The sequence below is a fragment of the Jaculus jaculus genome, chromosome 2 (genome assembly GCF_020740685.1).
Source record: "Jaculus jaculus isolate mJacJac1 chromosome 2, mJacJac1.mat.Y.cur, whole genome shotgun sequence".
Taxonomy (NCBI): Eukaryota; Metazoa; Chordata; class Mammalia; order Rodentia; family Dipodidae; genus Jaculus; species Jaculus jaculus.
In genome coordinates, this window is record NC_059103.1 from 173,686,672 (window position 1) to 173,758,347 (window position 71,676).

General features: G+C 46.8%; 1 protein-coding gene, 1 non-coding gene and 1 pseudogene across 2 annotated transcripts; 2 read left to right on the plus strand and 1 right to left on the minus strand.

The window, feature by feature from the left end:
* Nucleotides 1–24,852: 24,852 nt before the first annotated feature.
* Klf10 (Kruppel like factor 10) lies at nucleotides 24,853–33,519 on the minus strand. Its single transcript, XM_004663030.2, has 4 exons — nucleotides 33,205–33,519; nucleotides 30,122–30,355; nucleotides 29,110–30,022; nucleotides 24,853–27,586 (listed from the first exon to the last, which is right to left on the minus strand). The coding sequence occupies exons 1-4, from the start codon at nucleotides 33,238–33,240 to the stop codon at nucleotides 27,327–27,329; spliced, it is 1,443 nt and encodes a 480-aa protein (XP_004663087.1). The 5' UTR covers nucleotides 33,241–33,519; the 3' UTR covers nucleotides 24,853–27,326.
* A 4,723-nt stretch (nucleotides 33,520–38,242) lies between these two features.
* Nucleotides 38,243–38,373, plus strand: LOC123459130. Its single transcript, XR_006636041.1, has one exon. It is a non-coding gene; the product is annotated as a small nucleolar RNA SNORA8 (small nucleolar RNA).
* Nucleotides 38,374–56,123: 17,750 nt separating this feature from the next.
* LOC101602918 lies at nucleotides 56,124–56,538 on the plus strand (annotated as a pseudogene).
* Nucleotides 56,539–71,676: the final 15,138 nt, after the last annotated feature.

The following is a 71,676-nucleotide window of genomic DNA, read 5'->3' on the forward strand; positions in this document are numbered from 1 at the left end:
AATTGAACCCGAGTCCTAAGGCTTTGCAGACAAGTGCCTTAACGACTAAGCCATCTCTCCAGCCCCAACTCTGAGACTCTTAACTGGCACCTCCCTGGCATCTCTGTATCTGCCTCTTTACCTCTCGTTAAACTGTGTGTGCCCCAGCCACATCAGAGCCGCCGAGCGCTGGCATACAGCCCAGCCAGGCCAACCTGTAGCTGACGTTCCTCTCTCCCAGACAGACAAACAGCCGCAGCTTGGCACTGGGGCCTGGATTCCACCTGTGGCAGACACCCACCTTAGACTTGCAGACAGCCACTTCCTCTCTTGGCAAGAGCGTGTTGGCGGGGCATAGCCCAGGGAACCAGCTGTGGGGAGTAACCTTGTCCTTCCTGGGTTGGCTCTAGTGTCACAGAGTGTGCCCTCAGGCTGTCTCCTTCACTTTGGACATCCTGACTTAACCCTCCTACGTTTCCCTTAGACTCTTGCTCCAGCTCCCAGAATGCTGAGATTGGAACTTCCCAAGCCTGTCTCAGGGAGCTCACCACCGCTGGCTCTGGGGGACAGGTCGGCTTTCAACGCACCTTCATTTCTGTTATCTCCATTATCTCCTGCAGCCTTGCACAGAAGTACAGGCTATTGTTACCATTATTACCCTGACGACAGGACAAAGAGACATCATGAGGGCTCAAGGTCACGTCGTGAGTGGCAAAACCACTGCTGGGCCTGAGGTCCGGGCCAGGGCCTTTGCCCAGACCTGGGAGAAGACTCCAGGTACTTCGATAGGACAGGACCTCACACACGCTTGTGAACGCATTCACAAAGCTCATCTCCAAACCTCCCCAGAGCCTTCCATGGGTTCAGTGTGCCCAGCTTTCTACATTCAGCAAGAAGCTCTACTGACGGCACAGAGCACTTTAGCAGGCTCGGGGGCTCTCACCAGCCTTTCTGAACTGCAAAAATGAGTGATTTCATTGGTGAGAATGTAGAAGCCATTAGGAAAATGGTGCCTCCTTCTCTTAGGACCACAGCCTAAGCTGTATGGAGGATCACGTAGGAGTGATTAACCCACTGTGGTGGTTTGATTCAGGTGTCCCCCATAAACTTAGGTGTTCCGAATGCTACGTTCCCAGCTGATGGATATTTGGGAATTAACACCTCCTGGAGGGAGTGTATCATTGGGGGCGGGCTTATGGGTGTTATAGCCAGTTTCCCCATGCCAGTGGTTGGCACACTCTCCTGTTGCTATTGTCCACCATATGTTGGCCAGGGGTCATGTCCACCCTCTGCTCATGCCATCATTTTCACCTGCCATGGTGGAGCTTCCCCTGAGCTTGTAAGCCAAAAGAAATTCTCTTTTCCCCAGAAGCTGCTCTTGGTCGGGTGATTTCTACCAGCAATGCGAACTGGTCTGTAACACCCACCAAAAGTAAACATATGCAGAATGAGGCATCAAGGAAGGAGAAGATGGTACCAACACATGCTCAATAAAAATAAATAATAAGGGCTGGAGAGATGGCCTAGCGGTTGAGCGCTTGCCTGTGAAGCCTAAGGACCCCAGTTCAAGGCTCGATTCCCCAGGACCCACGTTAGCCAGATGCACAAGAGGGCGCATGCGTCTGGAGTTCGTTTGCAGTGGCTGGAAGCCCTGGCGCGCCCACTCTCCTCTCTCTCTCTTTCTCTCTGCCTCTTTCTCTCTCTGTCTGTCACTCTCAAATAAATAAATTTTTAAAAATTTAAAAAAATTTAAAAATAAATAATAAAATAATTAAATTTTATCTCTGAATAAAAAGGAACAGAAAATGAAAAAATAAAAATAAAACTTTAGGTTGGGGGCTGGAGGGATGTCTTAGCCATTAAGGCGTTTGCCTGCAAAGCCAAAGGACACAAGTTCGATTCCCCAGAACCCACGTTAGCCAGATGCACAAGGAGACGCATGCACGTGGAGTTGGTTTGCAGTGGCTGAAGGCACTGGTGTGCCCATTCTCTCCCTGCCTCCCTCTCTCTTTCTTGCAAATAAAATTTTAAAAATTAAACAAGAAAAACTTTAGGTTGGGATTTCTTGTAATGAATGACCCTGCTGAGAGTTTTCTACTTGGTCTTCCTTCAGTTCCCTGAAGTTACGCCGTGGGTATAGAATGCACACTGGGAAACAGGTGTTAAAACTACATATGAGATGTTGCTAATGCTGTAAATAGCATTTGAAGCACGAGACACTTAAAGAAGGAAAAAGCTAAAAGAAAAGGAAACGGCATCATGCCCTGTAATATTAGTTCGTGAAACAAAGGAATGGAATGCTGACTTGAACAGTGATATCATGTTCAGGTAAGGCAGTTCTCTTATGATTACACATTTAAAAGTCAGTGTAAGGGTATTTACATCACCGTGCAATGCTTGCATGCAAGGGGAAAGACTTTATTTTACCTTTGTGCTATGAATGAAATCATAATCATATAATCAAAACAGTAAACATATGTGCCTCCAAGCCCCAAGCTCTCACCTTGGCAGAGCTGACTGCAATTCCTCTCACAGAGACTTCTTTCTCCTTTCTCTGCCGTACATTCCCATGCTAACCCATGCCCTCCAGGGCTCCGGAAGAAGCCCCTACATGCTAGGAAAGTACTTTGCCTCTAAGACACATCCCTAGTCCTCATACTAATTTTGAATTTTGCCCGTTTTTGCTTTTAGGGTTTGTTTTGGTTTCAGGTCTGGGCATCAAACCCAGGGCCTTGGGTATGCTAGGCATGTCCTCTACTGGCTTCTTTTAATATTTTGATTTTAGTTATTTGACAGAGAAAGACGGAGAGAGAGAGAGAATGGGCGTGCCAGGGCCTCTAGCCACTGCAAACGAACTCTAGACATGTGCGCCCCTTTGTGCATCTGGCTAACGTGGGTCCTGGGGAATCGAACCTGGGTCCTTTGGCCTTGCAGACTAACGCCTTAACTGCTAAGTCATCCCTCCAGCCCTCTACCGGCTTCTTTTAGACAACACTTTGAGTGGTAATAGTTTTCCTCATTGCCTTTAAACTTTTTTCTTTTTTTCAAGGTAGGGTCTCACTCTAGCCCAGGCTGGCCTGGAATTCACTATGTAGTCTCAGGGTGGCCTTGAACTCACGGCAATCCTTCTACTTGTGCCTCCCAAGTGCTGGGATTGAAGGCGTGCGCCACCATGCCTGGCCTTGCCTCTAAACTCTTAAAAAGCTTGATCTTAATGTTCTCACACCCAAGGCTTTTCAGTGACTACCCTGGGGCTCACGTTGGAACAATCTGTCTATTCTACCTCTGTCCTACATGAGTGGTCTTAGCATTTCCACTGCCAAGCCTCAGGACCCAAACCAAGCCAGCCCTGCCTCACCTCAGCTCACCAAGGTCAGGCTGAGTGTTCATATTCACTATTTCCCTTGCTTTGAATGCTCCCAAGGGTGAGAAGGGTCGGAATGGTATTGTTAGGAGACAGACACTGGCTAGGCAACTGTAGGGGTGATGGGTCCCAAAGTGGATAAACTCTCTTGGCTAAGTGCAGGAATTGTCCTTGGGCCTGCTGGAGACAATCTAGGTCATTACACTTTACTACAGGTCAGAAATTTCAGAGGGATCTGGCCTTTCCTTATCTGTGCCCATTCCTAGAGAATTCCAAAATTCCTAACCCCAGACTTGGCATCAGAAGTAAAACTGGTTAAACCAGCTATCTATCCATGGGGCTCATAAAAAACCTATCAACCTGGTTCTCCTCAAGTAGCCTCTTCTTGTAAAAAAAAAAAAAAAAAAAAAAAAAGATCTGAGTCTAGGGTGGGCTTCTCAGACCCTTTCTTCTCTCCCAGGGCAAGAGCTCCACCTTGCTTCCTTCTCTTATGTTCTAGGCTTAAGCAACAACCTCCCCCGACCCCATTCTCTTCTTCCTAAAGCCTTAAACTATAATGACAACATTCTGAACCTCATCCTCTGGTCTGTGGATTTCATTCTTCAAACCCATAGGACAGGGATCCAGGAACACCTCAAATTATTGGTGCGTTGGCGTACAAGAAACCCAAAATTTGGGCTGGAGAGATGGCTTAGCGGTTAAGCGCTTGCCTGTGAAGCCTAAGGACCCTGGTTCGAGGCTCGGTTCCCCAGGTCCCACGTTAGCCAGATGCACAAGGGGGTGCACGCATCTGGAGTTCGTTTGCAGAGGCTGGAGGCCCTGGCGCGCCCATTCTCTCTGTCTCCCTCTATCTGTCTTTCTCTCTGTGTCTGTCACTCTCAAATAAATAAATTTAAAAAAATTAAAAAAAAAAAAAGAAACCCAAAATTCCCGCATCAGTGTCTCCAAGCCTGAGCTGGCCTTCAGGCTGTTTCTCAGTGAGGTGTTCCCTGCATGAAGTTCACAGGAATATCTTTATGGAAAATGAAAGAAAACTCCTATGGGCTCTGGCCTAAGTCTCACTGATTGAGAGAGGTGGGTGTATCTGAATTTGTTGTTTTGTTTTAAGGCAGTTTCACTCTAGCCTAGACTGGCTTCTTCATACCTCAGTGCTAGGATTAAAGTTATGGCTCTACCGGGCATGGTGATACATACCTTTAATCCCAGCACTTGGGAGGCAGAGGTAGGAGGATCTCCATGAGTTTGAGGCCACCCTGAGACTACAAAGTGAATTCCAGGATAGCCTGGGCTAGAGTGAGACCCTAAAAAAAAAAAAAAAAAGTTATGGCTTTAATGACTATCCATTTCTTGTTACACAGTGTTAAGGGGCTCTTGAAGAGCTTGTTTTTAAGACTTTTTTTTGCGTGTCTGCTTTGCTCAGTACTAGTCTTTTATTTTTGTAAGCAATCTAGCCCTTATTTTATTTTTGAATTAATTTTCTTTTCAATTTTTTATTAACAACTTCCATGATTATAAAAAATATCCCATGGTAATACCCTCCCCCCCCCCCCACTTTCCCCTTTGAAACTCCATTCTCCATCATATCCCCTCCCCATCTCAATCAGTCTCTCTTTTATTTTGATGTCATGATTTTTTTCCTCTTCTTATGATGGTCTTGTGTAGGTAGTGTCAGGCACTGTGAGGTCATGGATATCCAGGCCATTTTGTGTCTGGGGGGAGCATAGTTTTTATTTTGTTTGTTTGTTTTGTTTTTATTTTTATTTATTTATTTGAAAGTGACAGACAGAGAAAGAGGGAGAGAGAGAATGGACGCTCCAGGGCCTCCAGCAACCACAAATGAACTCCAGACGTATGCGCCCCCTTGTGCATCTGGCTAACGGATGTCCTGGGAAATCGAGCCTTGAACCGGGGTCCTTAGGCTTCACAGGCAAGCGCTTAACCGCTAAGCCATCTCTCCAGCCCTCAATGCTATTCTTTTTCACAATCACTGCATAGCTTGCTTTCAAATTATAAAAACTCATGTTCAGGGCTGGGAGATTGCTCAAGTGACAAAGTGTTTGCCACAAAAGCATAAAGACCTCAGTTAAGATCCCTAGCACCCATGTAAAAGTCAGGAATGGTAGTGGGCCCCTTTAATCCCAGTGCTGGGAAGGCAGAGACAAGGATCCCCAAGGCTTGCTGGCCCGCTGGTCTAGCTGAGCCGTGAGCTCTAGGTTCCTCTTCATCAGAGTAGCTGAAACTTGAAGCAGAAAGTTACTCATGCAGGATTTGGGGATTTAGGGGCAATCCCCAAACTTGTGAACCTCAACCTTTAGGTTCTTATCCATTTTAGCAAGGAATTGAGAGCATGGACTCTGAGAAGGATAAATTATGAGGTTTATTTAGGGAGAATTGGTATCCAGGGAAGGCTATCAAGATTCAAACCAAAAGAGAATTTCTCTTCTTGCCTGGCTGGAAAGGGAGATGGGAAATTGGAGAGATACAGAAGTCTCCGTGGGGAGAAGCCCATGGAAAGGGCGCGCGCGCATGCGCACACACACACACACACACACACACACACACACACACACACACACACACATGGAAGACAAGACACAAGAGCCCAAGCCAAAAGATTTAGAGAAACACACACACACACACACACACACACAAATGGGAAGCAAAGCAGAAGAGCCTAGGCCAGAAGATTTTAAAAAGGGGCCAGAGAGAAGACTCAGCAGTTAAAGGCACTTGCTTGTAAAGCCTGATGACCAGGTTCAATTCTCCAGTACCCAAGTAAAGCTAGATGTACAACATGGCACATGTGTATGGAGTTCATTTGTAGTGGTAGAAGGCCTTGGCACACCCATTCTCTTCTCTCTCTCTCTCTGCCTCTTTCTCTCAAATAAATACTTACACAATTTTTTTCTTTTTCTTTTTTTTTTTTGGTTTTTCAAGGTAGGGTTTCACTCTAGCTTGGGCTGGCCTGGAATTTACTATTTCATCTCAGGGTGGCCTCGAACTCACAGCAATCCTCCTACCCCTGCCTCCCAAGTGTTGGGATTAAAGGCGTGTGCCACCACACCCTACTAATAAAATATTTTTAAAAGATTTGAAAGAAACATCTGCACACACATGTGGGATACACTGTGACACGTGCATTTGGAGTTTGTTTGCATTGGCTAGAGGTTCTGGCGTGCCCATTCTCTATCTCCCTGTCTCTCTTTTCTCTATTTCTCTGTGCTTGCAAGTAAATAAATAAATAAAATATTTGTTAAAATTTTTTTAAAAAGGATTGTTTTGGTTCATGTTGGAGGTTTCAGTCCATAACAGGGCAGACTCATTGTTTTTAGGTCTCTGATGAGGGGTGCAGATGGCAATGATGGGGAGTATGTTGCAGAGAAAAACGTTCAACTCACAGTCAAGAAGCAAAACAGGACTGGGGGCGGTGGTGCTGGAGAGATGGCTTTGCAGTTAAGCGCTTGCCTGCGAAGCCAAAGGACCCAGGTTTGATTCTCCAGTACCCACATAAGCCAGATGCACAAGGGATGTATGCACCTGGAGTTTGCCGTGGCTAGAGGCCCTGGTGCGCCCATTCTCCGTCTGTCTGTCTCCTATCCCTTGCCCCTCTCTCTGCTTAGAAATAAATAGGTAAATTAACAGAAAAAACACACAAGACAAGGAAGGGGCTGAGGTGCCAGTCTCCTTAAAGGGCACATCCTCAATGGCCTAAAGACCTCCCACTAGGTTCCCCCTTCTAAGGTTCCACCATGTTCTAATTGTACCACCTTAGGAGCCAAGTCTTTTGCTGTTGTCTTTCTTTGTTTTTGTTTTTTTTGTTTTTCGAGGCAAGGTCTCACTCTAGCCCAGGCTGAAATTCACTATGTCCTCTCAGGGTGGCCTGGAATTCATGGTGATCCTCCTATCTCTGCTTCCTGAGTGCTGGGATTAAAGGCATGCGCCACCACGCCCGGCAGGAACCAAGTCTTTACACGTGGGCTTTTTAGGGACAGTCAACATTCCATACTATAGTAGATCCAGCACCCTACCAAGGACGCCAAAGGAGAACAGAGACAGGGACACACGGGAGAACTCAGAGGCAGGGGCCTGGGACTACCCATGACAGCCAACAGGCAAGGGACAGAGTTCACCTCAGAGACTGTGGAAGGAGTCACTTTTGCGGGCACCTTGGTTTGGGATGTCTGGCCTCCAGAATTGTTTTAAGCCATCAAGAAGTGATCATCACCAGCCGTGGTGGCCCATGCCTTTAATCCCAGCGCTCAGGAAGCAGAGGTAGGAGGATCACCGTGAATTCAAGGCCACCGTGAGACCACATAGTGAATTCCAGGTCAGCCTGGACTAGAGCAAGACCCTACCTGAAGGAGGAGGAGGAGAAGAGATCATCTGTCATGGCAACCCTAGGAACTGCTACGGGCCCTAGGATAGTCCTATGCCCATACATAAATTTGCTAGATCTTTCCATCCTTGCTGGTTGGGATGGTGTTGGAAGCCTGGTGCTGAGACCAGATAGCACGCCTGGATTTCCCTTTTATTTTCCTTGGATTTTTGAGGTAGGATCTCACTCTAGCGCAGGCTGACCTGGAATTCACTATGGAGTCTCAGCCTCAGGGAGGCCTCGAACTCACAGCCATCCTCTACCTCTGTCACCCAAGTACTGGGACTAAAGGTGTGTGCCACTATGCACAGCTTTCATACCTGGATTTCTGATCTGAGTCTCCACGAAACAGAAGCAATGCTAAGTGTAGAAAACAACAACAACAACAATAATAAAAATTGGTTTTCTAGGGCTGGAGAGATGGCTTAGCGGTTAAGCGCTTGCCTGTGAAGCCTAAGGACCCCGGTTCGAGGCTCGGTTCCCCAGGTCCCACGTTAGCCAGATGCACAAGGGGGCGCACGCGTCTGGAGTTCGTTTGCAGAGGCTGGAAGCCCTGGCGCGCCCATTCTCTCTCTCTCCCTCTATCTGTCTTTCTGTCTGTCTCTGTCGCTCTCAAATAAATAAATAAAAATATTAAAAAACAATCGGCTTTCTAGATTGATCTGTTATAGTGGCCAAAGTTATTGTAAAGTCTTGTGGAATTTATTGTTCTAGTCTATCACCACAGATGGGCTCTTCATGAATATGTACCAAAAATAAAAGTAAAAATAAATTTAAAGCATCTTGTGGGAAAAAATATATATATAATCAATTATCAGAACTGGGAACTCGAGACTCTGATACCCACCACTCTCCCCCCTCCCCCCACAGACACAGCACCAAACAAAACTGGGCCATGCCTGCACTCAGCCATCTCTTAATTAAACCCCCAGTGGCCTGTCCTTCCTGCCCATCCAAAACCTGCCATTTGTGCCAGCTGAGGACAGCACAGGATGGCATGGAGGGAAGCTGGGAAGACATGAGACCCCCCAGCATAAGTCCGAGGGACTACTGGGCCTGGTTGAGAAGCACAGTGTGTTACGAGATGTGACCTGGTGCAGGCTATGTTGCAAGCTCAGGGAGGGGAGAAGCAGGCTGGAAAGCAGGGGTCGAGGCAGGCTTTTCTGAGAAAAGAAGTAGAGAAAAAATATAGCCAAAAAGAAGGTATGGAGCTTGGGTACCTAAGCTGCAAGATGGGTTCTCTCCACCTCCACACCTGCCAAGGAGCACAGCAAAAGGAGCATTTAAAAAAAATGTATTTTTAAAATTTATTTATTTATTTATATGGTTTTTCGAAGTATGGTCTCACTGTGGTCCAGGCTGACCTGGAATTAACTATGTAGTCTCAGGGTGGCCTTGAACTCATGACGATCCTCCTACCTCTGCCTCTTGAGTGCTGGGATTAAAGGCAAGTGCCACCACACTCGGCTTAAAATTTATTTTTATGTATTTATGAGCGAGTGAGAGAGAGAGAGAGAGAGAGAGAGAGAAGGTGCACCAGAGCCTCTAGCCTCTGCAAACAAACTCCAGACTCATGTATCCCCTGGTGTATATGGCTTGTGTGGGTCCTGGGGAAATCAAACCTTGGTCCTTTGGCTTTGCAGGCAAGTTCCTTAATTGCTAAGCCTTCTCTCCAGCCCAAAAGGTGCTCTTTTTAAATATATATATTTGAGAGAGAGAGAAAGAGGCAGAGAGAGAGAGAGAAAGAGAATGGGCACCCCAGGGCTCCAGCCACTGAACTCCAGACGCGTGTGCCCCCTTGTGCACCTGGCTAACGTGGGTCCTGAAGCACCGAATGCAGATCCTTGGGCTTTGCAGGCCAATGCCTTCACTGCTAGGCCATCTCTCCAACCCAAAAGGTGCTCTTTTGAAGGTGGTTTGGTCATCTCTGAGAAGACACTGAAGTCTTTCCAGGTCATTGCTGAGCTGCTGGAAGGCAGGAGTGTGCTGTGTTCGACAGCTGCTCCTGGTACTTATGGTGCATGAAAAGCAATGGCTTAGGAAGAAGCTGGAATAGGAAAGTTTAGATTTCAGAGCAGCAGCTGCAAGCAGCGCTTCCTCCGCAGAGCAAGACGAAACAGATATTCACGTAACTGAGTGACTGCAAAATTTAATGATAACAGTCTTCATGTGACATAGTTCAGTTTCTGTCTCTTCCATTCCTTTCCCAAACCTCCAGATCCCCAAAGCAGAAATGTTCTGTGGATGGCTGGTTTCTAGATCTCTTCAGACAGGAGTCTGGACACAGGGTTCCGTTGCATGAGAACCGACCAATGAACAGAAGGGTCACCTACCATAAATATATTCCACGTCTGCTATCTGGGGGGAGGGGGGAGAGCAGGGGAAGGCTACTTTAACCACACCAAAGTGTCACAGCATTCTCAGTGCCTGTGATGTGCAAAGACACAGGGTTTTGGACAAGACCTCCAGCTATCCCAGGCAGCTAACTCTGCCTGTCAGCTAATATGGAGATTACAGCCAGCAAGATTCCCCTGGGATCCCTTCAGCGCTTTTATTTTCTTATTTTTTATTTTTTTAAGTTTGCCAAATTTTATTTAATGAATTGAAAATCCAAGAAACCCCTTGATCTCACCCAAAGTATTCATAAATATGGACAGCATGGCCAAAATTTTAATTTAAAATAATACTATTGAAAATAATGCTATTAAATACTATTAAATAATACTATTAAATGATAATAATAATATTAAAATTATAAAATAATAATAATTAATTAATAATACTATTAAATACTATTAATAATAATACTATTAAAAATTATAAAAGGGCCAGCAAACTCCTTGAGCAGCCAGTGCATAGGATTGCCAGAGTCCTGTGTCGTCCGGAATATACAGGTTAATTCCTACACTACTCAGGAAGGGAGCCAACTTTCATGGCCCAAAGGGAGTAAACTGTTCCGAGGTAACACTCCTGGCTGGATTCCCATGTGTTCACGTTCTGATGACATTGAGCATTTCTGTCCCACTAGCCTTTTATAGTCACACCTAGTTTCCCCTGTTTCATTACAAAGGTAACTGGAAAGTCTCTGAAAGTGGCATGACACTGGGCTGTGACCAGTACCATTTAACTGTGCCGAATCATATGTGAGTGTGCTTTCAATGAGAAGGGCTAGTGAGTATACATGCACCCTGATGCCACAGTAGGTGAAGATATAAAGGAACTCAGAAATCCTGCTCGATGAAGGAGACAGGGTGGGGGTACCCCAGAAAGAGCTCATTAGGCTGAGGTTACAGGTTATCCACTAGAGGTGACCTGAAGCCGGACTGCAGTACAGGATGTGGAGATTCAGCTTGACCATGATGTGTTGCAAAACAGTAAGAGGAGAGTACCTAACAAGCCAGAGATCCTCACCATGGGGCCCACAGAAAGCACATATTGAGCTCTTTTCTTTTTTCTTTTTTTTTTTAATTTTTGTTTCATTTTTATTTATTTATTTGAGTGTGACAGAGAGAGAGAGAGAGAATGGGCGCGCCAGGGCTTCCAGCCACCACTAACGAACTCCAGACGCGTGCGCCCCCTTGTGCATCTGGCCAACATGGGTACTAGGGAATCAAGCCTCAAACCAGGGTCCTTAGGCTTCATAGGCAAGCGCTTAACCACTAAGCCATCTCTCCAGCCCTCTCTTTCTTTTTTTGACAACCTCCATATTTATAAAAAAAGATCCCATGGTAATTCCCTCCCTCTCCCCCAACTTTCCCCTTTGAAACGCCACTCTCCATCATATCCCCTCCCCCTAACAATCAGTTTCTCTTTTATTTTGATCTCATCATCTTTTCCTCTTATTATGATGTCTTGTGTAGGTAGTGTCAGGCACTGTGAGGTCATGGATATCCAGGCCATTTTGTGTCTGGAGGAGCATGTTGTAAGGAGTCCTACCCTTCCTTTGGCTCTTACATTCTTTCCTCCACCTTTTCCACAATGGAGCCTGAGCTTTGGAAGGTGTGATAGAGATATTGCAGTGCTGAGCACTCCTCTGTCACTTCTTCTTAGCACCATGGTGCCTCCTGAGTCATCCCAAGGTCACTGCCATCTGACAAGAGAAGGTTTTTGTTGCAGTCACGTTCGCACTGCTGGTAGAAATCACCCAACTAAGAGCAGCTTGTGGGGAAAAGAGGTTTATTTTGGCTTACATGATTGAGGGGAAGCTCCACAATGGCAGGGGGAAATGATGGCATGAGCAGAAGGTAGACATCACCCTCTGCCCAACATAAGGTTGACAATAGCAACAGGAGAGTGTGCCAAACACTGGCATGGAGAAACTGGCTATAACACCCATAAGCCGGCCCCCAACAATACACTATCTCCAAGGTATATTAATTCCCAAAACTCCATCAGCTGGGAACCTAGCATTCAGAACACCTAAGTTTATGGGGGACACATGAATCAAACTACCACATTCTGCCCCTGGCCCCCCATAAACTGATAACCATACATGATGTAAAATGCAAAGCATTCATCTAACTTTAAAAGTCCCCATCGTTTTTATCAATTCCAATGATGTTCCTACATTCCCATAGTCCAAGATCTTTTAACTAAGCCATAATACCAAAAAATAGCCTCAAAAAACCATAATGGCACAGAATAAACATTCACACTACAGAAGATGGCATTGGGCATAGCAAAGAAACATTCATCTGAGCCGGGCATAGTGGCTTATGCCTTTAATCCCAGCACTCGGGAGGCAGAGGTAGGAGGATCGTGTTGAGTTTCAGGCCACCCTGATACTACATAGTGAATTTCAGGTCAGCCTGGACCAGAGTGAGACCCTACCTCAAAAAACAAAAAACAAAACAAAGAGAAAAAAAAAGAAAGAAACATTCATCCAATACATGATTTAAAACAACCAGGGCAAACATCAAACTCTGTAGCTTCAAGTCTAACAACTCTAGCCAGTGACAAACAAGTCTCTGGCATTCCAATTCCGCTCCTCCAGCTAGGCTACTAAAAGTCCTGGAAAACTTCATTGGGGCTGGCAGCTTTCCTTAGCAGCCATCTCATGGTCTCGGCATCTCCACTGGGTCTCCACTGCAATCCATGGTTCCTCCTCATGGCCCCATGGGGTCTCCATGCAGGCATCCAGCAAACCTGCTTCACACTGCCCATGGCCATTTCCAAAACACAAGACGGTGTTGCAAACTCAATGACCCTCTTGCCAGCATTTCTTATACTCCAGGTAGGGTGCCAATTTGTTAATCCAGGGGGGAATAAAGCAGTCTTTCAAGAACAGGACACTCCTTGAGCACTCAGGCCCCTTCAAAAGAGTCGACATTATTTTGTTGCCTCAGTGCAGGTCAGCTGGCCCAATCTCAAAGGTTGTAATATCTCAATTGTAGCTAAACTGGCAGCAGTTCACCCAAAGATTTGTGTGTGTGTGTGTGTGTGTGTGTGTGTGTGTGTGTGTGCGCGCGCACGCGCGCGTGCGCACCATATCCCTCTGCTCACACCAGTCTATTTCTACACAAAGCAACCCTGCACATCTTTTCAGGACCCAGGCATAATAGCAGGCTTCCCACACAAACTGCTAGCCCAGTCCAGGCAAAGCTCTTTCTCACCCTCATAAGCCAAACCTCACAGTCCACAGTTCTTACTGCATTCAGGTCTTTCAGCTCTGACCAGGATAGACCATCAAGCTGTACTTACAGCACTGCAAGGCATCTCTTAGGCCAAGGTTTCAAATCCTTCCACATTCCCCTTGAAAATCAGCTCCAAAAGGCCAAAGCCACACAGTCAGGTGTCTAGCAGCAGAATACATAAAGAGCAACGTGCTCATCTCTTCTTGCTGTTTTCAGCACCTGCCAAGGGCTCATCCTCCCTACACGTGGGATGCTTCAGGTGAGAGGAATGAAGTTCCTAGGAGTCAAATATGCCGGTTGTGGTGGCACACGCCAAGTAGGAAATTGCTAAAGAAGTGGAAGCAGGAGGATCGGGGTTTTGAGGCCAGCCTATGAGTTAAATAGACAGTGTCATTGCAATGATCGACAGAGCGGTTCATAACCTTTGTTCAGTGTCCAGCAGCTCAGCAGAGCTCTGGTTGTGTGTGAGCTGGAGGGAGAAGGCAACTTGCCTCTTAGTGTGGGGTCTACTTGATAACATACAGTATACTAGGCACCTGGGCTTCTTTATTCAAGAACCAGTGAGATCTCAGTTCCTTTTTTTTCTCCCTTGAGCTAGAGTCTCACTCTAGCCTAGGCTAGACCTGGAATTCACTGTATAGTCTCAGGCTGGCATCAAAGTCACAGCGATCCTCCCATCTCTGCCTCCCGAGTGCTAGGATGCATGCACCTAGCATGCACCACCACAGCCAGCTGAGAGAGAGAGAATGAGCATGCCAAGGCCTCTAGCCCCTGCAAAGGAACTCCAGGTGTGTATGCCACCTTGTGTATCTGGATTTATATGGGTACTGGAGAAACAAACTCAGGTACTTAGGCTTTGAGGGTAAGCACCTTATTCGCTGAGCCATCTCTCCAGCTCAGTTCTTCTTCTTCTTTTTTTTTTTTTTTTAAGTAAGGAGAGCAATTTATTTAGCTCACAGTTCTAGAGGTTCAATAACTTGGTGCCAGTATCTTGTCTCTAACATGTGTCTTACAGTAAATGGCATCTCACTGACAGGAGTGTGTGAAAGTGAGGGAAGTGGTGTGTGCAAAAGAAGAATTGAGGGCTGGAGAGATGGCTTAGCGGTTAAGCGCTTGCCTGTGAAGCCTAAGGACCCCGGTTCGAGGCTCGGTTCCCCAGGTCCCACGTTAGCCAGATGCACAAGGGGGCGCACGCGTCTGGAGTTCGTTTGCAGAGGCTGGAAGCCCTGGCGCGCCCATTCTCTCTCTCTCCCTCTATCTGTCTTTCTCTCTGTGTCTGTCACTCTCAAATAAATAAATAAAATATTTTAAAAAAAAGAGGAATTGAGTAGAGATGTCAGGTTTTTTTTATTACCATTCATGCTTTCAGGACCCACTTCAGCCCCATGAGACCTGAAACATCCCCCAAGAAAGCATCAATCCATTCCTGAGGGTGGAGCCCCATGTCCTGATTATCCTCTGCTGTCCCTTGACACTGTCACACAGGGGACCAAGCTTCTAGGACATGACTCTTTGGGGGACAGAGTGTTACAGTTTGAATGTGAAATGTCCCCTACAGGTTCATGTGTGTGAACACTTGTCCCTCAGCTGGTGGCACTATTTGGGAGGTTGTGGGTTTTAGGAGATACAGTCTATTGGAGGAAGTAGGTTGCTGGGAGATGGGCCTTAAAAGGTTTTTTTGCTCGGCTTGATTATAGATAAGCTGTCTGCTTTGCAGTCCAGGTCTTGTGAGAACCTGGGTTACAAGCTCCTCCTGTCATGAGCATGGCTGCTTCAGCTGCCAGGTGTTTCCTGTTTTGATGGGCTGTAACTGCAAACTGTGAGTCCAAATCAACCCTTCCTCCTTTAAGTTGCTTCTTCAGTTCTTCTTAATTATGCCAATATAAGATACCTACTGTCGGGCTGGAGAGATGGCTTAATGGTTAATGCATTTTCTTGCAAAGCCAAAGGACCTAGGTTCACTTCTTCAAGACCCAAGTAAGCCAGATGCACAAGGTGGCACATGCAGCTGGAGTTCGTTTGCAGTGGCTGGAGGCCCTGCGCACCCATTCTCTCTCTCTCTCTCTCTCTCTCTCTCTGCTTCTTTATCTCTCACTCTCTCAAATAAATAAATAAACAAATAAAATAAATTTTAAAAATTTTTAAATAAAAAATATACCCATTATCATGAGAGAAGAGGGGTTTTTGTATGTGTATATTGGGTATGTATATGCATGTATCATGTTTGTGTGCATGCATGTGCATGTGGAGGCCAGATGGTGACACTGGATGCCTTCTTCAATTGCTCTCCACCTTAATTTTGAGACAAGGTCTCTCACTGAGCCTGGAGTTCACTAATTCTGCTAGCAAGCTAGCCAGCAGTCCCGGGGGATCCTTCCGTCTCCCTGTTGTGCTGATTTTCTCATTGCTGACACAGAACACCCGACCAAAGGCAGCTGATGGGAGGGAAGGGTTAATTTGGGCTTACAGTCTGGAGGGGAAGCTCCATGATGGCAGGGGAAAGCATGGTATGAGAGGAGTCTGCACATCACCTCTGCCACAGCAGGTGAAAAACAGCAGCAGGAGAGTGAGCCAAACTAGCATGGGGGAGCTGCTCTAACATGCATAAGCCCCCCCCAAAAAAACAACACACCTCCGCCAGCAAGGCTCCACCTCCCAAATTTCTATCAGCTTGGGACCAAGACTTTAGAACACATGAGCTTATGGGGGTCATCTGATTCAAACCACCTCACTTCCTTTCTCAACACAGGGATTACAGGCCCATGTTGCCATCTCTAGCATTTTACAGAGTAGGGTGGAAAGATCTAAACTTAGCTCCTCATGCTTACAAATTAACTGCTTTACTGGACCATCTTCTCAGCCCCTACGAGGGACTTTAACAGCTCTTTTTGTCCTTTAAATTAATCCCCTCTTAAACTGGGCATGGTGGCGCACGCCTTTAATCCCAGCCCACCTGAGGCAGAGGTAGGAGTCTTGTTGTGAGTTCGAGACCACCCTGAGACTACATTGTGAATTCCAGGTCTAGAGTGAGACCCTACCTCGAAAAACAAACAAACCAACAAAAATCCTCTTCAATGGCTCTTGATAAATAGACGTGTTCTTCCGGAATGAAGGAATAAATCTACTTGGAGTGAAGAGATCTCATGAGACAAAGGATATCAGTTAGTATCCCTCATATCCAATCAAGGTTATGTAACAATAATAATCCCTCAAGTCATGGTGTCTTGACACCACAGAGGTTTAGTTTTCAGTCAGTCAAGCTTTGTTGTCACACTAGCCTAGAACTAAGACTGACTGGTCCGAATATTGTTGCTCCAGTAGAAGGAGAACTCTGGGAGGCCTAACAGGAAAAGTTCCGAACTGTAGCCCAGAGGAGAACTTCCATTCACAACCAAGTGACCTGGCTGGAATGCATAACCTTGTGCAGCCACAAGGGGGTGTACAATGCTGCCACATGTCTGAAAAGCAGTGTCTGAGATACTTGAATTCAGCCTTAAGACCGTACAGGGATGGAGACCTGGGCCCTTTCTGTTTGAAAATTGTTGTTATTAGAACCGCAGCGACTAAGAACCCAGTGGAAAAATATCCGAAGGCATCGTGACCAGGCTGCCACTCCATCCAGCAAGTCAAAAGCTTTGCTTGGCTTCTCCCCAAAATGCATTGTCCAAGCCAGGCATGGTGACACATTTCCTATAATCCCCAAATTTAGGTTAAGGCAGAAGGATTGGGGATTCAAGGCCAGAGTGGGATATATAAGAAGACTTTGCTTCATAAAACAAAAGCAGGGCTGGAGAGATGGCTCAGCGGTTAAGGCATTTGCCTGAGAAGCCAAAGGACCTACGTTCGATTCCCCAGGACCCATGTAAGCCAGTTGCACAAATGGTACATGAGTCTGGAGTTTGTTTAAAGCAGCTGAAGGCCCTGGCCATTCTCTCTTTCTCTTAAATAAATAAAATTAAAAACAAAACAGCTGGGCTGGGCATGGTGGTGCACGCCTTTAATCCCAGCACTTGGGAGGCAGAGGTAGAAGGATCGCTGTGAGTTTAAGGCCACCCTGAGACTACATAGTGAATTCCAGGTCAGCCTGGGCTAGAGTGAGACTCTACCTCGAAAAACCAAAAAATAAAAATAAAACAAAAACCAACTGTGTATGCGCACAGGTATTAATACATTTATATTATATTATATTATATTATATTATATTATATTATATTATATTATATTATATTATATACAATGCATATATATTTATTTGTAGGTATTAATATAGTTATATTCTGGTTAGCTTAGGTCAGCCCAGAAACTGACAGCGCATGGTTCTTCTTCCAGGACTTGGGGCCTTTCTGCCTGTTCTGTCTAGACAGTTGACTCTTTGTCTTCATTTGCTAGTGGTTAGATTGAATTAGTAAAGTGTCCTAAAGTGTTATCTGAAGGCTGGACCAGGCCAGAGGACGTACTTCCAAGGGTCTCTCACATGCCTTGGGTGAGGGTGCCAGCTGTTGGCAGAGGTCTACTTCCCCTCCATGTAGGACCCCTCCCACTATTGTTCCTGACTACCGTCACCACAGCAGCTGGCTTCTCCAGAGGGAGCTATCCAAGAGGGAACAAGCCAGCAACCGTATGCTTCTGAGGAGCCTCGGAAAAATTACTGAGCATCATTTCTACAACATTCTGTCGGTTACATAGCTCAGCTCCAGACATGTTAGGAGGAGCTTCGTAAGGACATGAATACCAGGGAGCAAATTCAAGACTATTGCATCACTCCACCTCAATACTGGGAGTATTTGAAGCCTCACTTTCCTCGCAACAGGCGCCACATCAAGGCAATTGCTATATTGACACAGATTGATGGCCTTGACTGGAGTAGCCTTTTCCTGTGGTGATAATAAATCTGAGCTGTAACAATGCAGTGCCCACCATTGTAATCGAGTATCCCTCTTTAAGTTTATTTTCCCCAGTTTTTTCCTGCCATTTCTCTCTCTTTCTCTCTCCTTCCCTTCCCTTTCTCCCCTTTCCCTTCTTTCTCCCCTCCCTCCCTCTCCTCCTTCCTTTCTTCCTGCTTTCTGTATAGAGAGCAGAGCCCAGGGACTCATAATTGCTAAGCAGGAACTCTACCACTGAGCCACATGCTCAGCCCTTCGCCAGGTCAGATGAACGCTGTCATCTTCACTTTACAGATGATGAACTAAAGCTACGAAATGGTTAAATTGGTTGCTCGGCTCGCAATTACAGTCTAGGCAGAGCTGATATCAACACAGGGGCCTGTGACCCCAGTTGAAGGCTCCTTTCACAAGGCTGCTCTGTTTTTCTTTATCTGCTGGTAATAAACCCTCAGTGCTCATATTTACCTTTTCAGTGACACGGTGCAGAGCTAAAAGAGTGCCTTTTTGAACTCAATGTTCGAGATTCTGATAATCTAATCAGAGAAATAGGAGCCCGTTTCCACCCAAGCTTACCACAGGTCCATCCCTTCTTCATTTCATGTTGCTTCTTTGGTTTGGCTTTAATCTTGTTCTGGTCTTGAGACAGGATCACAGTATGTAACCCAAGCTGGTCACCGGCCCATGATCTCTCCCTCCACCTTGCCATGGTTACGATGACAGGTGTGTGTCCCCACAACTAGCTTCATGTGATTTCTTCACTTTTCCCTGCTGTCACATAATTTTAAATTGATTTTTCCCAAACCCAGACTTTACCTCCATTGACCAGTGTCTAAACTTAGAACTGAAAATTCTTCAAAAAAAAAAAAATAATCAAATCATGGAAAATGTTAATAAAAATTTTAAAAATAATAATAATAATAATCAGAGTGATAAGGTATCACCTCTTATATATTTTGGAGTACCCCCCCCCCTTTTAGCATCCCACTGCTAGGCTGGTCAACCAAGGTCACTCGGCTGTCATCGTCCACTGAGCAGAGAACTGTGAGTTTCTAACTCTGCAAGAGCCCAATGCCAACTGGCAGGGGAAGCTTAATGACAACAAACAACCCCATTTTGCCTTATTCTTGCAGCTAGAATACACCGAAGATGAGAGAGCCCGTGATTCTTTGGAATTCGGTGTATACCAATATAAAGCCACATATTCGGGCATACCTACAGATGTGGCTCAATCATTTCTCTGGGAAGAAAGATGTTTCTGTCAGTCACGCTGAGCCTCATTCCCCTGGGATTGTGACTCCTGGAGCTCTGGGCATTACTTTCTGCCATTTTTAGCTCAAGTTTGATGAGCATCTGGGTAGTTTATCATGAGTGAGCTGAGCTCACACTTGGAGAATGAATCCACTCAGGTTGGGTTCACGAGAAGAGGAGCAAACGGAACTTGGTCAACTGATGAACTCAGTTGATACACCAGCTGCCCCTGGGATCGCTCTGCCCAAATTGGTGCTTTCTAATCACACAGCAAGTGCCTATGTCTTAGTGACACTCAGAAAATGGCTGTGCCTTTCTGCTTTCCTTCCCATTAGACTGGCCTCATTACAATGAGATTTACTGTAAATAGGTCACCCAAATAATTAGATATGTAGGTAAGAGTGTGGGAGCCCCAGGAATCAAAATTCTCTAAATATCCAATTCTAGGTGGGTTTTCTTTCAGCAGAATAGATGGTCCCCCTAGGTGGGCATTCTGATGCATTTACTGTGTGCCCCCAGAGGTGGGCACTGTAACACTGGCAACAAGTGTATAATGTACTGTGCTTTCCAAGGACTTTGAGCTCACTGCTAGCTCTATAAGCTGAATAGGGCCAGAACATCATGCTTACACCCATTTTAAAAGTGAACACTAGGGCTGGAGAGATGGCTTAGCGGTTAAGCGCTTGCCTGTGAAGCCTAAGGACCCCGGTTCGAGGCTCGGTTCCCCAGGTCCCACGTTAGCCAGATGCACAAGGGGGCGCACACGTCTGGAGTTCGTTTGCAGTGGCTGGAAGCCCTGGCACGCCCATTCTCTCTCTCTCTCCCTCTATCTGTCTTTCTCTCTATGTCTGTTGCTCTCAAATAAATAAAAAATGAACAAAAAGAAATTTTAAAAAAATAATAAATAAATAAATAAAAGTGAACACTGCTACACGTAGTGGCATACACCTTTAATCCCAGCACTTGGGAGGTTGAGGTAGGAAGATTGCTGTATTCAAGGCCAGCCTGAGACTATATGGTGAATTCCAGGTCATCCTGGGCTAGAATAAGACCCTCAAAAACAAAACAAAACAAAACAAAAAACAAGCTGGGCATGGTGGCGCACACCTTTAATCCCAGCACCAGGGAGGCAGAGGTAGGAGGATTGCTGTGAGTTCAAGGCCACCCTGAGACAACATAGTAAATTCCAGGTCAGCCTGGGCTAAAGCAAGACCCTACTTTGAAAAACAAAAGAATAAATAAATAAATAAAAGTGAGCCGGGCATGGTGGCGCACGCCTTTAATCCCAGCACTCGGGAGGCAGAGGTAGCAGGATCGCCATGAGTTCAAGGCCACCCTGAGACTACAGAGTTAATTCCAGGTCAGCCTGGACCAGAGTGAGACCCTACCTCAAAAAACCAAAAATAAATAAATAAATAAAATAAATAAATAAATAAAAGTGGACACTAAGGCCTAGAATAACAAACCAACATTCTTTTCTCTTAAAATTCTATTTTTTATTTTTATTTATTTGAGAGAGAGCGTGAGAGGGAGAAATGGGTGTGCCAGGGCCTCAGCCACTGAAAACTAACTCTAGGCACATGTGCCACCTTGTGCATCTGGCTTACATGGGCCCTGGGGAATCAAACCTGGGTCCTTTGGCTTTGCAGGCAAATGCCTTAACTGTTAAGCCATCTCTCCAGCATACATATCTACTTTCCCAAGCAACAAACTACTTCTCAGTGTAACAGCACTGAGATCAATCCACTTGGGGTAATGATTGACTTTGTGTGTCAAGTTGATTGGGCCACAGGATATCCACATATTTGGTCAAACATTCTGGTCTATCTACAAAGGTATTTCTGTTAGTTTAACACTTACATGCTTAAACGGAGTAAAACAAATTGCCTTCTCTAGTGTGGGTGCGTCTCATCTAATTAGTTGGAGGCCTGCATAGAGTAAAAGACTGAGTAAGAGGAAACTTGGGTTGTTGTGACCCCAGTTTTTCCTACTGCCTCTGGGTTCAAGTAGCACTCAGGAAGATTGGGAGTTTCAGGCTAGCCTGGGCTACCCAGGGAGACCCTGTCACAAAACAAGAGACTAGGAATGTAGTTCAGTTAGTAGAGTACTTGTCTAGCATTCATGAACACCTTGGTTCAATTACATAGACTGGGTATGGTGGCACACACCTGTAATCCCAGCACTCAGGAGGCAGAGGCAGGAGAATCAGAAGTTCAAGATAACTTTCAGCTACATAGTGAGACCAAGGTCAGTCTGCTATACATGTCCCTATCTCAAAAACAAAACAAAAACAACATGAACTCATCATGGGTCTTGAGTCTGCTGTCCTATGGACTAAAACGACACTCTGGGCCTCTAGCTTGCCAACTGTGAGCTTGCCAGTCCCTATAACCACACGAGACAATTCTATAAAATATATTTTTGTGTTGTGCATGCATGTGTGCTCAGACACATACAAAATATTGGTCTATTAGTTCCGTTTCTCTAGAGAACCTTGACTAAGACATCAGGTCTTTCATGTTGACCAGGCTCCCTCCCTGGCACCTCTTCCAGGGCACAGTTCCTTGGGTAGACAGAGGCAGTGGTGTCTGTAATCCGGCTCCAGGTCATTTGCAATCTGGTCTCCTCTTGGTCAGAACACTGCCAGGACTTGCTTCAGGCACCAGGACATTGAAAGACTTCCCATTCATCTTCAGAAAGATAGTAGCTATCTCCAAGGCTTCAGATGACTGCCAAGTGCCCTTTACAAAGTCCCCATGGCTGTCCCTGCCCGTTCTGAATGTCTTCCACAGAGAGAGGTTAGGAAGAAGTCATTCAACATCTTTTAGCCATTTCAGGTGAGGAATTTGACTCCCTGAAGGAGTTATGTGAGCCTCATGTATGTTTACTTTGATTAGATTGCTTCTGAGCCTTGTTTGGTTTTTTGTTTCTGTAATTTTGTTTTGTTTTGTTTTTCGAGGCAAGATCTCACTCTCTGTACCAGGCTAACCTAGAATTCACTACGTAGTCTCCAGGCTGGCCTTGAGTTCATGACAATTCACCTATCTCTGCCTCCCGACTGCTGGGATTAAAGGCGTGTGCCACCACACATGGCTTTAAAATGATCTTTTTTAATGATTAATTTACTGGAGAGAGAGAGAAAATGGGCACACCAGGGGCTCTAGCCACTGCAAACAAACTCCAGATGCATGCACCACTTTGCACATCTGGCTAACATGGGTGCTGGGGAAGTGGGTCATTAGGCGCTGCAGGCAACAGCCTTAACCACTAAGCCATCTTTCCAGTCTGCCTGTTTTTTGTTTTTTTTTAAAAATAATGCAATCAAGAGTTTCTACATGCCATGAGGACCTTTTTTTTGTTTTGTGGTGCTAGAGATTGAATCTAGACTTCACGCATGCCCTAGACGAGTACTCGACCACTGAGCCGGGAGTAAATGGACCTTCTTGCATTAGCAAAGAATGATGGGAAAAAGCAGTCTTTCATGGCTTTTGTCTGTCTCCTGCGTGTCATGTCACAGCTTCCTAATTATACTCCCTCCCTACAGTGGCACAGGCCTCCTCTTGGGTCAATTTTCAGTTTGGCAGAATTGATTGAGTCCCTGCTATGTGCTAGGCACTGTTTGTCCTCGATGCTGGTGATATGGCACACAGCAAGACCCACAGGATCCTTGTCCTCACCGAGTTCTACAGTCAAGAAATAAACATGGGCATTAAGCAATTTCAGTAAAGGGTAATGATGATTATGATAGTCAAGGGAAAAGGGCAGGGGAAACATTCCCAGTACAAGAAAGCACATATAAGCAGGCTCGAAGCTTGGATCAGGGCAGAAGATGGGAAGTGGGGGGGAGGGGAGTCTCAGATACCTGCTCAGGGCCCTACAGCAGCTAGGCACCATCTGTGGCTACCAAGCACTTAACATGTTTCTGGTCCCAAGTGAGACATAGAACATAGTGGATTTTGAAGATCAGTACCAGAAAAGATACAACATATATATCCCAAGTAATTATATTAATTCAATGTAGGCTGTACTAGGTAAAATAATGTTCAAAACGATTTTCTTCTTCTTGGTTTGTTTCTCGAGGTAGGGTCTCACGTTAGCCCAGGCTGACCTAGAATTCACTAGCATAAGGGTGACCTTGAGCTCACAATGATCCTCCTACCTCCACCTCCTGAGTGCTGGGATTAAAGGCATGACACCATACCTGGATCTCCCCTTTTTAAAAATTTACTTATTTGAGAGAGAGACTGAGACAGAGAGAATGAGTGTGCCAGGGCCTCCAGTCACTGCAAATTCGATGCCTGGGTCACCTTGTGCATCTGGCTTATGTGTGACCTGGGAAATGGTACCTGGCTCCTTTGGCTTTGCAGGCAGACGCCTTAACCTCCAAGCCATCCCTCCAGGTCTTGATCTCCCCTTTTTTTGATATGGCTACTGCAAAGTTTGTTTTGAGACAGGGCTTCAATATGTAGCTCTGGTTGGCCTATAGAACTTGCTCGGTAGACCAGACTGGCCTCGAACTTACAGTTATCCTCCTGCCTCTGCCCAAGTGCTGGAATTATAGGCGAGTCCCACAACTGGCCAGAATTTTCAAATTACACATGACTCACATTAAGTGTTACATAGCACATTCCAGGTGTGGTGGCTCAGGCCTACAATCCTAGTAGTTAAGGGGCTGAGACAGAATTGAGTCCAGTCTCATAAAAACCAAAGAGCTGGAATGGTGGTGCACTGTGATTTTAGTACTTGGGAGGTGGAGACAGGAAAATCAGGAGCTCAAGCCTAGCCTCAGTTACATAAGATTCAAATATAAAGCTGTTTTAAAAGACCAAATAGGAGCTAGAGAAATGGCTTAGTGGTTAAGGTGCTTTCCTGCAAAGCCTAAGGACCCTGGTTCAATTCCCCAGTACCCACATAAGCTAGATACACAAGGTGACATATTATGGCTGGAGTTCCCTTGAAGTGGCCAAAGGCCCTGGTGTGCCCATTCTCTCTCTCAAATGAATAAATAAAAAATATTTTTTAAAAAAAGCTGGATGTGGTGTACAAGCCTTTAATCCCTTGGGAGGCAGAGGTAGGAGGATCACTGTGAGTTCGAGCCACGCTGAAACTACATAGTGAATTCCAGGTCAGCCTGGGCTAAAGCAGGACCTTAACTCAGGGGGAGAACAAAAGTGAAATCACTAATAGCCAACAGTTCTCATTTCCAGTGAGAAAGGATAGGTTGAAGCATATAAAATTCCCATCCTTAGTTGAGAAGGTAATGGGAGTATTTATATGCAATGTGTAAAAAATTATAAATTAAAAATAGAATTCTCATTCTTGTCAAAACTGGTTTACTACTGAGCTAATAAGGGCAAAGTAGGAACTGAGTCACAAAATAAGTGGTGTTTATTGTAACAAGGAACAACATACATATCCACAAATCCAGTGACATAAATAAGTAGTGAGAAACTTACAGAATTCCAAGGAGCAATGAAAATTAGCACGTCACAGTAACTACCTCAGGCAAGATCTATAAGGTTAGTTAAAACAAGTGAGGAAATGTCTTAGAAACACAGCTGAGCTGAGCTGAGCAGGATAACCCATTCCTAATTCTAGCAGTCTGAGGAAAGCCTGGGTTACATAGTGAGACCCTGTCTGATAAGTTAGCCGGTCTCTAGACCAGCATTAGTTAAGGTGTAACTTTGTGGAGGATGACCTCACGACTATAATGGGATTTCTGAGCAAAACTATACTCCATTTATAGCTCCTAGCTCTTACTGAATGACCAGCAAGTTTCTCTTCAGAGGTTGAGTTGCCTTTTATGCTAAGACTAATATGTCTATTGTAGTCAAGGTAGTGGCACTTGCTGGTCTGAGTTAATTTAACTTCTAAAGTGAGCAATTCACTCTCCCGATGACAGACCAGCCTTCTTTTCATTTGCCATCCTGGTTTCATGACTTGTAATTAATTGTTCACTGTGCTGTTCTCTTTAACTCAAATGCTACTTAACACAGAACTATGTGGATTTCAACCTCGGATATCACAATGCAGAAGAATATTTGAAAACTAAAATGTGAACTGAGCACGGTGGCTTGTGCCTGTAATCCCAGTATTTGGGAGGCAGCACCCTGATTCTCTATGTGGCGAGAGCCTGTCTCAAAACAAAACACAACCTTAATGTGGTTTCATAGAACTGGCTGGCTCACACATACATCATCTCAATAAAGATATAAGCCATCTGCTGGCCTTAATCCATAGTCTTTGATTCACAGAAACTCAGACTTATCTAAGTGTTTAGATACAAGTAGTCAATGTCAGGGGAAGATGGAGAATTGGCTTTAACAAATCTTAACGACCCCATTCCATATACCAAAAGAAATTCTTTATTGTAAACAAGATATAAAGTACAATAAAAGGAACTGTGCAAACTGTAATTCACAAGGATTTTTTTTTAATTAAGAAAAACTATTTCCCAAGGGTCCAAGTTTTTGTCAGAAACCTAAACCTAAGATACAGAAAAACTTTAAATGGGAAGGTATAGTGACAACTTTTCACAATTTACTTTTACCACCGTGCATATTATCCACTATAAAACAGAAGATAACAGAAATCATCATCCTAGGTGCATGTAGCTTAGTGGTAAAGAGCTTGCCTAGCATGCACTGAGGTGCTTGGTTGGATCCTCAGCTTTCCAGATGCTACCATACTGTGACACTTTTAAGTTTCTTGGGTATTCCCAACACTAGGGTGGTAAGGAGAAGGTTAATGCTACGGACAGTGAATATACTTGATGCTTTGAGTTCAAAATAATAAATGTGAATGTTCTAATAATTTCTCTTCCTAGCTACTTCCACACCCCCAAAACCTCCTATAAATAGGACATCTGTCCACCTGTGAATAATTGCCACTGCCTTCCTAAAGTAATAAAGCCAACATTGTATCTTTATAACATAAGGGTACTTTACTGATGACATAAGCCACCTTTATCAAGGAGTTATCTGAAATTCTTGATATTCCTTCTTTACAATATATCTATTCATATTCAGATTTTTTTCTAAAAAAAGTGCAGTGTATCTTTATTAAAGAGTCTATGGAAAACACATTGATGTACAATTTCAAATCTACACAAGAAACTGCAGGCAAACTAAAAACCAAAGTGTAATAAAATACCTTGGCATTTGTTAAACTTTCAGAACAAAAAATGCAAAAAGAAAAACAAAAACAAAAAATCTTTAGCTGCACTTCAAAAGCAATTAAATTAATGAGGGTTCCAATTCTTGGGGCCCCCTTTTAGCAATGTACAGCTGCTCAATTCCAAGTATCAACAATAGTGTAAAACATGACGGCTTTAGAGATATATTTAATAACTACATCCGCAAAGTTGACTGGAAAGACTAGGAATAGTAAACAAGATAACTCTAAGAAAAGATGACAGTCTGTGTAATACAAACTCATTTTCTATCTCCATCTCTGTACCGTAACTTCCAGCCTCTGCATTCTTGAAACCAGTGCTTTTAACAGAATCACATTGCAAAGTTGGTCTCAAGTATAAATTGCAAAAATAAAGTACCAAATGTGCAAACTCAAATCTGTGCTGTATGGAGCCCATCGCAACCTTCAAAACTCTCCAGAGGAACAAAAGCTCCTCATCTCTTATTTCACAAGAAATGAAACCTGCTCTCTGTGACCTGCCTGCGGCCGAAGCACTTCTTGTCATTAACTCAGGCTGGGCCTTCGCCTCTGGCCGGGGGGCTTCTGCTTTGGCCCCCACGAGGGCCAGACTTGCAGCAGAAACATTAGGACACCATTGCTGGCTCGCGGCTGTGACCAAAGTTAGTTCTGACTCTTCACCTACAGATCTGTCACTGCGCGGGCGCGGGGGTCAGAGGTAGAGCAATGTCATTTAATTTGCTCACTTCCATCTGCCAGTTTGGGAGCTTCTTGGCTGACAGATGGCGCCGGGCGTGTTTGGTCAAATGGTCACTCCTCATGAACCGCCGGTCACACATGGGACAGGCAAATTTCTTCTCACCCGTGTGGGTTCGCCGATGTCTGGACAGTTCATCAGAACGGGCAAACCTCCTTTCACAACCTTTCCAGCTACAGCTGAAGGGCTTTTCTCCTGAAACAAAAAAAAAAGTGAGGTCATGGTTACTAGGCGCTTCTTAAAATATTCATATCTCTAAATCACATATTCTATTATATCTAAAGGTATATGAGGTACATTTTAAAATAACAAAAACTAATAAGTTATCAAATTAGTATTGGATGTGTGTGCACTGCTCCATTTTCATCATTCACTCTATTACATTTAAAAAATATATTTTAGGGCTGGAGAGATGGCTTAGCGGTTAAGCGCTTGCCTGTGAAGCCTAAGGACCCCGGTTCGAGGCTCGGTTCCCCAGGTCCCACGTTAGCCAGATGCACAAGGGGGCGCACGCGTCTGGAGTTCGTTTGCAGAGGCTGGAAGCCCTGGCGCGCCCATTCTCTCTCTCTCCCTCTATCTGTCTTTCTCTCTGTGTCTGTCGCTCTCAAATAAATAAAAAAAAAAAATTAAAAATATAAAAAAAAAAAATATATTTTAAGCCGGGCGTGGTGGCTCACGCCTTTAATCCCAGCACTCGGGAGGCAGAGGTAGGAGGATCACCATGAGTTCGAGGCCACCCTGAGGATACTGAGTGAATCTCAGGTCAGCCTGGGCTACAGTGAGACCCTACCTCGAAAAACCAAAAAAAAAAAAAAATATATATATATATATATATATATATATATATATATATATATATATTTTATTAGCCAGGTGTGGTGGCACACATCTTCAATCCCAGCCATGAGTTCGAGGCCACCAGGAGACTACATAGTGAATTCCAGGTCAGCTTGGGCTAGAGTGAGACCCTACCTCAAAAAAAAAAAAAAAAAAAGTAATTAATTTATGTGAGAAAGGGCACTCTAGCCAGTGTAAACCAACTCTAGATGCATCTGGTTTCATATGGGTACTGGGGAATCAAACCTGGGTCGTTAGGCTTTGCAGGCAAGCACCTTAATTGCTGAGCCATCTCTCCAGCCTTCAACTACATTTATGAAGCCCTTCTCCACATAAAATCTAAAAAACCAGGAAGATTTTCTGATCAATTGGCTTCACAATTTTGCGGGGATTACAGGTGAGGGCTACTAGGCCCATGGACTGATGAGCAATTCTGAAGATAGTGTTAAAAGAGTACTCAGGGGCTGGAGAGATGGCTTAGCGGTTAAGCGCTTGCCTGTGAAGCCTAAAGACCCCGGTTCGAGGCTTGGTTCCCCAGGACCCATGTTAGCCAGATGCACAAGGGGGCGCATGCGTCTGGAGTTCGTTTGCAGTGGCTGGAGGTCCTGGCACGCCCATTCTCTCTCTGCCTCTTTCTCTCTCTTCGCTCTCAAATAAATAAATGAAAATAAACAAAAAAATTAAAAAAAAAAAAGAGTACTCAGATATCTGCAAAATCATCACTTGAGGTAAATAAAAAACCCAAGGCACTGGAAGAAGTCCTTTACCATTCATTGAACTGACTGGCAAAGCAAATTCTTCAATATGCTTTATATTTGTGACCACAGCAAAACACTATTGACACACTCATCTTAAAGACACACATGACACATGTTCTGTACCTGTATGAGTTCTCATGTGGGCCTTTAGATGGGAACTTTTAAAGTAGGTCTTGCCGCACCCAGGGTGGCTACAGATGTGACTCCTTACTCTGGATGAATCAATCTGAGGAGTGACTTTTGCTGCTGAAGGGGAAAAACCAGGCGCAGGGGCAATGGGAGAGAGTCTGGTACCGTTGGGGCTCATCACTGGAGGCTTTGGACTTTGCACAACGGGCTGGGGTACAACGAACATGACGGCACCTTTGGGCACCTGAGCGCCCATGAACACCACAGGTGGGCAGACAGCTGGCGTCTGGCTTGTTGGAGTGCTGGGAACCACTGTGGTCACCACGGGGTTGTTTGCAGGCAGAGGAACCATCTGGCAGATGACTGGCATAGGTGGCACTCCTCCCGCGGATACTGCAGGTGGAGAGACCAACACTGACTTTTGCGGTGGGGATGCAGGAACTGGCTGAGACCTACAGATGACGGTCTCTGAGGAAGGCACAGAAAAGTCATAGGGTACCGCGCCTGCTTTCTCATCAGCACCATCTGCTCCTGCATTCTGCTCACACTTGGAGCTGTTTGGCGACACCGCGGCACAGGGTATGTTTTTTCGTGCAGCCTCAACACTTAGGTGGGTTCTTCTTCGAAAAGAGTTGTCCTGATAGTTGAGGATGCTAGCTGCTTTCACGGGGCAGGATCGGTGGTTGCACAGCTGTGCGTCAGCGGTGTGGCGGATGACACTGGTGGCTTGAGCCTTGGGTTGAGGAGGGACAGATACTGGGCTCTTTTCTTCCTTGAAGGGTGCAGCAATGGGAGGCTTCGCAGTGTCCGAGAATGGTTTGAAGTGGCCAGTAGATGGCGCTGGTGCAGTCAGATTGGATACTTGGGAGGGTTCAAAGTCAGAGGGACTGTAAGGTGGAGTCAAACACTATAAAAAAAGACAGAAGCCAAGGTGAGAAATGTAGACTCCACTATGCAGATCCTAAAAAATTACACAATTCACAACCATTTAAGAACAATTACTTACAAATGCTGGGATCGTATGAAAATCAGGTGTCCCTGGAAGCAGACTCTCTTCCTCTGATATATCAGATACGGGTGTAACAGGTCTGTTTTCAAGGTATTTCTTAAAATCAGCCTTCCAACTACAGCTCATTGTCATAAGTGCTTCTACAGCTTCAAAATCACTTTTCTCTGTGGTTTTGTTCCAGGAATACACACTCTCTTTCGGCCTTTCAGAAATCATTTCCACTCTTTCTTCCTATAAAAACAAAAATCAGCACAATTCTTGTCAACCAAATGACAGAGAGATGTACTTGAAATGTGTGTATATACATTTAAAATATACATACATATATATATACACACACATACCATTACCATTATACATTATATATACTTATTACCATTAAGGGGGCCAACCACTTGGCTTAGAAGTGTTGTACACACATTCTAGAGTAACCACCTACAACTGGAGTCAGATTTTTAAAAAAGGAAGGACCCTGAAAAACTACAGAACAAGTATGCTATAAGGGTTAGTGAGGTAGGAGTCCCAGTAGTTAATTGTGGACATAGCTCTTGCCTGTTAGAGACTGAACTTTGAAGTCACTTTGAGATAAGAATGGCCATCCTCAGGGTCTCTTCTAAGTTAAATGAGGCTGGTCTGGAACTGTCTTGCTGCCTCAGGCCTCTCAAGTGCTGGGATTACAGGTGGGCCCTCCATGCCTGACTGGGTCTAGGTTTGTGTTTTGTTTTCTCTTTCCTAACATATTTCACTTAATCCAGCTATGTAGCAAGGCCCTGTCTCAAAATACCAAACAAACCCATAGTTTCAACCTCTTCAAATCTGTGTTCTTTTAGTGAATTTATTTAACACAATGGTTTGCTATACATTACTAGAAATTTGACAACCTTCAGAAACACTCCACATTCGACCTAATATTTGCAAAACCCAACCTTGAATCCACAAGTCATTTTTAAATTTTCTTCAATGCTTTTTAAATTCTTTAGCCGCACTTTCAAAATCCACCATCTTTTATTTTCAACTTACAAAGAAATTCCAAGTTCTTTTGGTCCAGATGGAGATTGGGGGAAAAAATATCAAAAATATTACACTGGAATATTACATTGGGATATGGAGTCGAGAGGATCAGGATTGTTACAGAGCAGCCTAGGTATACAGCCAACTCAAAGCCATCTTAGGGAGACCCGGGTCTCCAAAAATGCAAACAAATTTTAAAACACATTACTTTGCATAGTACTCTTAAAAAGCTTATTTAAAAAAATGTTGACCGCTTTCATACATGGCTCTTAAAACAGCTCAAACAATGCAACTGCACGCGCCTTTTATGTAAGCTAGAATGGACGGAGAATGCAAGTGTAAGACGCCAATGGAAAGAAAGAGAAAAAAAAATAAGGCAGGCAGGGAGGCGGGGAGGGAAGGAAGGAGGCAGGAAAGGGAAGCCGGGTGGAGGCGCGGGGGAAGGGGGCGGAGGACGGCGGGGGAGATCCTCCCTGGCGGGGCCCGACGGATGGGGCCGCCCTAACCTCAATGAGGCCGGCGGGTGAGTCACCGGGAACACTGCTGGCCGCCGCGCGCACGTCTCCGCGCCGCCATTGGACAGCCGGCCCGCGGCCCGCGCGGGGATTGGCTGAGCGCCCCAGGGCGGGGGCGGGGGAGAGGGGGCGAGGCATGTGAACAAAGCGTGATCAGCGGCTGCTCCTGGCGACGCAGGAAACGTGAACTGGGAATTGCCGCGCCGTCACCTTTCCCCTACTTCCTGAGCCCGGGCCCCCGCCCCCGGCTCGGCCCGGCCCGGCGGGGAGGGGCCGCGGGCACCGCCGCCAACCGCTCGGCAGTGCGCGCTGGGCGGCGGGGAGGGCTGGGCGGCGCCGGCTCCGGAGGCGCCCGCCTCTTCCACCTCCCCACCCCTCCCGCGAACCGCCGTTCCCTTAGGAACCGACAGCGGGGCCGAGCCTGGTAACTGCCCCTGGCGGAGGCCCGGGTTGGGTCACTCGGGGACGAGGAGCTCCCCGGGGCGCACCCGAGGCCGGCCCATCCCAGGCCTCCGCCTCAAGCCGCGGGAGGAGGAGCCGGGTTCCCGCGGAAGCTCGGCCGCCGCCCTCCTCCCTCCCGCCCGCCCGCAGCCCCCGGGGATCCAGCCGAGCCTTGGGCGCTTCCCGCCCACGCGGGACCTCAGAGCACCCCGGGTGTCCTGCAGGACGCAGCGCCCCCTCGCCGCGCGCTGCGGAAGCGCCGGCCCCCGCCCGCCGCGGGTTCCCAGACGTGCAGCCCCCACAGGCGCGGGCTCCAGACGCGCGCAGCCCCCACGTCTCGCAGCCCGCGCTCCTCCGCCCACCTCCCCGCCCCGCCGTGGGGTCCCTGCCCCCCTGCAGGGAGTCGTCAGACTGAAGTCGGCCACCTGCCTCCGCCCGGCATGGGCGATGTCTGCGGGGCCTCCCGAGGCCATCGAGTCCGCGTGCCATCCAAGCCCCCCCCCCCAAGCGCGATGCCGGCAGCCCCCTCCCCCAGCCCGGGCAGTCTACTGAGTCTCCCGCTCTGGTGGTCCAGAGAGGGCAGGACGGGATGGGGGAGACTGCCAGTCTGTTTAGCCACCCCACAATGAGCAGCGCTCTCGCGTCTCCTGCGGACGGGCACCTCGTGTGCAGCCTCCTTCTACTGGGTTGCATGGTCCTGGTCTACAGAGACATCTTGGTGCCAGGCACTACCCACTCCCCCTACCTTCCCTTTCACCTTAACCTCGCTTGCAGGGCGACAGCCCCTCCCCACTCCATGGCCTTACCCCCCTCACCTGCCTCCTCTGGTCTCCGGTGTAGATAGGTGCCCTTTCCCCTCCCTGGAACACCTAGGAGCAAGCTCACTCTCCCGTCTCCAGGTCCCAGTCCTCCTCTTGGACCCCCTCGGGCACACACTTGCCCTCACTCATGCCTACAGCACAGCATGTAGGCAGGAAATCCTTTCCAAGAAGACTTCACTGCAGCCCAGGTTCTCAGGCAGGGTTGATGTCAGGGTCTACGGGTTCGAGCCCCAGCTGGCCCCCAAACACGACGAGGCAGAAAAAGGAGGACCAGCATCCCCAGGTGACTTACCGCAGCTTGCTGGAGAGAAGCACCGAAGTTGAGCATGGTTGGCTGCCTGGCTCGCAGGTTGCAAGTTGGCTGGTTGCTGGCTGCCTCCTAGCCACAGACGGGCGCACGGAGACACTCGACGCCGCTCCCGCCGCCACCGCGCTCCGCGATGTCTGCCCCCCTCCCCATTCAGGTAGCCGCTCTCCCTGCCCCGCGCTGCGGGCGGGGGATGGGGTGGAGCCTGATGTCAGCCAATCAGCGGCAAAGGTGTGTGAGGTTCCGGCCAATGGGATTGCGGGGCCACGCGTGATCAGCGGCTGCCCGGCTGCACGAAGCTATGTCAGTGGAGCGTGTACACAACCCCTGGCAGCGTGTTCCCTGGGCCCTGCCCCGGGGAACTCCCGCGGCCACCTGACTCCGTGACGCCCCTCGCCCACCCTACGGCTTTTCTCCTCCGCCCAGGCCTGGAGGGGGAGAGGGAGGGAAGGAGGGCGCCGCCGCCCTCGAGGGCTTAACGGAGAGGCGCGGCTGCGGCGCTCCCAGGCACTGCGGAGGGCCGGCCCCACGTGGGGGGTGGGGAGGGATGCCCGCCCCGCCCCGCCCCGTCCCTTTCGCGCCGCTGCCCGCCAGGGAGTGGGCCGGACGCCGGGAGGGAGGGAGGGAAGGAGGGAGGGCGGGGGGGGGGGGGAGGCGGCTGCCAACTAGATTTGCATTGCAAGCGTGGTCCTCGAGCCCGAGCGTCGGTGGAGAAGGCAGAGCCCGCTGACCGAGCGAGCTGCGTTTCTGAACCTTTGCTGGTTTTTTTTTTTCAATTTTTTTAACCCCGCTAAGCCGTGGGGAGAACCAGGGCGGAGTGTGGCGACGAGCCCTGTCGCTGAGCAGACACCTGCTCGCGCACCCACCGCCCACGCCCAGCCAGCCGGCGCTGGCTCGCCCTCCCATCTGCGGCACCCGCAGCAGTGCCCGCCTCTGCCCGCCCCGCCCATCCGTCCTTCCAGGCGGCTGAGACTGGTGTGTTGGGGACTCCAGAAAGCCCCGATCGATTGGCGAGGCCGGGAGCTGTGGACCCGAGTTTTTGGGCGCGGACTCGCGGCTGCCGAGCCGAGTTTGAGCTTGGGGTAGTTGAAGTTTAAATTGCAGTCTACGTGCTCTATCAAAGGTAGACCTCGCCAACGCCCAGCCTAGAAACTGCTGGTGGGGATGGGCTGAGGGTCTGCTGGCCACCAACGAAGCGCGCCTAGAGGTGCGATTCTTGGCCGGGCCGAAGGCACACCCCCCCCACCCTCCCTGGAATGCCATCCCGGCCTGACTCCACCCCTTCCCGGCCGACCCGAGCAGAGTGCGGCAGCCGGGGCGGGGGCTGCGGCCTCCGAGTCCCAGAGCCCTGGGCTCCCCGTTGGCGCCCTACCCTCCGCCCCCTTGGGCTGTACAGGCGGGCGCACAGCAGTTGTTGGAGCCGGGGGCAGTGATAAGCGGGCTTAAAGCAAACCGGAGCTTTTATCTCTTAGAACTGGCCGGTCTAGAGGCAAAAGTCCCTGCCCCTCCTGAGGGCTGTCTCAGTCACTGTGACGCCGAAAGGTTAAGAATGCCGGAATCCTTTCCCAGTAACTACAAAATAGACTCAGGGAGGGAATTGTTTTAGAAACTGACAAATCTACCCTCATCATCTGACGGTTCCTTCTGGTACACCTAAAGCCCCCAACAATAGTAACGATAATCCCTTAGGCCGGGGTCAGAGAGGCCCCGGGTGGGGGTGGGGCAAGATGACTGAATGGCCTCCTGTCACTGCTGCTTCTGACTGCTGGAGGGGCGCCAGTTCAGCAGCCCAGGCAGCTCTTCCTGCCTCCCTCCAACCGTGCCCCTGCTTCTGTCTGCACGGGTGTCCCTCCCGTCAGGCTTCCTTCCGCTTGGGCTGTCCCATCCTGTTGATGTGAGCCTGAAGGGTTGGAGCAGCTGGCCTGGGCACCTGCGGCTGCACAGGAAGCTCCTGGGTGTGCCCAGCGGCAGGCCTGCCCGACTGCCTTCCGTTCAGGGAACCGCCCCCTGCGGTGGCCCCAGCCAGACCCTCCAGGTCTGAACCTTGTGCCTGCCGCTGGAATGTGGGGCCTGTTGGTATGGTGTCCTAGCACGCCGAATTGCAGGAAGCATTCAAGACTTGGAGTGGCACAGAACGGGCGAGAGAAGAGAAAGGGGTTAGGAACAGGGCAATGGTGGCAAAATTCCCGGAGATTCCGAGAAAGCCATTTCCCAGGTACCCCAGACTCAACACCACCAAACTGTATGCCATCCGTGTGGGTTCCTTGTTACCATCCACCCTTCACCTTCTTCCAAGCTTAACCTGGAACCAGCTAATTCCCAGTTTCCTGCTGCTTTACCTCAGAGGTGTCCCCTTACTTTTTTTTTTTTTTTTTAACCACTGTTGCTTTAGCCAGCCAACCTGTCTTCAACTTCTTTTTTTCTTTTTGGAGACAGGATCTCACTCTGAAACCCTGGCTAGTCTGGTAATTGTTCTATAGCCAGGCTGGCTGGGAACTGGATGCAATCGTACCTCAGCCTCCCCAGTGCTGGGCTAACAGGCGCACACCGCCATGCCTGGTTTTTGTTGTCTTCTGCTTTTGCTACATGATGCTATCTGTCATTCCGTCCCCCACAACCTCCTCCCAAGCCACAGCTGGTTTCCAGTGCCCAAACTTCTTGCTGGGGCTGGCTTTCTGATCACACCACTTGGCTTCTCTCTCCAGGAGCTAAAGGGTCATCCTATCATGAACTAGCAGTCCGTTCCCAGGTGCTGCCTCCCCTCTGCCAACCTCATCTGCCCAGACGTTCCTTGGCCTAGAGCCACAGCCAAGCAAGTCAATGTTTCTCTAGCATATGCTACATTTTCACGTCTCCATGTTACATCCTCATTCAATAAACATTGAGTTGTTCACGCCTCTGTTCATTTAACCACTCCATTCAACAAATAGTGTTGGGGCTGGAGAGATGGCTTAGCAATTAATGCATTTGTCTGCTAAGCCTAAGGACCCAGGTTCCATTCCCCAGAATCCACATAAGGCAGTTGCACAAGGTGGTGCATGCGCCTGGAGTTCATTTCCAGCAGCTAAAGGCCCTGGTGTTCCCATTCTGCTCTCTCTCTCTCTCTCTCCCCAATAAATAAATATTAAAAAAAAAATAGTGTTGAGCATCTATATGTATTTTAGGCAATGGTCTAGATTGGCCTCAAATTCAGTGTGTAGCACAGACTGGCCTTGAACTCCTGATCCTCCAGCCTCCACTTCCTAGTGCTGGAATTACAAATGTGTACAACCACGCCCTGCCTTACGATAAGAAGATTTAAGGTTTAATCCCAGCACTTGAGAGGCTGAGACGGGGGATTGCTATGCATTTAAGGCCAGCCTGGGCTACATAGTTTCAAGCAGAGACTAACTTGAGGAATTGGCAGGCTGTGTAATGAAACGTGGATTTTCTGTACAGTTCAAAGGGAGGCCAAAATGCCTGAAATAATGTAATTTTGACACTTGAAGGGCCCCTTTGCCTTCCTGGGTTCAAGGTCTTTGTTCTGTTTGGCTCCCATAGCACTTTATTCATACTTTGTGCTGGGAGTGGATCACTTATCAGGTCTTATTGCAAAACCTATTTCACAGTATATGCCATGGTGATCTTGGTGACCTTATTGCTCCTGTAAAAAGGTTGCCATGTCCTTTTTTTCTTTTTTTCTTTTTGCCTCCCACAGACTAGCCTAGACATCTCAGCAGTCCTGCCTCAACCTCCCCAGTGCTGGGATGACAGGTGGGAGTCCTTAGGCCCTCTTCCATAACTGCCTTTCTTACCCATTTTTTTTTTTTTTTCTCCATGGAGGAAATCAAACTAGAGTCAGAGAGATGGCTTAGCAGTTGAAGGCACTTGTCTGCAGAGCCCGACAGTCCAGGTTCGATTCCCCAGGACCCATGTAAAGCCAGATGCAGAGTGGCATATGCATCTGCAGTTCATTTGCAGGGGCAAAAGGTCTTGATGTGCCTATCTCCCCACCCCCATCATTCCCTCTTTCTGCTTGCAAATAACAAATAAATAAATAAAAGCAAGTTTAAAATCCTACCTCATTGTTAAAAACAAAAGAAAAGAAAAGAAAAAAAGTAAACTGCCTCATGATGATCTATCCCTTTGAGCTATAAACAGTGTGGTCCAATAGCCTTCCTTTAGCTTTTGCCGTGATAAGGCAAGTATGGAACATTATCTTGAGCTTGAGGAAGAGGTACCTTGGGGCAGTAGTGATGGTGTGAGTTTCCTTTCAGCCAGAATAGGGGTGGGAGGCGGGGAGTTGGTGGTGACAGAGATCCTCCAGTTAAGCTATGGATGTTAAAATACATTGTGCCTACCATCCAACTTCTTTGTGCCTTAGAATCAGTGGGTCTCATCCCCATCCATTCATTTACCACCATATGCCAGGCATTAGCTGAACACAAAAAACATTCATAAAAAAGGACACAGCTCTTGTGTTGAATGAATTTCCAGGGTAATGGGAGAAGCAGGAAAGTGAGCCTGCCATTGCTGCATTCACGTAGATACTAAGGTTGGGTCCAGAGAGGGTCAAGGAAGAGGGTTTGGACAAGGCTTTTCCAAGTTAATCCCCAAACCAAGGGAGTGGAGAAAGTAGAGAGAACTGGGGCTTCAAGATGCTCTGAAATGTCTGGATCATGCCCTGGGAAGCTTAGTCGTAGCAGAACTTTGATCCCAGGGACTACAAAGATAGATGCTAGTGAGGGTTACTAGTATAGGAAGCTCAATCTGGCCGGGTGTGGAGAATGGACCCCAGGAATGGTGTCTACCACAAGTGTCAAGATGTAGGGCAGCTACGATGATGTCAAGGTCCAAAAAGGAAGTGAGGATTGGAAAGATGGCTAATCAGTGAAGGGCTTGCTTTTCGAGCAACAGGACCTAAGTCCAGATCCTCAGCACCCACATAAAAGCCGGGTGTGATGCCGTGGGCCTGCAATTCCAGTTCTCAGGGGGAGGCAAAGACAAGAAGATTCCTGGGGCTTGCTGGCTAGCTAGTGTAGCCTTCAGTGAGAGACCCTGTTTCAGAAAATAAGATGGAGAGTTCAAAGGACAGTGTGATTAAAAAATCAGTACCTGGCATTGTTGGTGTTCTTGGCTTTGTGCATGTAAACCTCTTTTTTTGTTTCTTTGTTTGTTTGTTTGCTTGCTTATTTTGTTTTTTCGAAGTAGGGTCTCACTCTAGTCCAGGCTGACCAGGAATTCACTATGTAGTCTCAAGGTAGCCTTGAACTCATGGTGATCCTCTTACCTCTGCCCTGTAAGTGCTGGGATCAAAGGCATGAGCCACCATGCCCAGCTAACCCTGGTATTTCTACTGCTATAGTGTTTAAAAAATAAAGGCACCATGGTGCTGAGAAGACATGACAGAGGAATACTAAGCACTGAAATATCTCTATCATACCTTCCAAGGCTCAGGGTCCATCGCGGAAGAGGTGGTGGCAAGAATGTAAGAGCCAAAGGAAGGGTGGGACTCCTTACAACGTGTTCTTCCAGACACAAAATGGCCTGGATATCTGTGACCTCACAGTGCCTGACACTACCTACACAAGACATCATAAGAGGAGGAAAAGATCATGACATCAAAATAAAAGAGAGACTAATGGGGTGGGGGAATGTGGAGAGTGGAGTTTCAAAGGGGAAAATGGGGGGAGGGAGGGAATTACCATGGGATACTGCTTACAATTATGAAACTTGTCGATAAAAATAAAAAATAAATAAAGGCTGGGTATGGTGGTGCATGCCTTTTAATCCCAGCACTCGGAGGAAGAGGTAGGAGGATTACTGTTGTCTTGAAGCCAACCTTGAGACTACATAGTGAATTCCAGGTCAGCCTGGGAGAGACCCTACTTCAAAAAACAAAACAGGGCTGGAGAGATTGCTTAGCCATTAAGGCCTGTGAAGCCTAAGGACCCAGGTTCCATTCACTAGTACCCACATAAGCCAGATGCACAAGGTGGCACATGCATCTGGAGTTCATTTGTGGTGGTGAGAGACACTGGTGCACCCATTCTCTCTTTCTTTCCATTTGCCTCTTTCTCTCTCTCTCTCTCTCTCAAAGAAAGTTAAAAAAAAAAAAAATCTTTTTAAGCTGGGCGTGGTGGTGCACTCCTTTAATCCCAGCACTCAGGAAGCAGAGGTAGGAGGAAGAATTAAAATAAATAAATAAGATGGAGCGTGGTTGAGGATACTGATGCTGACTACCACATGGGCATGTGCACCTGCACACATTCACATGCTTTAAAAGAAGTGATGGGGGCTGGAGAGATGGCTTAGTGATTAAGGCACTTGCCTGTGAAGCCTAAGGACTCAGGTTCACTTCTTTAGTGTGCACATAAGCCAGATGCACAAGGCAGTGCATGTGTCTGATATTCATTTGCAGTGGCTGGAGGCCCTGGTGTGCCTGTTCTATCTGCTTCCCTCTCCCTTTCTCTCTCAAAATATTTTTTTAAAAAGTGGTGGAAGAGGGGTGTAATGTCTGCTGCTGTCTGGCTGAATGTATATACTATGTTCATCAAACTGCCCAGTAAGCACTTCTCTTAATGTTCATACCCATATATTAATGCTACTCTCACTTTTGGTAGAGAACCTTCTCTTTTCAGATTGCATGACCTTGGGATGACTCAGAAGGCGCCATGGTGCTAGAAAGAAGTGACAGGAATGCTCAGTACTACAATATCTCTATCACACCTTCTAAGGCTCAGGTCTATTACAGAAGAGGTGGCGGAAAGAATGTAAGAGCCAAAGGAAGGGTAGGACTCCTTACAACATCCTCCTCCAGATACAAAATGGCCTGGATATCCATGACCTCACAGTGCCTGACACTACCTACACATGACCATCATAATAGGAGGAAAAGATTATGACATAAAAATAAAAGAGAGACTGATTGAGAGGGGGAGGGGATATGATGGAGAGTGGAGTTTCAAAGGGGAAAGTGGGGGGGAGGGAGGGCATTACCATGGGATATTGTTTACAATCATGGAAGTTGTTAATAAAAAACAAATAAATGTTTTTAAAACGTGGTGGCAGGAGAGGCTAGAACAGAGATACTGATTGGCAATAGTAGAAAAACAATCCTTGTCAGCTGGTAAGTATATTTATTTAATTAATTTATTTGATAGAAAGAGGGAGAAAAAGAGAGAGAGAGAGAATGGGTTCACCAGGGCCTTTAGCCACTGCAAACGAATTCCAGATGCATGTGCCACCTTGTGCATCTGGCTAATGTGGATCCTGGGGAATCGAACCTGAGTCCTTTGGCTTTGCAGGCAAGTGCCTTAACTGCTAAGCCATTCCTCCATGGTAAATATTTTTATTACCATTATTGGTTATTATGTCATATACATATTTATCTTACATAATGTATTAGTAACTGTGATCAAATACCTAACAAAAGGAAGGAAGGGTCTGTTTTGGCTTACAGTTTGAGGACCATCATGATGGGGATGGCCTGGTGGCTGCGGCATGAGCCACAGTCACATTGCCCTGGCGCAGATGCAGGGAGAGATGACTTCTGTGCTCAGCTCACACCTTTTACTAAGTCAGGGACTTAGATTTTACCTCTTCAGCTTAAACATTCTGGAAATAGGCTCATAGGCACACCCAGAGGTGTGTTTCCACACTGACACTTAAGATTAACCACTGGTACACACCTTTAATCCCAGCACTCAAGAGCCTGTGGTAGGAGGATAGTCTTGAGTTCAAGGCCAGCCTGAGAATACACAGTGAATCCCAGGTCAGCCTGGGCTGGAGTGAGACCCTACCTCAAAAAAAGAAGAAAAAAAAATTAACCATAACACATGTTCATAAATACGTTTAAATTTTTTTTATTGTGTTTAATCCAGGCATTGTGGTTCAGACCTATAATTCTAGCTCTCAGGAGGCAGAAGCAGGAGAATCATAGCATGTTGGAAGCCATCCTGTCTTATGTATTAAATTCCAGGACAGCCAGGGCGATATAGCAAAACCCTGTCATACGCCCTGCCCCTCCCCCACAAAAGATTCCCACAACAATGCTTCCTTCTTGCTGTTTCTGTATCAAGAGGGGAAGAGTGTTTCTCCACACTTGATTCCCAATGTGACTTGCGACCTTTCTTCTTAAATTTTTGAATTTTTAGTTATGTGGGGTAGTGTATTTTTTAAAAAACATTTTTATTTTTTAATTTGTTTGAGAGAGAGAGAATAAGAGAATGGGCACGCCAGGGTCTCCAGCCTCTGTAAACGAACTCCTGATACATGAGCCCCTTGTGCATCTGGCTTACGTGGGTCCTGGGGAATCAAACTTGGGTCCTTTGGCTTTGCAGGCAAGCGCCTTAACTGCTAAGCCATCTTTCCAGCCAACCCCTTTTTTAATTTTTTTTAAGTTTTATTTATTTGCAAGCAGAGAGAGAGAGACAGACAGACAGACAGACATAGAGAATGGGCACACCAGGGTCTCCAACCTCTGCAAACAAACTCCAGACACGTGCACTCCCCCTTGTGCATCAGGCTAACGTGGGTCCTGGGGAATCGAGCCTCGAACCGAGGTCCTTAGGCTTCACAGGCAAGCACTTAACCACTAAGCCCTCTCTCTAGCCCTTTTTAAAGTTTTTTTGAGGTAGGGTCTCACTCTAGCCCAGCCTGACCTGAAATTCACTATGTAGTCTCAGGGTGACTTTGAACTCATGGCGATCCTCCTACCTCTGCCTCCTGAGTGCTGGGATTAAAGGCATGTGCCACCATGCCTGGCTAAGAAAGATTTAAATATATATATATTCATTTATTTGCAAGCACAGGGAGATAGAAGAGAGAGAGACAGAATGGGTGCACTAGGGCCTCCAAACTCCAGATGCGTGCGTGTGCCGCTTTGTGCATCTGACTTTATGTGGGTACTGGGGAATCGAACTCAGGTCATTCAGCTTTGCAGACAAGAGTCTTAACCACTGAACCATCTCTCCATCCCAGATTTTTTTTTTTCCCCTAAACCGGAAGAAATGAGGTGTGTGGAGACATGGAAGGAAAATCTTCCACACTACCAACCAACCCTGCACTGAGTGGTAGGGTCTCACTCTAGTCCAAGCTGACCTGGAACTCACTATGGAGTCTCAGGGTGGCCTCAAATTAATGCGATCCTGCTACCTCTGCCTCCTGAGTGCTGGGATTAAAGGCATGCGCCACCACGCCCAGCTTTTTCACCCTTTTCATGAGGGCCTTTTAGTTTTTTTTGTTTTTTTTTTTAGGGGGCGACAGGATCTTATATGGCCCAGGCTAACTTCAAACTTACTATATGATCTGAAAATTACCTTGAACTTCCGCTTGTCCTGCCTCTACCTCTTGATTATAGGCATGTACCACACCATGTACTGTTTGTGTACATGCTAAGTAAATTTATTTATTTTTATCTATCTATCTATCTATCTATCTATCTATCTATCTATCTATCTGTGTATCATCTATCTATTTAGGCTTTGAGGTAGGGTCTCATTCTAGGCCAGGCTGACCTGGAATTCACTATGTAGTTTCAGGCTGGCCTCGAACTCATGGCGATCCTTCTACCTCTGCTTCCCAAGTGCTGGGATTAGAAGCGTGCGTCACCACGCCCGGCAGTATCTTTCTTGACTACTGTCCATTCCATTGACTTTGGCCGGGTGTCTCACTGGAGCTCAGAGCTCAGCAGTCCAGTTGTCTACCTAGCCAGCTAGCCGTGGCGATCCATGCCTCGTCTGTGAGCTGTCACAGCGGCCCGGCGTTTGCACGGGTGCATGGGATCTGAACTTCAGCACGCTCGCTTGTGTGACAAGTGCTCTATCCACGGAGTCATCTCCCCAGCCAGGAGCGAGAAGATATTTCACAGGAAGGGCAAGGGTCACCTGTGCTCTCCCTTGGTGTTTGTCAGCCTTGAAGCAACCAGGCCTGGCTAGACGATGGACTAGAGTCCTCCAGGAAATCATTCCTGAAGACAAGTGATACAAGATAAATACAGGGCACGGTCCACACCAACCCCAAGTAACAACCAAAGGCAAATGAAACTCATAAGATGACAAAGGAAACGACTTCACTGATGTGCATTTATCAGAATATCAAAAAATGAACTGGTGACAGCCCCCTAGTGCTCTTTTATTAAGACACCGAGTAACAAGACCTACTGCAGATCTAATAAAGGGGAGTCATGTGGAGGTTGTGAAGACCACAGTGAAAGTGTGAAATGTGCAGTGGCTGTCATAATGGATCTGTGATTTCTGTTATTAACAAAGTCACAGGTCCTGCCAATGGCATTGTGATTTATTTCCTACTATTATAGTGAAGGGACTATTTGGTTTTGCTTAAAGTTTAGTAAAAATAAAGATGTTAATATTGTTCCTATCTGGGTTCATAGCTTCCCCTGAATTTCTATCCACAGATGCCTGGGGAGGGGGTCGTCTTAAAAACCCCAAATGAGGGCTGGAGAGATGGCTTAGCGGTTAAGCGCTTGAGTGTGAAGCCTAAGGACCCCGGTTCAAAGCTCTATTCCCCAGGACCCATGTTGGCTAGATGCACAAGGGGGCGCACACATCTGGAGTTCATTTGCAGTGGCTAGAGGCCCTGGCATGCCCATTCTCTCTCTATCTGCCTCTCTCCTTCTCTCTCTCCCCCTCTGTCACTCTCAAATAAATAAATAAAAATGAACAAAAAAAATTAAAAACCCAAATAATTATCCTTTTTTTTCTGAGGTAGGGTATCACTCACTGTAGCTCAGGGTAACCTGGAACTCGCTCTTTGGTTCTAGGCTGGCCTTGAACACACAGTGATTCTCTCTCCTCGGCCCCCCAAGTGCTGGGATTAAGGGCATGTGCCACCATACCTGGCTTAGCTGGGTGATTTTTAAACAACAGAAATTTATTTCTCATAGTTCGAGAGGCTAGAGTATTCAGGATCAAGGTTATTGGCAGAGCCAGTGTTTGGTGGCAGCTACCATATCGTGGACTGTTCCTTCTTGCTGCATCCTGGAATGGTGAGAAGAATAATCAAACCCTCACGATCTGTAATTACCACCCTCGGCGTCCCTCTTGCTGGCTCCATCACTTCATATGTTAGGATCCAACAAGTAAATTAGGTGGGTATACAAGCATGTAGACTCCAACAGCCTGCTCCAGGTTCCTTTAAAGGTGGAGGAGGGGAACCAAGGCCAAAGCAGTGGTGCTTTCGGTCTCTTGAGCCCCTGAAAACTACAAGATTGAGAGACCCACTTCCAACCGGCTTTGATCAATTCAAGAATGAATTCTTAGCCAGGCCTGGTGGCGCACACCTTTAATCCCAGCACTCGGGAGGCAGAAGTAGGAGGACCGCTGAGAGTTCGAGGCCACCTTGAGACTCCATAGTGAATTCCAGGTCAGCCTGGGCTAGAGTGAGACCCTACCTTGAAAAACAAACAAAAAAGAGAGAGAAGAATGAACTCTTGAGGCTGTGGACGACTGAATGCTTTCTGAGTGCTTAACTCTTGGCATGAGGGAAAATGAGGAGAAAAGGTTTATTAGCGCAGTAGGACTTGAGAGGCGGATGCTTAGGTCTTTTGGGTCAGTCACTTCTACCTGCCCTGCCTCAGTTTCCTCAGTAGAATATTGGGAATTACATAACTCCGTTAAAGGAAATAAGAGGTGTTGAGAAGGGGTTAATTAAGACAGTTTATGTGTTGAGCTGGAGCGATGACTCGGTGGTTGGTAAATGGTGTTTGCTTGTAAAGCCTGACTGCCTTGGTTTGATTCTCCAGTACTCAGGTAAAGCAAGATTCATAGAGTGGTGCGTGTGTCTGGAATTCATTTGCGGGTCAGGAGACTCTGGTGGACCCATCATCTCCCTTTCTCTCTCTCTCAAGTAAATAAATAAAAATATTTTTCACAAAAATACAGACTGGCCAGGTATGGTGGCACACACCTTTAATCCCAGCACTTGGGAGGCAGAGGTAGGAGGATCACCATGAGTTCGAGGCCACCCTGGGAATACATAGTGAATTCCAGGTCAGCCTGGGCTTGAGAAAGACCCTACCTTATGGGGGGGGGGGAGACAAACTATTTAAAAAAATATTTAGCAAAGCCTGACGCACTGTTTCTCAGGCACATTGAATCCCTTGGCGAACTTGCTTTTAGCTCTTCTTCCTCCTCCTTCTCCTGTTCTCCCTCCTCCTTTTCTCAGTGCTAGGGATCAACCTCAGGGTACTGTACATACATCCTAGGCAAGGTCTGTGCCACTGAGCTTCATTCCCAGCCCTTAGCGTTTGGAACGAGAGTCTTACTACTATCATTCAGGTTGGGCTGAAAGTTGACAACACCCTACCGTCACCACACGGTGTTCTAGGTGGAAGCTAACTTGCTACTCCACACTGTGAGTAACCGGTCCAGAATACTCTACAAATACTGTTACGCCACCCTCTGATTTGGGCATGCGTGCTGCAGATGTGCCTGGAGAGACACAGCTCACCTGGCTCTGGCTGGCTTCTGCTCAGCAGGTCACTCGGGTCTTACAGTTCCATCTCTCCTCTGCCTACAACTGCCAGGCCCTGGTGAAGATTGGCCATAGCCAAGTCAGATAACATTTCTGGCCAAGTCAATACAAACCATCCAATCCCAGGCTGACCTGGCATTCACATCTAGTCTCAGGCTGGCCTCAAGCTCACAGTGATGCTCCTTCCTCTGCTTCCTACCACCACTCCTGGTAAAAAAGAAAAAAAAAATTATATGCAGAAATATTTTACATTTTTGAGGGACAGAGTCTTTTATGTAGCTCTGACTGGCCTGGCATTCACTATGTAGCTCTGGCTACAAACTCAGCAATTTTTGTGTCCCAGTATCTCCAATGTTAGGATTTACAGGAATGTGTCACCACACCTGGCAAATTTTTACATGTTATACTAAGTACCTCAAGGCTTTCCAGAGAGTACATGTTACATCTTTTGGTTTTGTCAGTCAGATAATTCATTCCTGCATAATTCTTTTTTATTTTTTTATTTTTATTTATTTATTACAGTGAGAGAGAGATAGAGAGAGAGAATGGGCACACCAGGGCTTCAAGCCACTGCAAATGAACTCCAGATGCATGTGCCACTATGAGCATCTGGCTTATGTGGGACCTGGAGAATCGAACCTGGGTTCTTAGGCTTCATAGGCATGCGCCTTGACCGCAAAGCCATCTCTCCAGCCCATAATTCTTTTGTAACATCTTTATTTATTTGAGAGGGAATGGAGAACGGGCATTCCAGGGCCTTCCCACTACTACAAACAAACTCCACACAGATAGGTTACATTTTGCATTACATTACATTGTGCATTTGACTTTACGTGGATTCTGGGGAACCGAACCCTGGCTGACAATCTTTGCAAGCACCTTTAACCCCTGAGCAATCTCTCCAGCCCCATTTCTGTAGAGATTTTATAAAAGCACTCCCTTTCCAGTGGCTCTCTTAGGTAGCTCCATATGACTGATTTGTACTACCTAGTCTAAGCTTCTGTCTGTAAATGGTTTATACCAATAAGGAGATAATAGGTCAGCTGAGACCATGGAAGATGAAACTCTCTGGCATTGCTGGTAAGAGTGGCAACTTGTACCACCACTCAGGAAAGTAATCTAGGCCTTCCAGTGCCCTCCTGATTCGATGAGACCAAAAAGAGTTTAGTTATCATCGAAGTGTTTAAGCCTTAGATTGCCATGGTTTAAGTTGGAAAGTAAATCACATCAGACTTCACCAGGGATCCCAATGCAGGAAAATTAAACAGTGTGTGTCCATCACTGGTGCCATGTGGCTTTCAGGAAAACTGAAGCTAAGGGTGCAGAGATGGCTGAGCGGTTAAGGCGCTTGCCTGCAAAGCCTAATAAATTGGGTTCAATTTCTCAGTACCCACATAAAGCCAGATACATAAGGTGGCACATGTGTCTGGAGTTTGTAGTGGCTAGAGGCCCTGGCACCCCCATTCTCTCCCTCTCTCTGTAAAATAAATAAAATATTTTTTAAAAGAAAGAAAAGAAAACCCAAAGATTTTTTCCTTCTCCTTTTGAAATAAAATCATTTAATCTCATGCTTAAAATTTAAAACACATAATGACAATGAAAATCGAAGATATCTTCTATAAAGTCAGATCTGGTGTCCTTATTACCAGGAGAGTCATACGCCTGGGTGGCATGGTGGTCTCTTCTCTGGGAAATGGAAACAGAAAGCAGCAGCCTCACCCACAGGGCAAGGAACTGAACCGGTGGCAGCAAAGGAACCCTTAGCCTAGCTCAGACTACAGAGGGTGTCAGGAATGGTGTATTCTTCAAGAGGTGGGGTCATGGCCTCTCTTGAGATGTGAGGGGTCTAGCCTGAAAGGTAGGCAAGGAGCAGCTATGACAACCCATTTGGCCACGAAGCCCACTACAAGAGGCCTTAGAGTTGCTGGGAGTGGTGGTGTAGTCCTATAATCATAGAAACTTGGGAGGCCAAGATCGGAGGACCAAATGTTCAAGGCCTGCCTGGCTACAGACTGAGTTCAAGGCCACAGACTGAGTTCAAGGCCAATGGTAGCAATTTTGTGAGACCTTACCTCAAAATAAAAAGGTAAAGTGAGCCAGGCATGGTGGTGCACACCTTTAATCCCAGCACTCGGGAGGCAGAGGTAGGAGGATAGCTGTGAGTTCAAGGCTACCCTGAGACTCCATAGTGAATTCCAGGTCAGCCTGGACTAGAGTGAGACCCTACCTCGAACAAACAAACAAACAAAAAGGTACAGTGTTGGGGATGCTGCTCAGTGCCCAGCGCTACATCACGGGGTCCCAGGCACAGTCTCCAGCACCACGAGACAAAACACGGCCTTGGATCTCTGGAACCGGGTATTCTCATTGTGTTGATCACTTTTCACAGCAAGAAAGGTTAATCGGCAACTTTGCTTTTTCACCACGGCCCTTGTTAGTCAGGGGTCCAACACTCATTCTCACAGCATCACACTGGTGCGTTCAGCTCTGAGGTCCAGTCTCTGGCTGTCAGCAGTCCAGGAACACTTCTTTGTTCTTTTCTTTCTTCCTTTCTTTTTCTTTTTAACAACTTCCATGATTGTAAACAATATCCCATGGCAATGCCCTCCTTCTCCCCCCACTTTCCCCTTTGCACCTCCATTCTCCATCATATCCCCTCCCCCTCTCAATCAGTCTCTCTTTTATTTTGATGTCATGATCTTTTCCTCCTTTTACGATGGTCTTGTGTAGGTAGTGTCAGGCACTGTGAGGTCAGGGATATCCAGGCCATTTGGTGTCTGGAGGAGCACGTTGTAAGGAGTCCTACCCTTCCTTTGGCTCTTACATTCTTTCCGCCCCCTCTTCTGCAATGGACCCTGAGCCTTGGAAAGTGTGATTGAGATATTGCAGTGCTGAGCACTCCTCTGTCACTTCTTCTCAGCACCATGGTGCCTCCTGAATCATCCCAAGGTCACTGCCATCAGAAAAAAGAAAGTACTCTACCAAAAGTGAGAGGAGCATTAATATATGGGTATGAACATTAAGAGAAGTGCTTACTGGGCAGTTTGATAAGCATAGTATATACATTTAGCCAGACAGCAGCAGACGTTACCCCCCCTAGGGCTCATGACTACCCCTGTTTTAGGTTTTCAGTATCAGGGATGTATTTCCTCCCATGGAGTGGGCTTCCAGCCCAATTAGAGGGCAGTTGGTTTCCACCATTACAGACGTGCCACTATTGCCCCCATTGGCTCATTTGGTCTGACAGGCAAGATATAAGGCTTGCAGTGTCCATTGTTGTCAACTCTTTTCTTTCTTTCTTTTTTTTTTAACTTTTAAAACAACTTTTTATTGACAGCTTCCATAATTATAGACAATAAATCATGATAATTCCTTCCTCACCCTCACTTTCCGTCTCACAACTCCACTCTCCACCATATCCCCTCACCCTCCCAATTAGTTTCTCTTTTATTCTGATGTCTTCATTTTTTCTTCCTATTATGAGGGTCTTGTGTAGGTAGTGCCAGGCACTGTGAGATCATGGATATCCAGGCCAGTTTATACTGGAGGACTGCATTGTAAGAGTCCTTTCTTTGGCTCTTACATTCTTTCTACCACCACTTCCACAATGCACCATGAATCTTGGAAGGTAAAGGTATGATAGAGATGTCTCAGTGCTAAATTTATTTTTTAGAGACAGAGAGAATAGGCATGCCAGGGGCTCTAGCCACTGCAGATGAACTCCAGATGCATGCACCACCATGTGCAGCTGGCTTACGTGGGACCTGGAGTATTGAACCTGAGTCCTTAGGCTTTGCAGGCAAGTGCCTTAATGGCTAAGCCATCTCTCCAGCCCTCCTCTGTCACTTCTAACAAATACTCTTAGCAATGAAAATCCACACATCTTAAAATGACAACTACGACCCAAATTCCACAACAAGGAGGGTCCCTGCACAGGGGAGTGGTCAGGGCGGAGGTTAACAATGATACCAACTTGACTGTATTCACTGAGTACAAAACTAATTTAAAAAAAATGACAACTCCCGTAACCTATTATTTCAGAGAATATTTCACAAAGGAGAGCATTTGAACAGGTCATTGGAGTGTGTTCCATTAATTTGGGGTTTGGGTCTATAAAGAGAGTCTTCCCATGTTCCTGTGGTTTTGCATTTCTGCACCAAATTGGGTCTGTCAAAAAGCTCAGGTGTTACTGATTTGGGTGGTTTTGAGGTCTAGGATAACTGCCAAGTACCGACAGCATCCCCTGCAATGGTGTTTATTACTGGTCATTTCCTAGTTGCTTGTGTACCTGGAAGAGTGACGATCCAAGAAGATGCCCCGGGTCACTTGGCCGTGGCTTGGTCCAGCGTGGATCTGGGTGATTACTATGTGGCTTTCGTGAAGAGTGACGATGGTCTGGAAGTCCACTGCAATACATCTCTCACCCAGTGCAACTTCTTATCTGAGTGTGGTTTCACGTACTTTATTAGTGTTTTTGCCTATAACAAGGCCAGCCAGAGTCCTTTGGGGGATGTATTCAATTATACCACAGGTAAGTCACGTGAACGCTTATGAAGGGACTTCTAAGTTCACTAAATTCAGCAGCAGAATGAACAACCTGTTTTACTGACTGACAAACCACCTGAGAGTCATTCTAGGGCCAAAAACGGGATAAAAATCTCTTTCTATAAAAAAATATTTTATTTAGCCGGGTGTGGTGGCACACGCCTTTAATCCTAGCACTCGGGAGGCAGAGGTAGGAGGATCGCTGTGAATTCAAGGCCACCCTGAGAATACATAGTGAATTCCAGGCCAGCCTGGGCTAGAGTGAAACCCTACCTCAAAAAAAAAAAAGCGAATAAAAATAATATTTTATTTATTTATTTATTTGAAAGAGAGAGAGAGAGAGAATGGGCAGGCCAGGGCCTCTAGCCACTGCAAACAAACTCCAGACCTATGTGCTACCATGTGCATCTGGGCTTGTGGGTACTGGGGAATCGTAAACCTGAGTCCTCAGGCTTCGAAGGCAAGCACCTTAACCACTAAGCTATCTCTCCAGTCCAAATCTCTGGTCTCAGATTCTTTCCAGAGTAGAATGATTTGGCTTTGGAGACCCAGCGTCATGAGAATAGGCTTAGGAGCCAGGCTTGGTGGCACATGCCTTTAATCCCAGCATTTGGGAAGCAGAGGTAGGAGGATCACCATGAGTTCAAGACCACCCTGAGACCCTGAGACTACATAGTGAATTCCAGGTCAGCCTGGGCTAGAGAAAGACCCTACCTTGGAAAACAAAAAAAAAAAAAAAAAAAAAAAAGACTATAAGGTTTAGGGGGCTGGAGAGATGGCTTAGCAGTTAAGGCATTTGCCTGCAAAGCCAAAGGATTCTGGTTCAATTCTCCAGGACCCATGTAAGCCAGATGCACAAGGGGGCACAAGCATCTGGAGTTCGTTTGCAGTGGCTGGAGGCTCTGGTACACCCATTCTCTCCCTCTCTTTCTATGCCTCTTTCTCTCTCTCAAATAAATAAATAAATAATCTACTAAAAAAAAAAAAAAGAAAGAAAAGAAAAGAATTGATGGAACAAGCCTGGCGTGGTGACACACGCCTTTAATCCCAGCACTCGGGAGGCAGAGGTAGGAGGATCGCCATGAGTTTGAGGCCACCCTGAGACTACATAGTGAATTCCAGGTCAGCCTGGGCTACATCAAGACCCTATCTGGGAAACAACAAACAAAATAAAATTGATGGAATGCAGGTGGGTGAGTACATCTTAGAGAAACTCCAGCCGTTAGGTGTGCGTCACTGGGGTTCTTTTGGACTTCTGAGATCTACTATGATTAGCCACATCCTCCAGCTTTACCTGGTTTAGTGTCTGGGATACTCATGACAGGATCTGAGGACTTCGCTTTGTCAGGAAGGGAGGACAGGCCTTCCAGGTCAACTCTTTTCTTTATCACCTTCACCCACTGCCATGCCTGCTGTCTGAGTTCATAAGCCATCCTTTAGGTTATTTGGGCACAAATAATTGTTAGGATCTGGCAAAACTAGAGAAAGAATAACATTGACTTGGAGGAAGAAGAGTGGAGAGACAGGGAGAAGGGCTGTGGTGGAAAGTGTTGAGAGAAAACAGTGCAACAACCAGTGTGATCAAGGCAATACAAGCTTGCAGTAGGTTACAGCCTCCTGGGGGGCTCTCAAAATCCCCATTTCCGTCACACCCAACACCGATGTAGTCAGTATCCCCGACATCGGATTCAGACATCAGTTTTCAAAGCTCCTGATGAGATGCTGGAAATGGTGGCACGTGCCTGGGATCCCAGCACTGAGGAAGCTGAGGCAAAGAGACGTGTCATGAGTTCAAGACCAGCCTGGGCTATAAAAGATCCTGTTCGGAAAAAAAAAAAAGGAAAAAATAAAAAGCTCCTCAGGATATTCTAGTGTACAGTCCAGAAGAGTCCACTCTACATTCAGGAGCTTTGGTTGATGGTTCCAGTAAAGCCATTAATAGCCAGTATGGTATAAGAGGTCATTTATGTATTATCTTTCTCTCTCTCCAGTTTGCTACCTATAAGGTGAAGGGATTAAGACTGAGAAATTGGCTCTGTGGGCAAAATGCTTGCTGCACAAGCATGAAGACCTGATTTAAGATCACCAGCACCCAGGTTAAAAAAAAAAAATGCTGGGGCTGGGCGTGGCGGCGCACACCTTTAATCCCAGCACTCGGGAGGTTGAGATAGGAGGATCACCAGGAGTTCAAGGCCACCCTAAGAGTACATAGTGATTTCCAGGTCAGCCAGAGCTAGAATGAAACTCTACCTTAAAAAACCCAAAAACAGAAACAAAACAAAACCAAACAAGCTGGGATGGCATTGCTTGCCTGAAATCCCAGTGTGGGGGGGGGGTTGGAGGCAGGGACTTCCTGGAGCTCTCTGGCTGGCTAGTCCAGCAGAAATGCAAGCTCTATTTTCAGTAAGAGACCGGGTCTCAAAGAATAAGGGAAGAATTATAGAGGAAGACTGTTGCAGTCAGGTTCGCATTGCTGGTAGAAATCACCCAACCAAGAGCAGCTTGTGGGAAAAAAAAGAGGTTTATTTTGGCTTACAGGCTTGAGGGGAAGCTCCATGATGAGAGGGAAAATGATAGCATGAGCAGAGGGTGGACATCACCCCCTGGCCAACATAAGGTGGACAACAGGAGCAGGAGGGTGTGCCAGACACTGACATAGGGACACTGGCTATAACACCCATAAGCCCGCCCCCAACAATACACTCCCTCCAGGAGGCGTTAATTCCCAAATCTCCATCAGCTGGGAACCTAGCATTCAGAACACCTAAGTTTATGGGGGACACCTGACTCAAACCACCACAAAGACCCTCGACATCAACTTCTGCCCTCCCCATATGTGCACCTGCACAGTCCAGTCACATACAAGCATGCACACGTCCACACCACATGCATTTACACATCAAACGAACACAGGTGAAAAAGAAGAAGAAAATGCTTTGCAAATGCATTTGTCCCAAAGCAACATGATTTCGACCCAGAGGAGCATTTTCTAGAAATGGTTTTCTAGCTCTCACATTCTAAGGATCCATTCAAATGACAGGTGGAAGTCAAGTTGAAGTCTGAGTTCTGAAGCTGCTTAAAGTATCTGACTTGAGAGTTGCTCTCCAGGTCAGCCTCATGCCACAAATGCATTCTGGAAAAGTCTGGTAAGAGAACCCGAGTCACTCGAGGGCTTTTTCTGACAAGAGTAAGTATCTGTCTCCCTCCATTTCATAAGACTTTGAGAAAAAAACAAAACAAAACAGTGAGTCTGTTGTCTCCCTCCTTCCCTCTCTCTCTCTCTCTCTCTCTCATTGCTAAGTAGCTAAGGAATTAGGCAACTGGAGTGGGTGGGTGGGATTGTTGGTGCTTGCTTACCCTCCCTTTCTTTCTCTCTTTCCACATGTAAGGATAATTGCTACCAAGCAGAGACACTGAATATGAATCACATAAAACAAAAGAGAATCATGGTTTTGTAATCAGAAGGGAAGGGGGTTGGTTAGAACTTTGGTTCCCTGTGTGTGTGGTGGGGAACATTTGCTATGCAACTATGAGACCTGAGTTCAGATTCCCAAAGCCCATGCAAGGCTAGATGCAGTCATGAGCATCCATAATCCTAGCTGTGGTGGATTGAATAGATGGCCCCCAATATATTCAGTTTTTTATTGTTTGTAGTTTGCATCTGCAGCCGCCTGGTTGGAGGCAGTATCACTGGGTGGATCTTAAGGTGTGGTGGTGGGTTTCAGATTTCAATCTAAAGATATGCAAAGTGTGCCTAGCTGGAGTTCCTGAAGTGTGCTGTGTGGCTTTTGGCTTGTACTTCTCTCTCTCTGCTTGGTCCTGTGAAGGCAGGCCAGCTTCTTCTGCCATTATGGAACTTCCCCTGGATCTGTAAGCTTCAATAAATATCCCTTCCTCCATAATTATGCCTGGTCTGGAAGTTCATCTCAGCGAACCTGAAGCTGTCTGCTACACTAGCCCCCCATGACCAGGTCAGAAATGGAGACAGAAGAAACCAAAATGCAGACCAGCTGGCCTGGTATACTCAGCAGTGAACAACAAGACCAGACAGCCTGCCTCAAATGAGGTAGAAGGTGAAGAAAAACACCGAAGTGATCCTGTGACCTCCACACACTCATTGTGACATGCTCGTGTCCACACATGCACACACACATACACACACACACACACACACACGAAAGAGCGTCCTACTGAAAAGTGAAACTAAAAGATATTAAAATATATTCTTGTAGGTTCAGCAAACTTAGATTTATAATTAAATGAGTTCCATTGTCAGTAAATATCTTCACTATTCAGTTTCCTACCTTCAGGGAATTGGATAGTAAACACTGGAAAACTACAAATATACATTCATTTATTTCATACGTCCTCATAGATAGCCAAAAAAAAAAAAAAAAGAGAGAGAGAGAGATGTGTGGTATAAAGTAAACAGTAGCTAAATAAAATTGCTGTATCAGGTACTTAAATATAGTTTTATAGACAATGTTGCTATATCCAATACACGGTACCCGGAAAGTGGGTACATTAACCAAGTTTTAAACCAATAACTTACCTCTCCCCAGTCAACCACAGGCCATTTTCATTGGTTCTTAGCCATCTCGGTGGCAGTCAAATGATGGTGTCCTCAGAAAGAAAGGGACTACTAATTTTTCAACGGATCGTAATCACAATCATTTCTATTGAGCCGAGGCTGTGCTCCAAGCTCACCTCAGTATTGCAGCAGCTTTGTGTTGCAACTCAGTTCATGCGCGTTCCCTGCGTTGCCAACTACCTGTTGAAATAACCAGAAGAGTTCTGTAACAGGTCTTCACATGCAGAACGTCTTTCTCCTTAGCCCAGTCTGGGAAAGCATCTCCTTGGACGTGGACAAGAAGATAAGTTTACAGATAGAGGTTCCTGGCCCAAACAGTCGCAGAATCCTGTTGCCGGCTGAGGCTTTTCTGGCCAGGAAGCAAAGAGCGACACAGATCGACTCTTCCCCCACCAGTATGTCCCCAGTCCCATGTTTCAACTCCTCCAGTACTCAGGTGCCTGTCACCTCCAGAGATTCACTCCTTCACTCGTTCATTCACTTGGCAGTGCTAGGGATTAAATCCAAGACCTGTTACATGTTAGGCAATTCTATGCTACTAAGACACATTCCCAGCTGTTATGTTTATTTATTATACGTCTTATTTTGAGGCAGCCTCTCATGTAGCTCAGGATGGCCTTCAATTCCCTGTGTAGTAGAGGATTGCCTTGAACTTCTGATCCTTCTGCCTTGACTTCCCAAGTGCTGGATTTACTGGCACGGGCTACCATGCCCAGTTTATGTGGCGCTGGAGGCCAAACCTAAGGCTTCTTGCATGCTAGACATGCACGTTGCCAACTGAGTCACACCCCCAGTCTCTCCCAGCTTATTTATTTATTTTTATTATTTTATTTTATTTTATTTGGTTTTTGAGGTAGGGTTTCTTTCACTCTAGCTCAGGCTGATCTGGAATTCACTATGTAATCTCAGGGTCACCTTGAACTCATGGCAATTCTCCTGCCTCTGCTTCCCAAGTGCTGGGATTAAAGGCATGCACCACCACCACCCAGCTATTATTTTTGTTTTGTTTTTTATTCATTTATTTGAGAGCGACAGACAGAGAGAGAAAAAGGCAGATAGATAGATAGAGAATGGGCACGCCAGGGCCTCTAGCCACTGCAAAGGAACTCCAGATGCATGCGCCCCTTGTGCATCTGACTAACGTGGGTCCTGGGGAATCGAGCCTCGAACCGGGGTCCTTAGGCTTGACAGGCAAGCGCTTAACTGCCAAGCCATCTCTCCAGTCCTTTTTTTCCCAAGTTGGAATCGTGGCTTTTTCCCTCCTTGATGCTTAAGGGTCATCACCATCCTGAATGACACAGTAATCATCTGGACCAGGAAGTTCATGACCAACCAACCTCTTCAGAGGAAACAAATGGTAATCAATGTCCTTCACCTGGGGAAGGCTAAAGTATCTAAGACAGAAATTCAAGAAAAACTAGCCAAAATGCACCAGACCACACCAGATGTCATCTTTGTATTTGGATTCAGAACCCGTTTTGGCGGGGGCAAGACAACTGGCTTTAGCATGATTTGTGACTCCTGGGGATTATGCAAAGAAAAATGAACCCAAACACAGACCTGCAAGACATGACCTGTATGGGAAGAAAAAGACCTCAAGGAAACAGGGAAAGGAATTCAAGAACAGAATGAAGAAAGTCAGGGGCACTGCCAAGGCCAGTGTCGGGGTGGAAAAAAGACAAAGGAATGGAGGCTCTGCTTTGACTTGATCTACCACAATGCTACACATGTTTAAGGTGACCAATAAACTGTAAAACTCCACAAAAATTATAATTGTGGGTCTGGGGAGATGGCTCAGTGTATGAAGGACTGGAGTTCAGATCCCCAGCACCTAAAAAAATGCTGGATGTGCCTAGCAGCCTGCTTGTAATCCTAGTTCAGAGGTAGGGGATACCCAGAGCAAAACCGCTAGCTAGACTAGGCAAATTGATGAGTCCTGGGTTCAAGTGAGAGATCACACATATGCACCCAGACACACGTGCACCCATATGCATACAACCACACATCTTTACATGCACACCACACATTCATATATACATACACACACATCAAAAACAGAGAAAAAAAGAAAAAAATAATAATTGTTCAAGTTTTTTATTTTTCTAAAAAAAAAACATTTTTCTTTATTTATTTGAGAGAGAGAGGGTGGGCAGATCGTGAGAGAATGGGCACACCTGGACCCCTAGCCACCGCAAGTGAACTCCAGATGGATGTGCCATCTTGTGCATCTGGCTTCCATGGGCACTGGGGAATCAAACCTGGGGCCTTTGGTTTTGCAGGCAAACGCCTTAACCACTAAGCCATCTCTCCTGCCCTCAGGTTTTTTTCTTTGCACCAAGAGGAAATCTTCCTTACTGTAGTTTCTATTCACTAATGCAGGTTCTACCACTGTGGGCCTATAACCACAAACACAGCGTTTCTTCTCTTTCCAGAGGAGAAGGGCCCCTCTCTGAATCTGTCTGCCACGAGTTTGCACATCTTAATCACTTTTCAGTGGGCTGTTAACCTAGAATCAGAGATTTTTCCTGGAATTGGGTGGCAATTAGTAAAGTAAATTAGGGCCAATTAAATAAAGGTTAAACACAGGCCAGCAAAATGACTTGCAAAAGTGTTTGCTTAATCTTCCCAAAAGGTGGCTCTTTTCCCAGACACCTGTGTAAGAATTGCTTCGACCTACTCACAGGAATGTGGTGAAAACGCATCATGAGCTTGGAAGTACCCTTCCAGGGCCTGGCTACCTCTAGTTGCCGTTCCCCTGGGCTAGTGCCAGGGACAGGGTCAGTTCATTGTGACAAATGACCTGTCCTTAATGCAGTCTCCTGAGGTGGCACTTTGGGTTTTTTTTTTTTTTTTTTTTTTTTTTTTTAAGCTATCATCTAGCCACCCTATCCCTCTCTAGAGTAGAAGTGTGATGCAGTGAAAGAGGCAGCTCCTTGGGAAAGCAAGTGGACAGTGACCGGAGGGACAAGGTGATCTCTTTCTTTTTCTGAGCCTGGGGAGTTTGAGGCATTCCTTTGTTGATTTCTTCCTCAGGTAACTGAGGAGAAATCAGCCATTACACGGTGGCTCACTCCTACCATCAGAAGGATTGCCACAAGTTTGAGGCCAGCCCAGGCTCCAGAGTACCGCCCAATAACAAACAAACAGATAAACAGCAAACAGAGAGACAGACAAAACCAGCAGCTGCTCTCCTTGTGGGGGGACCAAGGTCTGTTGTGGGGGTGGGGCAGCCCTGTGGACCCAGCCCTCGCTCAGATCTTTCCAAAGTCACAGGCCCATATATTCTGCAGGGACCATTTAAACTTCCCAGGTCCCTCAGGTCTGGGGAGGCCTGGAAGACAGAGATGCTATGAGAGCATTTGCCTGACGTATGTTAGGGCACTGGGTCTAATCCCCAGCGCCACCTGGGCCCAAAGGGTGTCCGGCAGAGATGATAAGAGTGGGCAGGCAGAGGTTGTGTCTTCATTTGAATGTAGATAGCAGTAAGACCGAGCTGTCTTCTCCTCCCCACCCCATCTGCCCAGTCTCTTCTTTCCTTCAGTATTTGGAGACAAGCACCTTAACTGTTCGGCCATCTCTCCAGCTACCCTTTAGTATTTGGGATGGAATTCAGGGATAAAAGCTTACTAGGTTCCACCACTGAGCTATAACCTAGTCCCCCAAAATCAAATCAAGGTTTCCTCCCTTTGGTTTCTTTTTAAATTAAATTAAATTTATTTATTTGATAAAGCAAGAGAGAAGGAGGGAGGGAGGAAGAGAGAGAGAGAGAGAGAGAGAGAGAGAGAGAGAGAATGAGAATGGGCATGCCAGGTCTTCCCGCCACTGCAAATGAACTCCAGAAGCATGAGCCACCTTGTGCATCTGGTTTATATGGGTCCTGGGAAATTGAACCAAAGTCCTTCAGCTTTGCAGGCATACACCTTATCCACTAAGCTATGTCTCCAGCCCCGACCCCCTTTGGATTTTTGAGACAAGGTCTCTCTATGTAGTCCAGGCTCACCGTGGACTTACAGTCCTCCTGCCTCAGCCTCCCAAGTGTTGGCATTATAGAAAGGCACCATCATGCCTAGCTCACAAATTAGTCTTCTTCTTCTTCTTCTTCTTCTTCTTTTTTTTAAGTTTATTTATTTGAGAGACAGGGAGGGAGGGAGGGAGGGAGAGAGAACACCAGGGCTTCCTGCCACTGCAAATGAACTCCAGACGCATGTGTCGCTTGGCACATCTGGCTTTCCATGGATGCTGGGTAATCAAACCTGGGCCATCAAGCTTTGCAAGCAAGCGCGGTTAACCACTGAGCAATCGCTCCAGCCACCAAATTAAGTTTCTAAACCCCACTGTTGGGTCACAAATGGAAAATTTCTGGAGTTCACAGCTCGTCGTAAGTCTCCTGACATCAGGGAGGGTTGCTGAGCCTAGGTGGCCAAGGCGGTGTTCAGGGAGCACAGATCCAGAGAGATCCTAGGGCTCCACACAGGCATATATATATATATAGTTCATGGCTCGGGGTGGGGGCTGGAAGCCAGTACTGTTCCAATCCTTCCTGGGCTGGGGTGGGTGGGGGACGGTAATGAACCAAATGTGGGCACCACTGCGTTAGCTCATCAGCAGGCCCTTTATGATTAACCTCCTAATTGCAGGCACCTGCTTTTCTGGACTTAGATTCAATGATCAAGCTACACAATGCACCAGTGTGTGTATCTTTGGAATGAGGCTGCCATTTGCCGCTCAGTCACTTGGAAATGAACCTAACGTGCTAGCCCGCACCTGCATCGCTGCAAGAATGGAGTTGTCACCACAGGGCAGGAGCCTGCTCTCATGGATCTTACTGTCTAGCGAAGGTATGTTAGACCCTTCACCCCACCCAGCACTGTCCTCCCCACCAGCCTTTGTGCCTTTGGGTCTTTGACCCTCAGGAGTTCTCTAGACCATGAGCTTTGTGCATAGTGAGTTCAATGCCCTCTCCATTTCTAGACTCACTTTCTCCTGACCACCAGTGTCCCATAGCTCATGCCATGATTTGCACTCAGTGTCTGTCAATACATGCACTTATCCACTCATCAAGAGTCTTCAGAGGGCTTGCTTACTGTTTGTTAGGCTTGGTTGTTGGTGTCAGGGCTCTCAAAAAGGGTGAGGCAAGAGAGGAGGAGCCAAGGGCAGGGCGCTCAGAGTGGCTACTTCCAAGAGCAGGGCCCGCCCTGGGATCTCCCTGCTCTAGCACCCTAGGTTTGGAGGACTGTGCTGCCCATCCAAGCCTCATTTCCTTGTATATGATCTGTCTTCCCACCTCCACAGCATACTGCCCAGCACAGTGTTTTCTAAGGGAATCCCTGGAAGCAGGCACTTGCTTGAAATGTAGCTTCTCTCATGCTGCCTATTGCATCTGGTTCTTGGAAGATGGAGCTCAGGAAGTCATATCACTGAGAGGATTTCTGGGGAGCTGAGGCATGCGGAGGACCCCTGGCTCACTGAGAGATCAAATCAATACTACAAGCTTGGTGGAAAAAGTCCTGGAAAGATGGTTTAATGGTTAAGGTGCTGGCCTGCAAAGCCAAAGGACCCAGGTTCAGTTCACCAGGACCCACGTAAGCCAGATGCACAAGGTGGAACATGCATCTGGATTTACTTCGCAGCAGCTGGAGGCCCTGGTGCTCCCATTCTCACTCTCTCTTTCTCAAATAAATAAATAATTACAAAAAAGATTGGGGGGCTGGAGAGATAGCTTAGTGGTTAAGGCACTTGCCTGTGAAGCCAAAGGACCCATGTTCAATTCTTCAGAACCCATGTAAGCCACATGCACAAGGTGACACATGTATCTGTAGTTTGTTTGCAGTGGCTGGAGGCCCTGGTATGCCAGTTCTTTCTCTCTCTCTCTCTCTCTCTCTCTCTCAAATAAATAAATAAAATACTTTAAACAAAGGTTGGAGGAGAAGGCATGGGCAGAGGGGTAGTCTGCAGGTGTGCACGCTGGCATCTGCAGGAAGGTCTTGCTTAGCGTGACCTTAGCTGGACATCCTGAGCCCTTCCCCATCCTTCACTGACTCTTTTTAAGTTGCCTGCAGTGCCCGTCTAAGGAGCTGGAGGTGACCCTGTCAGTAGCTTTGGCAACTGGGTCCAGGTTTCTATGGTGCAGAGTAGAAGGTAAGTTGGTAGGTGGGGGGGTGGTCTAGGGTCTTGTAAGTCAGGTTATCTTGACCTCTAAGGCAGACATCTATCATTTGCACTTGCTTCACATGGTACCCCACATGGATGCCTATCCACTTTGAGGTGTCAGGAGCATGTCCCTCAATGGTGATCATCTGAATGAGACAAACCAGTCACGTGAGTCACCGGTAAACCCAGTTTGCAGGGTGGGGCCCACCTTTGATTTCCCAACCCATCAGCCCCTCGGCAGGATCAGTGAGAGAGCCCTCTGGCTGGCCATCCACACCCAGTGCCTCACAAGACAGCTCAGGCGTGGGGCTCACATCTGCTTTCTTAACTTGTTCTGGAAATCTGGAAGGGGTTCAGGCAGGAAGACGGAAGACTGACAAAGGATTTGGGGTAACGCCAGTCTCTGGATCTCTGTTTCAGTACTCCTGTACGGCACGTGATTGATAAGGACTTCCAATAGCAGCCACCTGACATGGACTAAGGATAATGGGATCTGTTGCATGTTCTTTCTCATATGCAGATCCTGCCTTCAGTCTTATGCTGGTGTATAATTGGAGTGAGAGTGAGTAGGAGGCCAGAAAGATACAAAGGTTGGGAGGTGATGGGGAGGCGTAAGGAGAGGGGATGGCACAAAAACATGTGATGTGAAAGTAGAGGGGCAAAATACTGGGGTCAAAAAGGTTTAAGTGAGGGCGGGGGCGGGAGAATGGAGGAGAAGAAAGAGTGGTGGTGAGGGTTAAAACTAAAGATGTATGAAAAAGTTTTTAGGGGGCTGGAGAGATGGCTTAGCGGTTAAGCGCTTGCCTGTGAAGCCTAAGGACCCCGGTTCGAGGCTCGGTTCCCCAGGTCCCACGTTAGCCAGATGCACAAGGGGGCGCACGCGTCTGGAGTTCATTTGCAGAAGCTGGAAGCCCTGGCGCGCCCATTCTCTCTCTCTCCCTCTACCTGTCTTTCTCTGTGTCTGTCGCTCTCAAATAAATAAATAAAAAATTTAAAAAAAAAAGAAAAAGTTTTTAAAAATTATAACATGCTTTGTTGTAAGTTGAGGACAGAGGTTTTCAAGTATTAGTGTATCAGTATCACATATTGGGCTTGTTAAAAAAAAGTCCTAGCTGGGTGTGGGGGTGCATGCCTTTAATCCCAGGACTTGGGAGGGGGAGCGGGGAGGATCTGTGTGAGTTCGAGGCCAGCCTGAGACTACATAGCCTGAGCTAGAGTGACACCCTACCTCAAACGAAAAAACAATCCTACCCTACACTTTCAGGAGATAAGGTCTGGGAATTTGTCTTTTCAACTATCTTCATAGCAATTCACACCCATACATGCACATGCACACACACACACACACACACACACACACACACACACACATGCTGCTGCTACCACCACCACCACCACCATCACTACCTGTTGCTGTCAGGTCTTCATGCTGGCAGAAAACACCGGACCAGGCCAGGTGTGGTGGCACACATTTTTAATCCCAGCACTTGGGAGGAGGCAGAGAGGAGAATTACCATAAGTTCAAGTCCAACCTGAAGCTATGTAATGAAGTCCAGGTCAGCCTGAGCTAGAGTGAGACCCTACCTCAAAAAAAAAAAGAAAGAAAGAAAGAAAGAAAGAAATAAAGAAAGAAAAGAAAACACCTGACCAAGAAGCAGGTTGTGGGAATAAAGATTTGTTTTGGCTTACAGACTTGAGGGAAAGCTCCATGCTGGCAGGGGAAAATGATGGCATTTTCAGAGGGTAGACATCATCCCCTGGCCAACGTCAGGTAGACAACAGCAACAGGAGGTGTGCCAAACATTGGCAAGGGGAGACTGTCCATAAAGCCCATAAGCCTGCCCCAAATAATACACTGCCTCAAGGAGGTGTTCATTCCCAAATATCCATCAGCTGGGAACCTAGCATCCAGAACACCTAAGTTTATGGGGGACACCTGAATCAAACCACGAGCCCACCACCATCTCCACCATCATCATCACCACCACCATTACCAACACCATAACCATCACTATCACTACCATCACCACCTTCACCACCATCATCACTACCATCACCACCACCATCACCACCACCACCATCACCACCACCACCATCACCACCATCATCACTACCATCACCACCACCATCACCACCACCGCCATCACCACCATCACCATCACCACCATCATCACTACCATCACCACCACCATCACCACCACCACCATCACCACCATCATCACTACCATCACCACCACCGCCATCACCACCATCACTACCATCACCATTATCATCGCTACCACCACCACCACCACCATCACCACCACCATCACCACCACCACCATCACCACCACCACCATCACCGCCACCACCATCATCACCACCACCGCCATCACCACCACCACCATCATCACCATCACCACCACCACCATCATCACCATCACCACCATCACCACCACCACCACCATCACCACCATCACCACCACCACCACCATCACCACCACCACCATCATCACCACCACCATCACCACCATCACCACCACCACCATCATCACCACCACCACCATCACCACCACCACCACCATCACCACCACCATCATCACCATCACCACCATCACCATCACCACCACCATCACCACCATCATCGTCACCACCATCATCATCACCACCATCATCACCATCACCACCACCATCACCACCACCAGCACCACCACCATCACCATCACCACCACCACCATCACCACCACCATCACCATCACCACCACCACCATCACCACCACCATCACCACCATCACCATCACCACCATCACCATCACCACCACCATCATCACCACCACCATCACCACCATCACCATCACCACCACCAGCACCACCACCGTCATCACCACCAGCACCACCACCATCATCATCATCATCACCATCACCACCATCATCATCACCATCACCACCACCATCAGCAGCATCATCACTGTCCACCATCTCACCTCTAGTGCATGTAGGACTTTTCCTGAGTGTTTGCTTCTCCATCAAAGCAGGGTGCTCTACCCCACCCAAGCCTGTACCTCAAGTGTAGTGATTTAAACAAAGATGAAGCTGCCCTTCCCAGAGCCCCTTGCCTGGATGGTTCTGAGTTAGAATCGGCCAGGAGAGGAAGTAAAATGGCAGCAATTCATCTCTGAAAGTGGTTGGGGTTTGATGGACTGAGAGACACAGAAGGTCAACAGTCTCCAGCCTGTCCACACTCTCCTCCAGCCCACCTCCATCTCTTCTCCATCAGGTGTTCATGCCAGGCTCCACTACAGCCTCAGGCCTACCCTTAGACACGAGGTGAGGTGCATCTCCACCCACATAATGCCCGGCCCCACAAGACCTCCCTCCCCATCAGCATTCCCTCTACAGTCCCTCACAGTCATGGGGTGTGCTCAGCTAGTCAGTATGACTGCCTGTAGGCTCCTTCTCTGACCCTCCCCTTCTTCCTGGGTGGGCAGCTCCCTAGCTTGCCCCCCCCCACCCCGCATCTGCTTAAGACCCAACCTTTAACAGAACTCAAAGAGGTTCTAGTTCTCTGACTCCTGACTAATCAGGCAAGAAATATAGCCTCTGTCTGAAATTTAGCAAGACTTGGAACTGGCCTTGTATTGAGATCCAAAGACATATGCATGGATGGATATAAAGATGTGTGAACATCATGGAGGCAGCTAACAGTCTTACTTCCATATTCAGAGGGTAATTTAAAAACATAGCTAGGCTGGGTGTGGTTGTACAAGCCTTTATTCCCAGCACTTGGGAGGCAGAAGTAAGAGGATCACTATAAGTTCAAGGCCACGCTGAGACTACATAGTGAATTCCAGGTTAGCCTAGGCTAGAGTAAAACCCTACCTCAAGAGAAAAAAAAAAAAAAAAGCAGGGCTGGAGAGATAGTTTAGTGGTTAAGGCATTTACCTGCAAAGCCAAAGGACCCAGGTTTGATTCCCCAGGACCCATGTAAGCTAGATGCACAAGGTGGCACATGTGTCTGAAGTTCGTTTACAGCAGCCGAAGGCCCTGACATGCTCATTTTCTCCTGCCTATCTCTCAAATAAATAAAATTTAAAAAAATTAATAAAGGGCTGGAGGGATAGCTTAGCAACAATCTATGGCTCCTGAGTGCTGCTCCGTTGTCCAAAAAAGTAGGTTTCCATATGATTTATTTATATCCTCTTAGATTTTGATTAGCCTTTTGGAGCTGGGCATGTTGGCACATGCCTTTGATCCCAGGCAGAGGTAGGAGGATAACTGTGAGTTTAAGGTCAACCTAGGCTATAGTGAAAGCCTACCTCAAAAAATAAAACACAGGGCTGCCAAGATGGCTTAGCGGTTAAGCACTTGCCTATGAAGCTTAAGGATCCCAGTTCAAGGCTCAATTTCCCAGGACCCACGTTAGCCAGATGCACAAGGGGGTGCACGCATCTGGAGTTCGTTTGCAGTGGCTGGAGGCAGAGAGAGAAAGAGAGAGAGAGAGAGAGAGAGAGAGAGAGAGAGAGGGAGAGAGAGACAGAGAATGGATGTGCCAGGGCTTCCAGCCACTGCAAATGAACTCCAGACACGTGTGCTCCCTTGTGCATCTGCTTAACGTGGGTCCTGGGGAATCAAGCCTCGAACCAGGGTCCTTAGGCTTCACAGGCAAGCACCTAACCACTAAGCCATCTCTCCAGCACTATCTTAAATTTATTTATTTATGTATTTGAGAGAGAGGCAGATAGATAAAGAATGGGCACATCAAGGCCTCCAACTGCTGCAAATGAACTCTAGATACGTGTGCCATCTTGTGCATCTGGCTTATGTGGGTCCTGGTGAATTGAACCTGAGTGCTTTTGCTTCTCAGGGCAAGCACCTTAACCACTAAGTCATCTCTCCAGCCCTTTATCTTTTTTATTTTATTTGGTTTTTTGAGGTAGAGTCTCACTCTAGCCTAGGCTGACCTGGAATTCACTTTGTAGTCTCAGGGTGGCCTCCTACCTCTGCCTCCCAAGAGTTTGGATTAAATGTGTGTACCACCATACCCAGCTCCTTTATTTTTTTAAATTTAATTTATTTATTTTCAAGGAGAGAGGGGGGAAGAGGGAGAGAGAGAGAGAGAGAGAGAGAGTGAGAGAGGGGGAGAGAATGGTTATGCCAGGGCCTCTAGCTGCTGCAAATGAACTCCAGACACATGTGCCACTTTCTGCATCTGGCTTTACATGGGTTTTGGGGAATTGAACACAGGTTGTTAGGCTTACAGACAAGAGTCTTGGCTCTCCATCTCGCCAGCCCTGTATCCTTATTTGGAGTGGAACTAAAATCATAAGCCAGATCTTTGTCTCCCTGAGGGTGTGTGGCATGTACTGAAAGACATAATAATGGTGTGGCCAACCATTAGCCCCCCTTACCGAATCTGATTGGTCTGAGGGCCTATTATGCTTGGTCAATCTTGACTGGTCAGAGATGATATCAAAGTTAATAAAGAGTCCCCATCCATCCTCCAGAGCTTTAGTCATTAGAGCTTTAGTCATTAAATAAGTTACTTTCTCACTGCTGGGACAAAATACCCAACCAGAAACAGCTCAAAGAGGGAAAGGGCTTATTTTTAGCTTACAGTTTTGAGGGGAAGTGCATCATTTTGAGTATGACAGTTTGAATCAGATGTCCCCCATACACTCATGCGTTTTAAATGCTTAGGCTCCAGCTGGTAGCGGTTTGGGATGTGGAGTCTTGCTGGAGGAAGTGTGGTTCCGAGGGTGGGCTTTGAAGTGTGTATAGCTCAGCTTCCCCTTTGCCTGCCCTCAGCTCACTCTCTTGCTGCTGTCTTCTGCCTGCTGTGACAAGAAGTGGTGTGCAACTTCTGCTCTATCATCAGAAAGCTTCCTCTCAAGACTGTAAGCCAAAATAAACCCTTTGCTCCCCTCGGCTGCTTTTGGTCAGATGTGCTGCCCCAGCAAGGAGAGGCAAGGGAACTACAAGAGTAAGGAAAGTCTGGCAGGCACGGAGAACCAGAGTCACACCATCACATCAGCAGGGAAGATGTAGAGGGCGAGGGCGGAATGCTTCTGCTCAACCTGCCTTCTCCTTTTTATTCAGGCTGGGATTTGGCAGCCCATGCAATAGTGCCACCCACAGTTGTGGGGGCAGTGTTTTCAAGCACTAAACTCATTCGTCAAGAGGCAGATTATGTTGATTCTGTTTACACACTTTATTCACACATGTTAATTAAGCCAATTCCCTTTTCCTTATCCCCTCAACTACCCTAGCCTCCTGGCCCTAACCCTCTGGGACACTCCCGGACGACTTCTCTTGGTCCATAGGCAGCAACGTCTGGGCCTGGGCCTTGCTCTTCTCCATACCAGGCTGCTGCCAAGGGGTCCCATGGGCTGCCACTTCTCTTTGCAGCGGGTGTCAACACAGAGAGAGAGAAACAGAGATGTGGAGTCTGCCTCTCTGAGTTGAGTGACAATTTCCTGAGCTTTTGCTGGGATTCTTATACCCATTTTTTCCCTAAGTCATTCTGGCTGCTGATAGCCACCTTAGGGTTAGCTCATTTGCATATCAGCTAGCAGAGGGTCTCTGATCAGACTCTGGTCTTGGCCCCTGGTTGCCACGGCGACCTTGTCACTGCTGAGTGAGTGCCCCATTTCTACTTCTAATTATTGTTTCTAGCAGTTCCCATTTTACTTCTACCTATTGCTTCACATCCCTTTTTTACTTTACATTTTAAAAAATCATTTTATTTATTAGATACAGGAGAGAGAGAGAATGGGTGCACTAGGGTCACCAGCCACTGCAAATGAACTCAATGCATGCACCACAATGTGCATCTGGCTAACATGGGACCTGAAGAATTGAACCTGGGTCCTTAGGCTTCTCAGGCAAGTGCCTTAATTGCTAAGCCATCTCTCTAGCCCCCTCCCATTTTTACTTTTAGTTATTGCTCCTAACGGGGGGGGGGGGCGTCCTTCCATCTTAACTAATTTAATCTAGAAAATCCCTCACTGACGTTGCCAGAGATTAGTTTCCATGGAGTTGCTAAATCCTATCAAGTTGACAACTAGAGACTATCACAGTCACTAATCCACTATGACACTCAAGTTCTCTCATATAAGCCCAGAGTGTAACTACCAATTGACAGAGCAGTCACACTGCACATAAGTGGCTCTCCAGTCCTGGGGAGCCATGTGGGCCCACTGAAGTAACCTCAGTATCTAAGTTTGTGGGGAAATCCTTACCAAATAAAGCCAACACTTTCAGCAGAAACTGAGTTGTAAATAAGTAGCATCAAGTTCATGCAACCTAAGCAAACAAAACTCAAACACATACATCATATGCCCCTCCCCAATCAACTGGAAAAGACAAAAAGATGACTTTGTTTATAGGACATGGTGCCGTATTACAATGGAGGTTGCTATAGGCTCGTATGCCTAGAGATTGCCCGCCCCCCTGTGCAGGGCAGTTTGGAGTCTCCATGTTTTGCCCAGATCTTTTGCCCTTAATTTTCCACAGCAGTGAATTGAATCCCTGGCATGCTGTCAGGTAAGGCCATGGTGTAATAGATGTGGGTGACTAGAGGCAATCATATGACTTCCTGCTCCAGTTCTGTCACATACAAACAAACCATGTGACGTGGGACAAGTCAACATTTTTGAGTCCCCATTTCCTCATTTGCGAAGCTGGAGGAAGGGATAATTATTTGCTGTGCATATGTATTTCACATGGAAATTGAGAACACCGAGTAAAATTCGAGGCAATGATGGTCCCCACTATACCACAAACACACCAGCAAGTAAACTGGGATCTGTAACATGAAAGCACTTTACCTCATGCCCCCTGCTTGCCGGTGGCTTGTGGAAGGTGTGACGTAGACATGGAAGGCCAGCAGGTTCTAGCATGTCCTTGCTCTCCTGGACACCACCTCCAGCTCCTCTTGCTGACAGCTGATGCCAACACCCAGCGCAGCCCCGGGCCCTCCCTCAGACGCTGCATGGCACATTTGCACAGAGCAGAGACCCAAGCAAGTCACAGAGCTGCCAAACCTCCCCATGGCTTCTCACTGACAGCCTGGAATACCTTATAGACCGGCTCATAGAACAGTGGGGTGCTTAGTGGAATAGTCGTTGAGGAATGAGTAGATAGGAGACCCAAATACCTTAGTCCCTGGAAGTCGAAAGGGACTGAGATCAGAGAGGGCCATACGCGTGGCTCCAAACCCTGAAGTGACAATGAAGGTCTTGGGTTACAGGGTGTTTGATGTTTGTTGTCTCTCTGGGTACTTGTATGTTGAGTGTTCTTTTGTGAATTTTCAACAACTAATGAAAGTACTAAACAAATGAATGCAAGGCTGGGGCATGCGCTTAGCATTCATAAGGGTCCAATCCCCAGCCCTTCTCCCAAAATAGAGAAAAGAAAGCCCTATAAAGTCCCTTACCAAAGGAAGGCACAGCTATTGTGACTCTTTTTTAATTTTTTGAACAATTTTATTTATTTATTTATTTATTTATTTATTTATTTATTTGAGACAGAAAGAGAGATATAGAAATAAGGGGAGAGAGAGAGAGAATGGGCACACCAGGGCCTACAGCCACTGCAAACAAACTCCAGATGCCTGTGCCCCTTTGTGCATCTGGCTTACCTGGGTCCTGGGGAATCGAACCTTGGTCCTTTGGGTTTGCAGGCAAGCGCCTTAATTGCTAATCCATCTGTCTAGCCCCAGCTATTATGACTCCTAATGCTGCTTCTGCTCTGGCACCAGAGCTGTTCTGAGTGATTTCACACAGTCCACGAAGGTCTTGTGTTTGTGCCACATGCTGCTCATGGTAGAGGGATTCGTGGGAAGAAGGTAACTCAGAAACCACGGCTTGGCAGGACCTACTTAAAAAAAATCTTTTTTTGATTTATTTTATTTTATTTGTTTTTTTAATTTAATTTAATTTTTTTAATTTATTTATTTGAGAGCGACAGACACAGAGAGAAAGACAGATAGAGGGAGAGAGAGAGAATGGGCGCACCAGGGCTTCCAGCCTCTGCAAACAAACTCCAGACACGTGCGCCCCCTTGTGCATCTGGCTAACGTGGGACCTGGGGAACCGAGCCTCGAACCGGGGTCCTTAGGCCTCACAGGCAAGCGCTTAACCGCTAAGCCATCTCTCTAGCCCCAGTCTCCCTTTTATTTTGATGTAGTGATCTTTCCCTCCTCTTCTGATGGTCTTGTGTAGGTAATGTCAGGCACTATGAGGTCATGGATATCGAGGTCATTTTGTGTCTGGAGGGAGCACATTCTAAGGAGTCCTACCCTTCCTTTGGCTCTTACATTCTTTCTGCCACCTCTTCCACGTTAGACCCTGAGCCTTGGAAGGTGTGATCGAGATGTTACTCGGTACTCTAGTCACTTCTTTCCATCACCATGATACCTTCTGAGTCGTCCCAAGGCCACTGCCATCTGAAAAGAGAAGATTCTCTACCCAAAGTGAGAGTAGTGTTAATATAAGGGTGTAACTATTAAGAGAAGTGCTTACTGGGCAGTTTGATAAGCATACTATATACACTTATCTAGACATAAGCAGATATTATACCCCTAGGGCTCATGACAACCCCTGTTTTAAGTTTTCAGTATCAGGGATATATTCCCTCCCTTGGAGCAGGCCTCCAGTCCAATTAGAGGGCAGTTGCTTTCCACCATGACAGATGTGCCACTATTGCACCCATCCTTGGCCTGCTTTTTGATTTTTAAAATGCCACATTTTATTCAGATTTTACAAAGGAGTCAGGCAAAAGGGAAGGCTGGGAGTAAGGGGAGATAAAATGGGGAGAAGAGAAGTTCACCACGTGGAGCCCAAAAGCCCATGTGGGCCATGTGTAGCTCAGGAGTCCATGTCATTAGATATGGATCTTAGATTAAAACAAAATTGAGAGGGGATTTTAAAAATAATGTGTGCTTTCTAGAAGGATCAAAAGTGAAGAGAGTAATAAAAGAAAAAAAGAGCCTCTTCTCACCCCGGCATAGATGCCAAGGTAAGAAAGAGCCCTTACCTGTTGGAAGATCAGAAAAACATTTCTGCCAGCTCCAGAGAGAGGAAACAATGTAAAAAAAATTTTTTTAATTAAATTTTTATTTATTTATTAGAAAGAGGGAGAGAAAAAGGGGCTGGTAGAGAAAGAGAAAGGGCATTCCAGGGTCTCCAGCCACTGCAAATGAACTCCAGATGCATGTACCACCTTGTGCATCTGGCTTATGTGGGTCCTGGGGCATTGAACCTGGGTTCTTTGGCTTTGCAGGCAAGTGCCTTAACCACTAAGCCATCTCTCCAGCCCAAGGACCAACTTTTGAAAGACAGGATATATGCTGATGTGGTTTAGATTCCCTGCCTCTGTTCTGCGGTCACTTGTGTACAGGTCAGCCTGAAGCTCAGGTAAACTGTCAAGTCCTTGCCCTGCCTGTGTAGTGGCCTCTGACTTCACCTTGCTGATTCTTACTCATTTCTCAAGACCTACCTCAGGTGTCATTCTTTCGGGAATTTTCTGAGTCACCACGCTGTATTAAGAGGCATTGTGTCATCTTACACATTCATGGGCAGTGGTTCTAGATTGGGAGTGGTTTGTTCGCCCTGGGGGACATTTGGCAACATCTGGAGACATTTTTGATTGAAATGATAGGGTGCAGGTACAGGCTGTACCACTGGCAGAGTGGGTAGAGGCCAGGATGCTGCTCAGCC

What these genes read in the sequence shown, in the direction of transcription:
- Klf10 (XM_004663030.2), bottom strand. Translation starts at nt 33,240, where the DNA reads ATGCTCAACTTCGGTGCTTCTCTCCAGCAAGCTGCG. An exon ending in CTTCTCTCCAGCAAGCTGCG is followed by an intron (nt 30,356 to 33,204) that starts GTAAGTCACCTG and finishes TTGTTTTTATAG; the next exon opens with GAAGAAAGAGTGGAAATGAT. An exon ending in CCACATGAGAACTCATACAG is followed by an intron (nt 27,587 to 29,109) that starts GTACAGAACATG and finishes TTTTTGTTTCAG; the next exon opens with GAGAAAAGCCCTTCAGCTGT.